The following is a 72,089-nucleotide window of genomic DNA, read 5'->3' on the forward strand; positions in this document are numbered from 1 at the left end:
ATCCTGAATACTGGCTCTGAATGTCTTTTTATGTTCAGTGTCTTTCTCTGAGCATTCATTTATTGAATGAGCATAGTTAATGTTCCCAGTGTCTCACATGTACTTTTTCAGATTTTTGGTCAGATGGCTACCACTTTCCACAACTTGTATCAACAACAATAATAAAGCCTGCATCTAATAAGGTCATAATCTATAATTCTCCTTTTAGGAATATAGCCTAAAGGTATCACTAAAAATTCAAGTAAAGTATCACATACACAAATGTTCTTCATTATGCTGAATAAGTTCCTAACTAAAAAAAAAAAAAAAGAAAGAAAATGAACTGATGGTATTATGTCAATATTAAATTTTCAAAATAAAAAGTAACAAAAGATGCTCTTCACTGTATTATTTATAGAAGTGAGAAAAATGGAAACACCTACATGTTAAAAATAGGAGAAAGGTAAATTATACTGAGATACAGTCACATGATACAAAATACTAGTAAAGTCATTAAAATTGTTTATAAAAATTTTGTTAAGAAAAATGGAAGAATGCTTAAAGTGCATGGCAAAATGAAAAGTGTGAATAAAAATTCCAAATGCAATGTGATATTAGCTGTGTAAAATTATAAATTATTGATTATTGGTAGGATTATTGGTTATTTTTTTGTTATACTGGTCTTTATTCACTATTTATTTAAAGTAATAAGTATGCATTAATTTTATTTAAAAATGAAAATATTTCAATTTCTGGTTTTCATGTTCTTTTTTTCATTACTTATTGTCTAGGAAAGAAGAAATTATTTACTTTGTCTCATTAAGCCCTTCACTAGAATAGCAAGATCAGGGTCTAAGGATATAACAAACCCTGTGTCTGGATGTTATCAGTCTGCTTTTCAGATTCTTATCCATGTGCAGACATTCATTGCTGTTTTCTAATAGCTCAGAGTTACATGCAATAAGCTGCCCCTTGACAATGTGATGTTTTCCATCCTGGATGCTTAGTGTGTAAAATGTCAGCACACTGGCTTGGAGGCCAGGAAAACCTCAGTTTGAAACTTGACTCCCAACTAACCATATGACCTTGAGGAAATGTCTAAATATCCCTGAGCTTTAGTTTTCTCACCCATAAAATTGGAATGTTAGTGCTTACCTTATAGAGTCGCTGTAAAGATTAAATGGGATAACACATGTAGAGGGGGTTGTCTACTGCACTCCCAACATAGGAGACATCAGTATCGCTGTTAATATTATCTCTTGATTTTTAAAATATATTTTATTAATTTCAGAGAGGGAGAGAGAGATAAAAGATCAATGATGAGAATCATTGATTGGCTGCTTCCTGCATGCCTGCCAGTAGAGATCGAACCTGCCACATGAACATGTGCCCTGACCGGGAATCCAACCGTGGCCTCCTGGTTCATAGGATGACACTCAAACATTGAGCCATACCGGCCGGGCTTCGCTTGATTTTTTTTTACACCCGGGGAGGTTGTCATGGAGTGCACCTCTCATTTCCTATAATAAATGATGAAAGACCTGAAGCTCCAAGACCTGAACATGCATCTTTTCTCTTCCTCTGAATTTTCAGTCATTCAAGAGAACACAACGGAGAGCAAATTAGAATATCATCATATCAATACTCTTGAGGTTTCAACAAGTCTTGTTCTTTCTTGAAATTCAAGCCATATGCCCACTTCTAGAAAACAACATTCCCATACCTTTCTTAATGATCATGCAATAAAGAAATTTCACAAAACCAAAGTATCTCCTTTTTTTTCTTCCCCATAATGCCACTCATGGAGAATGTCACTTACTGAAAATCTCCAGCTTGATATAACAAACCCTGTGTCTAAATTTCAGGGTTTTGTGACACAAAACTGTTTTCTCCAGAGTATTATATCTGAGTCCACCAAGTTTTCCTGCCAAATCAGCACAGTCTTGCTGCTGAATAAGCCATGACGTGGTGGGCGGAGGCCACAGGAGAGCCAGCAGTGGCTTTAGGCGCCTTCTATTCCCAGCAGCATTACCTTGTTCCTCTGGAAAAAATTGCCTGGGGGAGGCTGAGAGGATTTGGAAAGGATAAGAATTGAAGGGAGAAAAATATAAAAATAATAAACCCCTTTTACTTGCATTAATGTCTCCCTGAAAAATAATGAAATCAATTACTCACATTGCTTAAACAAGTAGTATAATCACTCAGCCTGCAAGAAGGCTTACAGAACATTTAGTCTGCTACAGGAAGAGGAGATCCCTCTTTAGTTCTTTAGTATTGCTGTGTCCTGACAAGAAATTGTCTTTCATAAACTACGTAGTAAGTAGATCACCTTATACAGACCCACCCAAAATCAGGTCTGGAAACAAAATTGTTCTATGACAGAAGCAGAGCAGCTGAACAGTTTTAGTGGTCAGGACAGCGATAAGAAAGGGATTCCTAAGAACAGACCATGTTCCCAGCTTCCAGGGCCCTCCTACCTAACAGAAACTTTAACTTCTTTCCTGGCAGCCCAGGATTACCCACAAGCCCCTGGTTCATGTCCTCTTGCAGAGCTGAGCTGACAGTCTATAAATCCCCTGTAAATGTTAGCTAACTGTAAAGATGTGCCCTCCTTCTCCCCAAGGGCATTTGCATTTAAGAATAAATACACTTTCAGGTTCCCTAGAAAAGAAGTTATAATGATGGAATAATTAACACTGAGTTTGAGATTTAAAATTAGTATTTATTTATTCCATACATTTTATTCTATTTGTATATGTAGGCCCCACATCTCAAAGAACATTGAGATTTTTTTCCTCTGGTGATAAAAAAGCTTCCAGTCTAATCTGAAAGTATTTAACCTAGTGATAAAATACCCTAGAACCTGTCATCAGTAATGGTGGTACATGTAATACAGAGGAAGGACAGGGGGGAATCAAGAATGACTGAGTTATGGGAGAGTGCTGACACTTGCCACCCATGTTTGCATCTCCTATGAGCCTTATTAGAAGCCTGAGGTAAGTGTTTTATCCATTTCACAGGTGAGTACACTGAAGCACCGAGGATTCTATTGGCCTGGCCAGGACAAAACAGCCCGTAATGGTGCAGCCATGAGTGACACAGACCCAGAGTTCTACCTACTTAGTCAGAGCTCATTTTCTGTGTGCTCAGCCCAACTTCTTTCAAACTTGTCTAAGTATTTAAATACTAATGATAAGATGTAGTCTTCTTAGGAGCAGGACCAATCAACTTGGATTAAGTGACACAAAACTTTCAGGGCAAATCTAAATGAAATCACCATAAAGTTGAAGTGTGTACTCAGCTTTCACCTTCCTTCCTTCTAGGAAAAGATAGAAAGTGAGATGAGGAATTGGTATTGCTTTTTTTTTATTGCTTAAAGTATTACAAAGGGTATTACATATGTGTCCTTTTTTTCCCCCGCCCTTGACAATCCCCTGGCCTCCCCTACCCCCCAGTGTCTTATGGTATTGCTTTAAACTAGTCTGGAATTCAGAAAGAACACTGGGTGGTTTAACCATCCCTAACCGAACCCTCATTCAGGAGAAAATCAACCATTGACATCCGGAAAACCAGTGATATATAAGTGATGCTTAAAAATATAAATAAAAATGAAAATAGAGTAATGCTATTTCATTGTTTCTATTATAAAGAGAAAGTCATTCTTAAAAAGTTAGATGAAGAGGAGTCTGATTTACCAAAGCTCATAGAGCAAGATTTTGATGACATCTTCATTCCTTAAAGTCTTCAAGAATCCATTTGTTTATCCATTTAAGCCTCTGATAATCAGACACCACCATAAGACAAATGTGATACAAAGATTAATGCCACAGGGTCTTGCTTTCAAATATCTCAAACCTTGGTGGCAAACACAGCCAGGAGAAAGAGAACCTCAAGTTCAAAGCAATTAAGTTCTATCAGGGCACAAGATGAGTCACCTAATCCAGGCCTGGGAGCATGGAGCAAAATGGGCTTCCCAGGAAAGAGGTGAAATGACATTGAGGCTGACACAGATGTAGCAGGTGGCCAGGTTCAGAGAGAAGCAATGACTTTCTGGGCACAGGAAGCAGCAGCAGGAAAGGCATGAACAAGAAGGCTTTTGAGGAATTGCAAGGAGTTGTCTGAGGGGTAGGGAAGGGTGAAGCAGGAGGAGGAAACAGAGGCCAGGAATAGAAGTCAATTTTGAACTTTTTCTTAAGCATAGTAGAGAGCCACTGAAAAGTTCAGAGCAGATATGCTGATTATCAAACTCACTTTAGACAGAATCCACTGCAAGTTCATACTGTGTAAATGAGATTGATTCTAAAGAAGAAATTCTTTTCCTCGTTTTGTTGAACTAATAGAGCATCAACTTACTTATAAAAAAAAATCCTTGGGTAATTATAAATGAGTATTATTTATTCATTAAAGCAGACCTACAGTTCAGTGATCTTAAAATTATAAAACTGCATTTTTTTCCTAAGGACAAATACTAACATTTTAATAATTTAGACTGGCCTCTCTCCAACATGAGGATTTACTCTACCAGCTTTAACTGATTTGCTCGCGACATTAGTAAGCAATTTTGGAATTGTGTAATCAGAATATAAATGGATCTTAATAGCCCCAAAGAATTAATATGTCTGTTACAATATGAGCAATTTATTCCCTTCACACCAGTAGATTCTGGTTCAGTGATTATTAAATTCTGGATTATTTGTAGGAAAAACATTATACGAACAAAGTCGTCTTTTAGATTTGCCTATTTTGTTTAATTTTGTTTATTTTCATTGGGTCGCTTCCATCGATCATAAGTCATTCGCTTCTCAAATATTGGGCATGGTTATGTGCCAGACACTGTGCTATTCATTGCAAGGTCCTAGATGACGAGGACTCGGCTCCTGCCTTCAAAGGGATCACCATCTGGTGAGGGATATTGGGATATAAACAAACCCCTATTAAACGATGCAATAAATCCCATAATGGGAGTTTACTTCAGGGGTTATGGGAATACAGAAGAGCAAGAACCCAACTGTCCAGAGGGTGAGTTTAGGAAAGGCTTCCCAGAGAGGTGGCTTTGACCAGCCTGATGAAAAACTAGCAGATACAAGGCATTTTAGGCAGAAGAAATGAGAGCATAAAGCAATGTTGAGTGTGTGAGAGAAGTGTGATAAGATCAGACACATATTTCTTATGTAGAAAAGATATGGTGAAGAAAGGATAAGAATATAGGTGAGGCATTCTCATTCCATGCAAAGTTTCTTGTAGGCAGCTCAATTTCATGCTGGCTGCCAATTTTTCTAAACATGGAATACTATTTATTTCTGTCCCATCATTCCCAGGAGGTGTTGACATCCTGATCAAATGACAGGGAATTGACAGATTCTGGGATACCTAGCAGGGAAGTGTTATGTCTGCCCTCGCACAGTTTCTACTATAATGAAATGGTGCTCAGCGTCTCCCAACAGGTACACTCAGATGAGTTTAAGAAAAGGCACTTGCAATTAAATACAGATCATTTTAATCACAAAAGATGAACAAATATAACTTAAACAATGAGGAAATGAAGTTGGAAAATAATCTATCCAGAATGTGTGTGTGTGTGTGTGTGTGTGTGTGCATAGGTGTGTGTATTTTCTTTTGTCCCCATCCATTTAAGAAGATGTATGGTTTTGGAGATGTATATCCCTGGAGTAAGGTATTATCCACAATTGTGCAAAGACAAGTGGTTTCAAAAACTTGATTTGAACATCAAGAGAAAACACTGGAAACTCAGAGCAAGACATTTGTGTTATAAATCTAAAAGTGGGGAAGAACCAGGATGATGTAGGAGTTGGTTTCTAGTCTGGAAAGAGAAATGGAGGGAAAGAGAAAGCAGAAACAAAAAAAAGCCTAGTTTGGGATTCCTGGCCTGGATACTGGGTCCAGGGTTGTGGAATCAAAGAAGCTGCAGAATATGTCTGGGGGGTTGCAGAATGAATTTAGCCAGGGCGGGGGGGGGGGGGGACTTTCTTAGAGCAATCACCCCATTCTTAGGAATTTTAAGCTCTTTACAGACCACAACTAACTAAAGGAGGGCCTGAGAGAGCCCCTAATTGAGCTTCATGGCCACAGAGCAGTAGGGTAAAGCAGACCAAAGCTTTCTGCGCATCCAAGAGAAATCCAGAAGAATCTGGGTGACCAAGGACTGGTAGAGGCCCATGATGGGAAAAGAAAGGAAATAGTTCTCAAATCTTACACAGGTATCCTCGGCAGTAGAGGCAGTCACAACTGAAGCAAGACAAGTAAAGGGTGATGACACAGGACCTGCAGGACTGCTCACCTTTTACTGGTCACCATTCAGAGGGATGTCAGTCAGAAGATGCACATGGACCAATACAAGCCTACCCTGTATCCAGAGCAGAGTGCTAGGGGTAGGAATACTGAATTGATGGCGTCGCTACCCACCAGTGAGTGACTTTTAAACCACATGTGATTGGGTTTCCTTGATTTGGCAAAGCTATGTTATCTGAGGCAGCAGAAATAGGATCTCATGAACTGAGTAGACTTCAGGTATCCTAATATATAAAAAGCCAGGGGCCGTCACGACATAAATGACCGAACAAATGACCGAAAAGGAGACTGCTTGGGGTGACCAGGCTGGCAGAGGGGGCAGTGAGATATGACCAAACAACTGGGCCCTGGTCCCCCGCCAGGGCATGGCAGAACTCTGGGTCTCCTACGATCAGGGGTGTGGCTGGCCTTCAAACCCGGGGCCCAGAGCTCCCTGTTGCCACCACACCTCAGCTGGGGTCAGAGCTCCCTTCTGCCACCACGCCCTGGCAGGGGGGGGGGGGGAGTTAGGGGCAACTAGGCCATCAGGGGTGGCAGTGAGGGGCGATCAGGCAGGTAGGCAGGTGAGCAGTTAGGAGTCAGCGTTCCAGGATTGTGAGAGGGATGTCTGACTGCCAGTTTAGGCCCAATCCCCAGAATTGGTCCTAAACCAGCAGTAGGACATCCCCCGAGGGGTCCCAGATTGGAGAGGGTGAAGGGTGGGCTGAGGGGACCCCCCAATGCATGAATTTTATGCACCGGGCCTCTAGTTTAGAAATAAAGTAAATTTCATTTCACACATCTGAACTTATCACTGCACAATTTTTCTCCAAGTCACATGTATTCCATCTTAAAGGAGGCAAGCGGAGCAACCACAAGGGTCTCTTCTAAATTCAGTGGAGCATCAAGGAGCTGAGCTGATGGGAATAAAAACAGTTCAGACAGCTTTGCATTGGCTATTAATCATGAGACCAGAAGAAATGAGTCAGTCCATATTGGAATCAAACCAACAAGCTGGAGTTTATTGGCACTTTCCTATAATTCTCTTCAACCTGGATTAGCACCTAGGCTGAAACATAAAATAAGGAGCCTTAAGCCTCCAGGGGTGGGGGAGAGCTGTTTAACCTCCAATTCTGTCATTCTAAAAGGATGAAGAAACTTGGGGGAGCATGAATAAACAGACTCTTGGTTCTATGTGTTGCCATGGGGCATCTGGGTGGACCATTATTTGTCCCAGATATCTGAGGAGTCCTCTCTAGATAGGATTTTCTAATGGACACATTCAGGGTGCTTGTCACTATAAAACCTGATGAGACACTTGTGGGAAGAGTATGGAGGAGGCCCAATTATGTCTTAAAGGACTAAAAGGACAAGTAAAATGTAGTGATCCCAGAGGGCATTTCAAGTCACACTTTTACAATACGTGCAGGTAGCAACAACACCTTGGGGGATACAAACTAGATATTTTGGAAGATAAAAACTAAGCTGTTTTGCCAAAACCGGTTTGGCTCAGTGGATAGAGCGTCGGCCTGCGGACTGAAAGGTCCCAGGTTCGATTCCGGTCAAGGGCATATACCTGGGTTGCGGGCACATCCCCAGTGGGAGATGTGCAGGAGGCAGCTGATCGATGTTTCTCTTTCATCGATGTTTCTAACTCTCTATCTCTCTCCCTTCCTCTCTGTAAAAAATCAATAAAATATTAAAAAAAAAAACAAAAAAAAAAACTAAGCTGTTTCGCAATGCCAAGTGTGCCATACAGAAAAATGCTGTCCCACATTCTAAATATCTGAGGTGTAAACTTATTGCCAGGGCAGAAGAAAAGGTGTCCAAAAACCCTCACATTACCCCCAAACTGTATGAGAAAATAGCCTGGTCAATTGGTTGGCTCTAGAAAGATGGGCTTCTTTTCAATGTAGCCATTATGTGTAACTGGAGAAAACAAAATGGATCTCGACAAGTCAGGACCTAGAAACAAGTGTGTAATTACTAATTATACACTTAGGGGTTTATTCTCCCCTAGATACACATGCCCAACTCCCACCAAAATTAATCTGAGCCTCATTCAAGTGTGGAGGGGAGAATAGGCTCCCTGGCTCTAACTGCAGAAGTAATGAAATTCCCTTAAAAGCCCATGTTGCCTCATAATAATACTACAATATTGAAGCTCAAGTTTGTTAAGCAGCAAAGACTCAATACAACTATTCACTGTGAAGCTTTCCCAGGAAAAGACCCCAGTGTGTACTGAATATTTTAGTATTTTCTTAGAAATGATTAGTTTTTTAATTACTTTAAGTAGGAGGAAAAGAACCCCTTTCATAATTATTCAGGTGAGGGGTAAGTTATAACCCCTTTGGAGTTGAAGATGGAGTTAGAAGTTGGGTAGAAGCAGGATTTTACTAAATCCTTAATTTTGCCCTTTACTTTTCAAGCACATGAAGCAAATATTTCTTAATGAATGAAATAATAAAATGACACACAGCAAAGTGTGTGAGGTGCTATTATTTATAGTGGAGAGTTGGGAGTCATAAACAATATAAAGTAAGAGAATCATGCTGTACTTTTAAAAATAGAAACCTGATTGCTCCTCACTGTACTTAAGCATAGTTTTAAGTTAATTATTTTTTGCTTGTAGATTAATACTCATTGGAGAGAAATTAGAAAAAATAAGGAAAAAATAAAACTCCCTCTTAAACTCTACCACCCAAATACTATCAACGTTAATATTTTCTAATTTTTGACTTTTTAACTCTTACTAAGTTAAAAAGTATTGAACTTTTTGACATGTGTTAAGAATTTTAATTTTATATTATTACATAATCTGTGCAAACATTATTTTAATCAATTTGATCATTAGAAGCATTATTTTAATTTAACCTCCCTTTTGCATCAATAGAAAATAGTATGAGGTGTACATTCTTATACTTAACTCAGATATATGAGCATATTCCTATAAGTGAGATTCCTTATAGGCCATTTTAATAGGTTTTCCTTTTATTTCTGTGTGGAAAAAGTGGTTGCTAGGGCATGTTTAGATACTCAGATGGTAGAAATAGAAATACAGTGACAAGTCAGTTTTCTTCCCACCTTTGGCCCCCAGAAACAACCCCAATATCAGTTTATTATGTGTATTTTCAGAAAGAATGTGGCGTGAAGCTTTATTTTTACAGATTTTTAGTGCAATGTACATATTTCTTCCCATGCATTTTTGTTAGCAGTACCAAGAATGAGCTACTGGTAAGTGCAAAACTTAATGGTAATGATGGCAATTATCATCGTTGTGTTTACCTGGCTTGAACTCTTTCTTTTCCCCCTTTCTTCTTGGGACAAGGACCAAAGCTGGGCCAACTACAGTATGCCACACTCCCAACACTGAGAATAGTTCAAGGATTGGCACATGACCCCAGGGGGCAATGAGGGGCATTCGTGCCATACATATGTTGAGCTGCAGAGGTGAATCCAGCTACTTGCTGGTACAGCTCTGCATTCCTGGTGCAGGTTGAGGTTGTAGAGAGAATGAGCCAGTTCACACACACACCAGTTCACACACACACACACACACACACACACACACACACACAACAGAATTAAGGAATAGAAGACAGGACCGGATGGCATCATTGAACAACCACACATAATGTGATGTCAAGTCACTAAAGCTGACAAACCTACTTCTTTAAAACTAGTTTGAGGTACGGTTTTGCCATCTATAACTAAATCAAACTTGAATCTATAATAATAAAAGGGTAACATGCTAATTAGACTGGATGTCCTTCTGAGCATCATTCTGGACATCCTTCTGGATGAAGGGCCAGAGTGAGGCCCAGGTCCCAAGTGCCTGCGGGTGGCTGGAGGGAAGCCCAGGCCCTGGGTGCTGGAGGGAAGCCACTGCTGGAAGCCAGGGAAGGAAGGTCTACTCTTTCACAAATTTTCGTGCATCAGGCCTCTAGTTAGACCAGGGGTGGGCAAACTTTTTGACTCGAGGGCCACAATGGGTTCTTAAACTGGACTGGAGAGCCAGAACAAAAGCATGGATGGAGTGTTTGTGTGAACTAATATAAATTCAAAGTAAACATCATTACATAAAAGGGTACGGTCTTTTTTTTTTTTTTTTAGTTTTATTCATTTCAAATGGGCTGGATCTGGCCCGTGGGCCATAGTTTTCCCACGGCTGAGTTAGACTATAAAATATGACCTTTTCGTGTGTAACAACTTGCCCGCAGCAATAGAGAAGACCCAGACATTGCTCTGGTGCCAGGGCAAAATACATCTAGAGAGAAGCTCCCACGATGACTGCCTCTGTGAAACAATGACTCGGTAAACTATACAGAATATGCTACAAATGCTATGCTGTCCACCATGCGTGGGCAGGTGTCTGTGCACACTGGAGACCAGAAAGCTCTAGCAAACACCCAGGTAAAACTATTAAGCCTCTGTTCGTTCCACTTAGCGTTGTCTTGTTATTTTCATACCAGTTTTTGTTTTCTTTTCACTTTAGCTTACTTGAATTAGAGCAAGAATATAGAGCAACTACTCAGTAACACTGAGCTCTGAAGCAGAGGTTTAAGTATAATTTAAACAAAGCTTGCTTTTCTGGGTAGTGAATATCCATCTCTGGTGTCTAAACTGATCCTCTTTGAAATTTGCACTTGGAAGGCCCGTGATCATCGTGATAGTCATTCATCTGTGGTGAAGTGGACAGTGCCTGTCCTTGGACTGGCCTAAAGCAGACTGAGTGGGGAAAAGCAACCTAGCTTAACAAAGATTTAACATATATGCATGGACAAGCATGACCTACACTCATGTACACATCTGCACACACGCACATACTCATACGCACATATACACAAATGCTTGCATGTATAAATATGCCAGCCTTGACAAGTTGGTAGTCCACCATTGTGATAATGGCATTCACTGTGGGAGAGGAAGAAAAGATTGGAACCCACCCTCAAGCTTCCAGTGTTTCACTTGAACTTGAGTTTACATATGAAAGAAGGAAAATGAAAAATGTGCTGGCATTTTGTCATTTCCTGACAATTATTATTTGTAGCAAATCCCCAGGTAATTTGGACTCATTAATGCTCAGATGACCATAATCTATTTGCTCTATTTAGCTGAGCTATTGAGTGTTCAGAGATTTAAAAATGCCCCCACCCTCTCAAATCTCTGCTTTCTGCCTTTTTGATATGAATTGTAGGAGCAAAGTAAACAAAGGGCTCTGTTAGAATTTCCCTTTTTACAAATGAGCCATAAAATTGTCCATTAATCAGTTCTGGCTCCCAGGGGCCAGTTTGCATTGTAGAGTTTTCCTTTTCCTTTTCTGATCCCTATTTTGTTGAAGTGATTACTCAGAAGTAAAGAGAAAAAAAAAGTCACAGAGCAATAAGCCCCAAAGAATAGGCTTAAGAAAGCCAGGTTTTTTGTGTTTTTTTTTTTTTTTTTGTAAACAGCCTTTGACCTGAGCCAGATTCTCATCATTCAGCATCATTCAAACTTTTTAAATTTACTCTGTTAGCTTTAGACTGCTTTTAAATTATAAAATAGTACTCTCCCCTTCCCAGAGATACTCTAACAGGCACTACTTATAAGTTCTTAGATCCATTAAAATATACAATATTTAAAATATATACTATTTAAAATATATAATATTTAAATTAGAAAATAGTCACCTCCCCTTCCCTGAAGATGTGGTACTCAGGTAGATACTACATGTCAGCCTTTAGCTTCATTAAGAAAAAGAAACACAAAAACAAAACTTAGGATCTATGGGGTCAAGAATCCATGAGCACAGAAATAATAAAATTCTGGAGGAATTCACTCTGAATTTGATATCTCAGGGCTTCCCTACCTTAATTGATACACTAGATGTCAGTCCTGACAGTTCTTGCATTTATCTTGAGGGTATTTCCTCTAAATGACAGAAGGAGGAAATATATATCAAACTCTGAGCTGTCTGAGAGGAAAACAGATCTACCTTCTGGCTGCAGCCTTCTTACTGGGCAGCTGTTTGTCAAGGCCAGCCTCCTGCCTACAGGCATTTATCCCATAAACTAGATTTCTTACCCTCAGCAAGACTTCCCCACAAAAATAGACACTATATTAGCAGATAGATGGATAGATAGATAAGATATATATATATATCTACATATATATATATATATATATATATATATATATATATATTATATAATAAAGAGGTAATATGCAAATTGACCATCACTCCTTCAGACAAGATGGCCACCCCCATGTGGGCACAAGATGGCCACCACAAGATGGCCGGCAGAGGAGGGCAGTTGTGGGCGACCAGGCCTGCAGGGGAGGGAGGGTAGTTGGGGGGTACCAGGCTTGCAGGGGAGGGCAGTTGGGGGTGGGATCAGGCCTGCAGGGGAGGGCAGTTGGGGGCAACCAGGCTGGCAGGGGAGCAGATAGGCATCGATAAGGCTGGTGGGGGAGTGGTTAGGGGGTGATCAGGCTGGCAGGCAGAAGCAGTTAGGGGCAATTAGGCAGGCAGGCAGGTGAGTGGTTGGGAGCCAGCAGGCCCGGATTATGAGAGGGATATCCCAGATTGGAGAGAGTGCAGGCTGGGCTGAGGGACACCCCCATCCCAGTGCACAAATTTCATACACCGGGCCTCCAGTATATATATAATTTGTCAACAGTTTTAAGTGTAACAATAAAATAAAGAGTTAATGCAAAAATTGGCTTTAATGGGACTGTAATAAAAAAGTTTTCTTTGTTTGGTTTGGGGATTCTGGTTTTGTTAGGTTCTGAAGCCCCCTCCTCCCAACTTCCTTTCCCTTCCCTTCCCTTCCTGCTGTTTCACCATTTGTATTTTGCCCATTATTTACACTAAGCTTTAAACTTATACACTGTCTTAAGGGATTTCTTTATTTTTCTTCACCTTTTTCTAAGGCTAAACTGTTTATCTAACCTGGGGGAGGGGGAGGAGTAAGAGGGAACAGAATAGCCAGCAAAGGTTTTTATTTCTAAAGGACAGCCACCCTGAGGTTAACTTGGAAGCCAAATAGTTTTAAAAGTTGACATTACATTGAGTCGAAGTTCAGTGCTGTAGTGTGGAGTTCCCTGGGTAAAACACAGCTATTTCTCCTGGAGGCACCTTGTTGTTAATCTTTGAAATAACCCTCAACTCTTTAACTAAGCTGAGTGTGACTAACCAGGAATCCTTCTTCAGTCACTAATGTTATTTAGATATCACCCTTGGAAATTAAATATATTGGTCTGAAATGATTAATTGTTCCAGAAATTGGCATCTGCGAAAGTGGACGGGCCTCATCATCATTCTTCTACTTGGTGAGAGCTCCTCCAATAATATGGCACTTAGGCACATAAAATTCTGGAACGTCTGGACTTGCATTTGAAGTGACTCACTAACACCTAGTGAACCATGTCTCTCCTTTGGAGACGACAGAAGTGTGAGTTCCTTGAATCATTGATTTTGTTAGCGCAAACATGTTGGATTTTGCTAGCCTACCCTAAGACTTTATGAGGCTACCTTATTTTATATGTCCTTCAGGCTTTGGCAGTTTTGCACATTTAATTGAAAAACATTGGCTTCCATGAAAAAGAACCTGCTTAAATCAAAAAGGAATGCCCCATAATCTCTCTGATATTAATACTTGGAAGGCTGAAAGTGCCTGCTGCATCCCAGGGTGTTGCATTTATGCAGTCCGGGTCTGACTTCCTATCCGTCTCAGTCAAACTGGGTGAAATCTCTTTATGGGGAGGAGGGTCAGGCAGGTGGGGGCAGGATGCTATGTCCAGAATGGAAGCCAATAGAGACCTTCATTATGCATATTTTCATTGGCACCTGTGTCACCGAGACGAACCTTTCTCCTTGTAAGGATGTGAACCTGCCAAGTTGCTCATTTCCTGTACCCAGGCCCCACTGACTTACAGGCATTGGGCTCCAGAGTCTCCCCCTCCTTAACTTACACTATCCTGTCTACAGAACAGGGAGGGATGTCCATGTTACTCAGAAAAGCATTCCTTGTGACATGGGTCTCTTCAATGGTTCCTGCACACAGGGAGTTTGTGGGAAGCATAAGAAACCCAGAAGTCAGCATATTTTTTTTAATTTAAAATGGGAGCTATTTGGGAGCTGTGCTAGCGCAGCACTTTCTCCACTGCTCTGTCTGCAGGGAGGTTGAATGATGCGCCTTCCCCCTCGCAGGGAAGAACCCGCACATGAAATGAGGAGACACAGTTGCTCTCCTCTGTGAACTGTTTGAAGGGCAGACGATTCCTGGTCCATCCATTACCATGTAAATAATTAAACACCCTGAGCCTGCAGCCCAGGTTGGGAGGGCTGTGAAGGCAATTTGTTGTAAATATTAGTGAGTGAAAACTCAGTCAGTCATTAGCTCCTCCTAGTGGCTCTCTGGCCTTCACTCAGGGAGGCAGCAGAGGTGTTGCTGTTCTTGAGGAAGGAAAACCCTGATTGATGAGCAGCCTGAAGTTTCCTCTGAAGTGACAGGAACTTTCTTCACCTCTCAAGCCCTGGGATGTCACTACTCAGAGAGAGCTGTTTTACTCCTAAACAGGGAATCTGAATTGGTCAACAAACTACATTGGCTTAGCCACAATAGAGCATGTGGCATTCAAGAGAGATGGCCAAGCAACCCTTTATGTATAATTCTGTCTATTAATAGAGTCTAATCACAATTATTTTCTCTTCTGAAGATCAGTAGAGACATGAATAACCCTCAAAGACAAATAACATGTTGAAAATTTAAATTTGACTTTTAATTATATTTTGCTCTTGTGTGTGAATGAAGAAGACAGATCTGCCATGCTAAAGTTTATCCACTGCAAATAAAATAACAAGGCTGCACCTGTAAGGAGAGGAGATAGAGAGAGAGAGAGAGAGAGAGAGAGAGAGAGAGAGAGAAGGCTGGGAAACTATCCAGTTTCCCCACCCTGCCCTCCTACGCAAGTACTCTATGGAAACTACTCCATATGGTGAATCACAGATCTCTCTGGCTGATGCAAGGGTTCACCATCCCCCAAACCTTTACTGGATTAGGTGAAAAAGTCCAGTGTTTGAATTTGAAAGGATGTTTTGGCAAGAAAAGTAAGCAAAAGGAACTGAGATGTCAACAGAGCCCAAATTATATAGTGGGCATCATCAATAAACTTGAAAGCACATTTTTTCCTTGGGTAAACTCAATCTAGCATAGCCTACCCAGAGATAATCCAGGCTAGTTGCAGATAGGTGAGTCTACACAGTACTGAAAAAAATAATTAAGGAAATCTCCTTATTCTATCAAAGTGCAAGTATAATCAAATAGGAAGACATTTCAGCTATCGATCTTGCTGCTATGGGTCAATCACCTAGTTCAGCGATTTTTAAAAATATATTTTATTGATTTTTTACAGAGAGGAAGGGAGAGGGATAGAGAGTTAGAAACATCGATGAGAGAGAAACATTGATCAGCTGCCTCCTGCACACTCCCTACTGGGTATGTGCCCGCAACCAAGGTACATGCCCTTGACTGGAATCGAACCTGGGACCCTTGAGTCTGCAGGCTGACACTATCCACTGAGCCAAACCGGTTAGGGCAAGTTTAGCGATTTTTAACCTATTTCATCTCATGGGACATATAAACTAATTAATAAAATTCTGCAGCACACCAAAAAATATATTTTTTTTGCTGATCTGACAAAAAATAAGTATAATTTTGATTCGTTCACAGTGGACAGCTATTGTTATGTTAGCTGTTGTCATTCTTTTTATTCGACAATCTAAGGGAAAGAGGTCAGTGCCTCCTGAATAAATAGTCAGGTATTGCATGTTTTAAAAATCCTTGCAGCACACCAATGTGCTACAGTACACCAGTTGAAAATCACTGATCTGGTTTGATACATGATCCATAAGTTACTCCACACTGAGTCAATACACTATTGGTCTTATTATTGTCCTCAGTAGGCATTAAAATCCCACCTCTTTTCTTGCTGGAAAGTGACATGGTTGAAATGAAAAGGTTATTCCAAATATTTGTCACATTTACCCACCCAGCATTGCTTAGACATACCAGAAAGCACCAAGCCTTTATGTGCAAACTCATACAGACACACACTATCCTGGGGCAGTATTAGAGCTTTAAGGATAATCTGAGCTTTCCTATAATCTCAAAGCCCTAGAAAATCAGCACCTCCATTGTAAGATTTTCCATAAGAAGGGTGGTGTCTGGAAAAAAAACTATAGTCTCTGGAAGCAGAACTAAATCTAGGTTAGTGTCCTTTCTCTCCCCTCAAACACGGTTTCCCGTAAGCAGATTGATGACATCCGGTGAGCTCCAGGCTAAAACACCACCTCTAATACCCAATTCTCAAGTTTGCCTGTATGAATGGGGCCCCATATATTAATTTATTGACTGTGCCCAGCACAACACAAATGCTTCAAATACTTAGTGTGCTGCTTTTTCCCTCTCCTTGACAAATTCTTGTTGTGGTGAATTCCTAGAGAGGGAGGTAAAATGGGACAGGCTCCTGAGAATCCTAAGATCCCTGGAATGTTCTTTTCTACCTGGCAGTCAGTACTATTGACTGGTAAGAAATCTCCTAAAATTTGCTTTTTCTCACGTCTTGGAGCATCCTCAATTTTGGGGCTTTATAGATTAGCATTTTCCCATAATGGGTCAACTTCAACTACCCCAGCCTGTCTTTAACACTCAGTCCGAGTTTACTGGAAATGAACTTTTACTCAGGTTCCCATTTTCTGTCCTTATTCACTCATCCATCGATTCAATCAATGTCATGTGCTTACCTTATATTGGGGATATAATGGTGACTAAGACAGGCCTGGTTCCACTTGCGTGAACAGCATGTCCTTGAGGAGGAGATACAGAAAGGAAAGAATTAAGAAGGCACAGAAGTAGTTTTATTATCACTTGTAATATTGTGCAAGGGTTGTGAGGATAGAGGTAGAAGTGTTGGGGGAGTGGTCACCATCCAAGACCTCTCTCAGAGAGAGGCCAATTAGGCCAAAGTGGGGACAGGCTTCCTAGCAGAGGAACAACTTATGCAAAAGTTCTCAGGAAGGAAGAACCAGAGTAGCTGCCCAGTGGGACCTTTGGAAAGGAAGATTGGGGATAGGGTGTGTTGTCAGATTCCCTTTTCAAGATTTGTCTGAACTCCTTCCCGGGGACTTAATTGCATATATAACCTTCTCACCATAACTTTCTATGACTTCCTCTCTATTTACTGTTTTATTTATCTAAAGTTGTCTCCATGTCTAGAGGCCTATTTTTAAGAAGTTAGATTCTCTTTTTTCTTAACTGGAAAAATTAGAGATGAAGGCTGTCTGGCCTCCTGTTGCCTTGGAACCATGTTCTGTGTTCTGCTTTTTGATCTAGGTGGGATTTGTGTAACTTTGTTGGTCTTCTTGATGCTCCTGTGGACAGAAAGCATGGGCCAAGTGCTGCCTGTGTCGCCAGCCTCACTCCAGGAAGCCCATAGCCCCCTAACCTCTTGTTGATACTGTAAATACAGCCTCAAAGTAGCCCCCTGAGTTGTCCCCACATGCACCCACCAGGGGCTACAGCCTTCCTTCACACTCTGCAGGGTTCATAACACTTCCCCAGGCAGTCCCTCCCCTGAGATGGGCCCAGGCTCTGCAAAGGTCAGCTTGGAAAAAGCTGTGTGGCTGCCAAAGGCTGCTGGTTTTCAGCAGAAGTCTCCAACCAGCCTTTCCTCCTTCTGGGCAGCACTGAGCTTCCTCCAGCGATGCTCAGGAAGGCAGCACAAGCTCTTTGGCACATTTTCCACCTTCCTCTTCGCCTCCTCATTTTCTCTCCTTCCCTCCCACCCCACACAGATCCTGTGCTGATTGACTAACATCCGTCAGTTTATGTACCAGGGAATCGATCAAAAGATTCCTACCCACACAGGACAGCTCTGTGCTCTCCTCCACAAGGTTTGCCTATGACATTTCCTGCATGCCCAGACTGAGCCTGTGTGCAAGGCTCCCGCCTCCTCCTCGTATCAGTCTGGACTCAGGCCTGCGTCTGGGCACTCAGGCTCCACTGGCAGCTGCCCTTGGAGTCCTGACACTCTGCCACGTCAACACGGGCCTGGCTGATTTTCCTTAGCACTCGTCTGCTGAACCCAGACTTCCCCTGTTGGCTCTCTCTCCCCGTTTGAATGGGCTCCCAGTCAGAAAGGGCTCCCTGAAGCCTTCGCTTCAAGCAGCTCCGCACTTGCAGCCTTCCGGCTGTTGAATCAGCACAGTGGTCCTCGGCTCACAAAGAGAAAATTCAGTCCAATGCAGCCTTTACCCAAAGAGGCTCACACAGCCTTCCTTGCAGATTGTACCTACTGGCCTTGCAACTGACTCCCCTTTTTATGTTTTAGGCCATCTTTCCTCCTTACTGTGAGAGAATGATGGGGGGATTAGAGATTGGTAGATGTATTTCATTTGGGCTTTGCTGATTGTTTGTTTTGTTTTTTGCCAAATTCTTCCTCTGTCTAGAAAAGAAAGAACTTCGCTCTCACTATCGGTTTCCCCACAGGGCTGCTCACTTCCTACTTTTCTAGTTCCAACTTACAGGCAGCTGCACAGGGACAACTATTACGCAAACCTCAACCACCACCCATGTGTAAACTGATTGGGAAATGCAGAAAACCACAAAGAAATCTGTTCAAAAATCCTCCATATCTAAGGAGCAAGAGATATAACACCAGTCCCATGGCAGGTGCATCCTTCTGCTCTCTTCTCTGCATCAAACATACATGGAATAAGACATACACACAGGTGACCTTTTCTTCCTTATACATGTACATAGAGGTAGCACGGCTTTACTTGTCTTATAACCTTTTCTTATTTAATGTTTTATGAATCTTAAAGACAAGATTATTCTTTGAATCATTCACCTCTAGAATAAATAAGTACATTATAATGCATATATAAAGTTGTTCATTATGACCATCACCTTACTAGCCCCAAATAAGAGAGGCTGCTTAAATCCCCAACAATATAGGATTGGCAAAACAAATTGTGGGATAACTGTAGAATATAGTACTGAGAGAATACTAAAAGTGGTGATGTGAAAATATATGTATTAATATACAAACATGGGCATGCACTATTGAGAAAAACAAGATCACAAATTAGTATGTATAGTATAATAAAATTGCTCATAGAGATTACATTTTAAAAGAATATCCAGAGAAAGACAAATGCCATATAATTTTACTCATATGTGTAATGTACTGAACAAACTGAACTACCAAGCAAAATAGAGACCGACTCAGAGAGCAGACAGCTCAGGGGATAAGGGATGGGGGGGTGGTGGTGAACAAAAAAGAAAGGGAGGGAGGGAGAGAGAGAGAGAGAGAGAGAGAGAGAGAGAGAGAGAGAGAAAGAACTCATGGACATGGAAAACAGTGTGGTGATGGTAGGGAGGTGGTAGGTGGAGATGGAAGAGGGCATAAAAGGGATAAATGGTGCCCTAACTGGTTTGGTTCAGTGGATAGAGCATCAGCCTGTGGACTGAAAGGTCCCAGGTTCAATTCCGGTCAAGGGCATGTACCTTGGTTGCAGGCACACCCCCAATAGGAGGTGTGCAGGAGGCAGCTGATCAATGTTTTTCTCTCATTGATGTTTCTAACTCTCTATCCCTCTCCCTTCCTCTCTGTAAAAAATCAATAAAATATATATATTTTTTAAAAAAGAGATAAATGGTGATGAAAAATAAATTTAAAAGAATATGGAAAATATTTATAACATTTATCTCTGGGTAGGTGTTTTGTGAGTAGTTATTACTAGAGGCCCGATGCACAAAATTTGTGCAAGAGTAGGCCTTCCTTCCCCCGGCTTCTGACACCAGCTTCCCTCTGCCACCCGGGACCAGGGCTTCCCTCACAGCCCTGCTTTGTCTGGAAGGTGGATCGGAAGGATGTCCAGAAAGATGTCCAGTCTAATTAGCATATTAAGCTTTTATTATTATAGATTCTTACAATCAACATTTATGCTTATGTAAAAAGTTAATAGGAAAAAATATATTAAGGATAATATTTTCCATAACATTATTTTTTTTCTAAAAAAATGACAAAGACAAGGTACCAAAATGTAGCTAATTATTTACTTATATCAACTCCTTTATATTATGGGGTGGGGAGGGGGAAGTGTGGTTTCTTGATATGCTGGGATTAGAATTCATGTCCTCTGTTTCAAAGTCCTAAATCTTATGCTGCTTTACAGTTTTTATAAATCCAGGAACCCTTATAATGGTTTATAAGAGCACAATGTGTGTGTGGTGTGTGAGTTTTGTGTAACATAGACACAAAAAATTTCACATTATGACTTTTTAAAGCACAGTTTGAGGTTGGCTTGTAAAATGGCCTATTATACATTTCCAGATCCCTATTGCTATCCCTTTGAACTTGAAAACCATTTTTTACTCTAACCTCATCTCAGTTTGCTCTATACCAGTTGTTCTCAAACAGTGGTCCTCATAGGCAGCATCAGCAGCACATGTGAACTTGTAAGAAGTGCAAATTCTTGGGCCTCTGCCTGGACCTGTAGAAGCAGAATCTCTGGAGTGAGTCTCAGCCACTCATGTCTCTGATGCTCGCTTGGGTTTGAGATCCTCTGCTCTACATAAATCACACCAGCAAGGTCAGCAGGCAAAACCAAGGAAAGCCAAGGTTGTCAGTAACCACCAGAGTCAGGAAAGGGCAAGGAAAGATCCTCCCCTAGAGCCGGCAGAGACAGCAGAGCCTGCCAACACCTTGATTTTGGACTTCTGGCCTCCAGAACTATGACACAATAAATCTCTGTTGTTTTAAGCAAGTCCATTTGTAGTAATTTGTTACTGCAACCTTAGGAAACAAATACATTAATGGTTTGATAGATGGGCCCTGTAGCTCACATATATTAATATGCTACTCATCTGAAAGATGTTGTCAGCATTTTCAGTAATATAGAGAATAGTCATGAGCCTGGATTTGAAGTCAAAAGCCCTGACTCTAAATCACAAACCTAATACTACCTAGCTGTGCAAGTTCTTATAGGTGCCTAAGCTCTCCGAGCATAATCTGCTAGCATGTAAGGCTGCCAGAACAACCAGAGAAATATGAATTTCAGATCAATAACATAGCATTTTTCATGTAATTATGTCCCATTCAAGTATATCTCAGGGGATATGCTTATACTAAAACATAAATATTTATTTATGTGAAATTCAGCTTTAACTGGAAGTTCTGCAATTTTATTTGCTAAGTATAAAACCCCTGCTCACATGAAAATGAAGTGAAGAATATCTAATTTGCACTCTTATTGAATAAGTTAAAAGGAAAATTATATGTGAAAATGCCTGTTACTTTTTAAGTGCCCAATAAACGTAAATAATGATAAATCAGCAGAAATGATCTGTGAGAGACTCAAGTATAGAAAGAAGAGCTCTCAGGCCATCACTCAGATACTACTTATATCTAATTTCCATAAGCATGATTTATCTGGTTTAATTAGAAGAGGGTGGTTGAAGGTAGCTAGAGGTAGGCTCATGGGTAGCAGCTAATAGAAACACACATCACATATATTCACATTATATATAGTATAATTATATATTTGTGTCTGCTTTTTATAGTTTTTCTTTACATCTTTTACTTCAAAGTATATATAATTAGTGTGTAATAATATTATAATGAAATTATAATATATAAGTAATGGATGTAAAGAACAATTATAAAAAGCAGAGACAAAATATCTGCAAAGCTATAGTTTGTTGTCAGTTAGTATGGGGGTGGGGAACAACCTTATGCAGCAAGAACTTCCAAGCATATCATGATTTCATCAATCATAGTACAGTGATTAATGACAATAATTATGACTCCATGTCATTGGATAAAGGTTAACGTGTTTGTTATGCTGTCTTTGTGACAGCAGAGCTATGTGCAGCATTTCAAAAATATTTCTCTCTAAAATAAAAATCTAGGTAGTCGTAGGCAATGAAAGAGTAATCTTCACTCATCTAGACATTTTACTACTCAGTAAATGAAATCTCAGTGTACTGAAAGTGTGGTCTTCTGGACATATAAGACCTTAATCAGAAAATTTAATGTCATGGTGAAAATTTACAGTATTTCACACCCTTGGGGAGCCCTTCACTGACAACTAAAGGATAGTTACTTAATTTTGCCTCCACAGATAACTGGTCTGCAAAAAGTAAGTTTAGATTACTAATTTCAAGTCAAAATATAAATATTGAGTAATTTGTTCACTAATATTTAGTAGAAAAAGGTGAAAACCATATAAGGCAAAGGAAAAACGTCTCTTGAATAAAAGTCTATTGGAGTCACATTGTTCCCATCTCTAAATGCCACAATTCAATTCCAAATAAGGTGCCAATTTCTATGAACCTAATATTTGCATACCCCATCAATAGTTATTAACTATTAAATAAAATGAAATAAAAAATAAAGTCTTTCAACTCAAGAGCTTAGAAACAGAAAATATGCATCCACAACCCCATGTAGAAATAAAGAATATTAGCCCCATAATAATAACATTTTTTACTTTCAGCCTACAATTTTCAACTTGTTTGACAGCAGAAACCCTTCTTTAAAAAATTTAAATTAATCTCTACAAATATTGACTGGGATACCCTTTGAAAACACTGGACCACAGGACATCCACCACTCTTGTCTAAACCCTGCCTGAGTTCTTAGCATCATCTCTGGTCTCTGCTACCCAAACATTTTGAACTTGAAAAATCACTACTAAGTTTTTGAAAGCAATAGTTATTCAAATTTGGATGTGCATAATCCAAAGAGAATATAAAAATTTATTGGAAATAAATTTTTTTTCAGACTTTCTGTTTCTTTTTTATTTAAAAATTAAAATAAACAAATGTTGTTACCTATACAGTGGGGCCTTGACTTACGAGTTTAATTCGTTCCGTGACAGAGCTCGTAACTCAAATTACTCATATGTCAAATCTTAAAGTGAACGAGTGAGACACGTGATGCTGGGCTGATGTTGTAGCATTCACTGTGACGTTCGCTGCGCCAACTAGCGGTGGGGTATCTGAAGCTGGCTCATAACCCGAATTTTAGCTCACAACTCAAAGCAAAAAATTGGCCGAGAGACGGCTCGTATCTCGAAATACTCATTAGTCGGGACACTCGTAAGTCAAGGCCCCACTGTACCAGTATCTATTATACAGATTAATATATATATATATTAATATATATATATATATATATATATATACACATACTAGGGTCTATGTTCAGAGTGTTTTACCTTAAAGTGGTGTACAATTTATTTATTTGTGTGTGTGTACAATTTAAAGTAAAGAGACCACTGCTTCTAAAGATCCCGAGGTGTCTTTCTTTTCATGCTATTCCTATTGCCTTTTTTTATTATTATTTGTAAAACTATTCCATGAGTTTACAGGTTCCTTAAAAGATCGGTGTATCCCCCTGAGCCATTATAGTATTAGGGATTCAATAAAAGTTTGTTGAATAAGTGAACAGTGAGTAAATGCATTCCCAAGCTTGAATGATTAGCCTAAATCATATATAAAGGAAACCTGAATGGCAAATCACATTTCTGCCAATTTTGATTCCTTCTGCCAAATTCAAACCCCACCCAGCCAAATATCCCTTACCTTGCATTTTTCCAGTTTGTTTTTCAGAGGAAGACAGGGCAATTTTCCTTTTATAACAATTTCTATCTGGTCTTCAAAGCTTCTATAGATGAGAATAAAGAAGATAATCATAACTAGAAATTATAAGCTATGGGAACATGTAAAAATTGTAATTATTTATTGAGGGAAAGATAATTAACTGACAGATGCCTTGCTCTAATTATAACACTCTGTCAATTATTTGGCCCCATTTATCAAGATCTCTAACTTTTCCAGATCATTTTACTGCTCAAATTAGTATGTGTAGGATATTTTTTTCCACTCCCTTCATTAGACTAATGTGTTTCTCCCCTTGGAAATTCAGAAATGATTATGGAGTCTTGTTCCACTGCATAACACTTCTCCAGGCACTTTCCCAGGGAAGAAAAAGGCTTGAGATAGCTCTCACGACTTTCCATGTCCATAGAGATTCAGGTTATTTCAAATATACCTTAATTTATATGATTTTTAAAATGTACTAGTATAAAGATCAAATCCAATTGTTCAAAATAAAAACTAAAGAAAAAGAAAAATCAGCAGGTGAGAACTGTATTAGAGGAAAGACTTGCAATGGACAAGACCTATTGAATATTCAAAAAAAAAAAAAAAAAAAAGAAGTGCCACCCACTTTGGTTAGGTCTTGCAGGATAGTATAAACAAGTCCAGGATTGTTTATGAGTAAATGATTTTTCAAGGCTCTTTCAAATTGTTCAGGGGTGGGAATGCTGGATATGTATGAAGACTGCCAAGGACACAGAGAAACATGGTGGTGATTTATCCATTTGTTTGTATTTTATATCGTGCCACAGAGTGAAGAGAGGTGGGCTAGTTCTGTCTTGAATTATGACTTAGAGAAGGTATTGAGCTGTGGGTTGGTGAAATCACACCTAGAATACCACAGTCAAGTTGGGGCATCATAGCTGCAGAAAGAAGGCAGTTAGATGAATTGGAGGGAGTTCAGAGACAAGCAAGAAGAATGATAAAGGTATTGGAAGACATGACTTATGTGGCAAGACTGATGCATCAAACTATCTATGCATAAGCATAGCTTGCCAGAGGGATGACTAAGGTGATGACATGATAATACTTGAGAAGCATAAACAACCCAGGAGCAGAAAAATAACTAGGGTTGGAGGTGCTCATAACTTAGGGATGAATAATTAATTTCAAGGGCGGGAAGGAAAGGGTTAGTCTAAATATCAAGAAACAACTGCTCACAGAGAGTTTAATTAAACTAAATGGGGTCCTCTTAAACCAAAATTACTTGATTGTTTTTAGATTAGGTGATGTGCTAGAGAAAGAAGAAACAGAGCTCCAGGGAGTAGAGGGTAAACCCGTGATTACTATGCCTTCCTGGGACCTGAAAGTCTTTGGAGGAAATCTGCCCAGTAAATGTAGAGCTAATCAGGTAACTTTTTGTAACTATAATGATGATGTCAAATCATCCATGAGCTATTAAGAACATAATAGATAAAAACATTTGGTATTTTGATTTATATATGCTGTCTTAGAGGTATATAAAAGAGTTGACAAACATTTCAGAAAATATAATGAACTAAAGTGCTATAATGCATAATTATTTTTAGGAGTGCTTGTTCCATAAAGGTGTTTGACTCTCTAGTCATCTGTTTCTTCTTTTATAAAATAGAGGCCTGGTGCACGGGATTAGGGGATTCGTGCACTGGTGGTGGGGCGTGGCCTGCAGGGATCAGCCCGCTATGGAAGCACTGCTCATCCCAGTCAGCTGAGAGGCTGTGGACCCACCCTCTGAGTGGCTGCTCCCGCTGTGGGAGTGACACTCATCCTGGTCAGCTGAGTGACACTCCTACTGTAGGAGCGCACTGACCACTAGAGGGCAACTCCTGCATTGAGTGCCTTCCCCCTGATGGTCAGTGCACCTTACAGTGACTGGTTGACCAGTTGTTCTGGTCATTCCACCGTTCAGTCACTGGGCTTTCATTATATAGAAAGCTCCTTAGTTGAGGAAAAAATGTCATTTGGTTGAAAAGGCTTACAAATTAATTTCCTAAGTCACTCATCTTCTTGTAATAGTACTAATGATTAAAACCATACTTTAACCAAATATAATTTTCTCTTTCTCTCTTTCAGATACCCTTATAGCTCAGTGGTCAGAAAACATTTTTTGTAAAGGACTGAAAAGCAAACATTTCAGGCTACGCATGTCACATGGTTTCTGTTATGAGGAGTCACCTCTGCTGTTGTAGGATAAATCAGCTATCAGCTATGGACAATACAATATATACATGAATGGGTGTAACTCTGTTCCAATAAAACTTTATCTATTGACACAAATTGGAATTTTATATCATTTTCATGGGCCATAAAATATTGTACTTTTTCGCCCCAACCATTTTAAAATATAAATGGTTAGCTCAAGAGTGGTACAGAAAGAGACAGTGGGCTAGCTTTTCAAACTTCATCAATGAAGAGTCTTTTCCATTTGATTTTCAGTCACATCATTTATTATAGAATTAAGATACTTTTGATTGTGAAGTTCACATATTAAAATCTCTGAATAAAAGGTAGTTAGGAGAAAAAGTCCGTTAGTCATAATTGGGCTGGCAGAAATTTCTGAAAAGCAATGATGATGACTCTGAAGGTGACAAGAAAAATGTATCATATTATATGGAATTACCCTGGAGCCTCTGTAAATTACCAACTACTTTTACTTCAATGAAATAATCAGGTAGGTTTACTTTAATGAAATAATCAGGTAGGTAGGTTTTCCAGAAAGAAAAGAACCAGGGAATAAAAAATGTTAATGTTCTCTACCTACTCTATACTTTTTTTAAAGTTTCCTAAAGGAAAAACAAAATTCCTCCTTTTGTGCTGTAGAAAAGGAATAGGAAATGTGTTCTTGCACAGATACTGACACCTACTCTTTGGATATTTAAGCCACATATGCATCTTTTCTGCAGGTTAGATAATCAATTGATGAGGCCTTATTTTCTTTCACTTCTGAATTACTAAAATGTGGATGAAATGTTACTAAAATATGAAAAGCAAAGAAAATAAATGAAAAAGTACCCTTGGGATTAATTAGGTATTCCTATAAATCAGAATGTCCATCAAAATAGTCAGGTTGAAACTCTGTAAACATAAGCCACAATCTCACAAAGTATCCAGAGCTCAAATGATTATCTCAGTGGAATTGCTTTCTTAAAATTGATGCCTCCAGCTCCGATGGTGCCTCACAGGTGCATCGGCCTAAATGTTTATCTTATTTTGTTTAGTAGAGAAAGGCACAGCTTTGGTTTCTGGTGCTCTCCATTCACTTGAGTCAAAAAGGCTTACAAATGATTACTAGTGTATCTTTACATGTAAATTACTTCCCTGTTCAGCTTTATATAGTTTAGTGGAAATAAGTTGGGGCTTCACAACGGCAACTTTTACTCAAATTTATACAAAGTGTGTGTGTTTTTAACCTGGCAATGTTAAATAAAGGCAGTGAAAAACCATATTCTCATTCTGAATGTTCATCTTGCTAATAAGATAACAAATTTAGTCCTGGTGGGAGAAAATATTTTAGAGCACAGACATACTAGTAAAAGAAAAAAGAGGAAAAGCATCTACATTTTAACAGTTATAAGATCAAATGAATTATTATCATTTTCTAAATCACATGAAACAATAAGGATTTACAATAAAAGAATATTGTCTTTGCAAAAATGATTGTAGATTTTGATCACTGCCACTAGCTTAACTGCATATTCCATATCGCAACAGATAGTTTGCAGTAAAATGAGAAAATATTGTCCATTCTGGAGAACATGCATACTAATTTCAATAAATGTATATGGGTTATGAAATAAAATTTTATGAATTCCCAGATCCCTAGAAAAATAAAAATGGTAAAAACACAATGAGGTTTAAGAACAAATGGAAGTGGCTGACTCCGAGTGATGTATTAAAACATAGACTCACAAGGTGCTCAAGAAACTAGGGATGGGGAAAAACAAAATACAGAGGTACAGCAGATTGAACAACATGAATCTTTATATCTCCTGCTCCACTTCTAGGCAATCAGAGCTAGGCTGGTAAAGATTATTATAAAAATAAAGCTTAGTTTAATAGCAAGGACTCGTGAGCCTGGCTTCAAGCCCAACCTCTACTTACTACTAACTAGCTGTGTGTCGTTGGTCAAGTAATTTAACCTTTCTGTGCCTTAGTTTCTTCATGTATAAAGGCTAGTAGTACCTACCTCATAAAGTTATAATGAGGACTCATTGATTCACATTCACAAAATACCTAGAACAGTATCTGATTGAGAATAAAAGCTAAATAAGTGTTTGATAGTGAAATAAAAGTTTATCTTTCCTGACACTTCCTTTCTTCTCTGTTTAGTAGTCAATTTCCTCAATATTCACAGCAGTCCTTGTGCCCACCTTAAATCCCACCCCAGGCAAGTCCAGCCCTTATCCCATTCCCTCATCTACTCAATAACACCTTCCTTTTCTCTCTTCAAATCTTGCTTTTTCCACATCAGCTTGCTACATTTGATAAGCTACTGATAGTTGCTAACATTTCTGAAGCATGAACTATGCTCTGGATATAATGCTAAGTTATTTCCATATAGCATATCACTTAATTTAAACTTGCAGGGTAAGGACTATTCCTCATCTTCTACCTGAGGAAAGTGAAGCTCAAAAAGGTAAGTTACAGAGAACCAGGAAATCAGCAAATGGCAGGCAAACACAGGGTCTGAATAAAGGCTAATGGACCAGTGTGGCCCTCTCCATCACCACAAATATGAATTACCACATTCCCTCCACTTCAAGCCAAACTGAGGGCCAATGGAAATGCTCACCGTTCTGGTTCCACATATCCATTTTAACAAAGACTTCTGCAGATCATGCCTAAATTCCCAATCTCACTTCCTAACATGAAGGGTGTTCTTGTTTCTTTCTTAGTGGAGACAAGAGCTTTTCCAGCCCTAAATCACATAAGTACTGTGGTTTCATTACTCAGCAAGTAACTATATGCCAGGAGGAGTATGTGTACCTGTGTCTGTGATGGGAGGTGAGGGGATATTTCTAATAAGGAAAAGAACTAAGGTTTGGAAAGAAGTGGGAAATGATCTTGCTCTTCACTCCCCTCTACTCTCATCTTCATCCTTGGAATCTATGCCTTTGGCAGACTTAAAAAATATTGACCTATTACAGTTTTCTCCTCAGGTGAGATATACATATCATAGTTCTCTATGCTATTCCTTTCTTGAATATCTTCCTGATAAGTCTTTAGCTTCTTCAAATGAAAATTAAACCACTACTTATTTTTGGAGCTTTCTACATTATTTGACCCCTCTTTGCAAGGAGAAAACATAAATGTTCTGCTTTTGAGGTGGGAAGTAGCTAGCTGCTGAGAAGAAGAGGGACTAGATTTAGCAAAGATGGATGAATGAATATGTTAGGAAGTCCAGTGAGTGACTAAATCCACACTTTTCAGGTATGACCATTTTTCTAATCTGCATTCTCAGATTTTGAAGGGTTCGTTCTTTAAATCTTCCCAGTATCACCGTATGCTATAAAATCCTACAGCTCATAAATTCCAATTTGGAAATGACTCCTCAGGCATGAGGAGACAGGTAAAGCAAAAATAAATAAATAAATAAAATTAAGGAAATGCCTTTTACTCTCCTCCTCCCTGACTAAGATGCTGACCTGCAGGGGCCACTAAATGCAAGCCACCATATACATATGCACACAACTGGCCAAGTTATATTTTTCTACATTACTAATCATTCATTTGCCTGTTATTCATCATAGTGTTTAATTTTAAAATTAATTCCCCAGCTAATTTTAAGATTTATGGCCATGTCTTTGTTTCAAAAGAACCTCAATTGAACAATAATTAAGCTGGAGTTTGAAACTGCCCTTACATTGAGTTTGGATAAGCACGTTATCAGTCCATTAACTGGGTCTAACTTTTGAATAAATTAGAAGAAAAAAATATGCAATATCAGCCTATTTCCAACATGGCAAATTCTCAAGAGGCCAAATGTGTCTTTAATTCTGGAAATAATCGCCTGTGTAAAGAAGGAACCTGAGGAGAAGAATGACCATGATTTAAGTAAGTGTCTCCAATGTATCATTATGTGTGGTCTCTGGGGAAGGTTTTCTCAACTACATTTTCTGGGGAGATGAGGAAATAGAGGTATAGAACCATTATACAACCTGCCCAAGGATTACGCACACCTTGAGAGGCCTAGGATTCCCCTCTAACATCCTTCCCTTGAACCACCTGGTGCTCACAGGCCCATTTTGAGGGGTTCCAAGAACAGACTAAAAAAGATCTGACTTAGGGACCTTTTCAGTGACTTCTCCTGTTACCAGATTCTTCTCTTGGCTTGTTATCATACTTTGGTCTAAGGTGAGATCCCATGACTACTCCATCTATTAGTTCTCATATGCCCTTTGTTTGCTTCATAGCAATTGACTTAAAAAACAAACACAGATATGATTCATTGTTTTCTGCCTTTATCCTTCACTCACCCGCCAGAGTGACAATTTCAAGAGGACAGGACACTTGCTTCATTTTGATAAACCACACTGTAAAAACAATATGTGGTATGACCCCTAATACATTAAAGGCTCTTGGTAGGTATTTTTGATGGACAATTAAGAAAATAATAAGGGAAGAAGGAAAGGTGAGAGTGCTGGATGAGCAGGAGAGACTCAGTCCAAATTCTGTGTGACTGTGTGATGGTGGATTTGTAGACCTTGGTATCCTAGATAGAGAGATCAGCTGGGATCACTTGCAGCAGATAGGAAACTTGGCCATGAGGATGAGAGTTATGTGATCTCCAGAGGAGTAAAATCCATCAGCAAGAGCTGAAAGGCTGGGTCTAAGGACTTGCTGTCAGTCAATGATTAGAGGGGAACCCAACCACACTCTGCCAACAGGGCCATAGCGTCTATTCCTGTTGGTCATCTACCCAATGACCTATTTGCCTTGCTGGAAAGATGTTCAACCTTCATCTCTGTACTATTTATTTTCCTTGAATCGTTTTCTTCACTTTATTTCCTTTATTTTATTCTTTTTTCTCTTTATTGCTTAGTCTTTAAGATGTTTGTATTTACTAATCATCTTATTCTGATTAAACAGTACAATTTGTCTTTCATGATTTATCATTATTATTATAGTCTAATTGCTATTTTTCTATTAAAATATTTATAACCTTTATTTTGTCTCTTTAAGATAATGGTATTAGCCAAGGCTGCCATACAAATATCATCCACTAGATGTTTAAACAACAGAAATTTATTTCTCACAGTTCTGGGGCTAGAAATCCTCAATCAGGTTCCTGGCATGGTCAGGTTCTGGTGAGAGCTCTCTTTCTGGATTGCCAATGGCCACCTTCTCACTCCCATGGCAGGGAGAGAGAAACAAAGTAAGTTCTCTGTTATCAGTCTAAGGGCACTAATCCCATCATAAAGGCCCCATTCTCATGGCTTCATCTAGACCCAATTAGCTGCCAAAGGCCTTATCTCCAAATAGTACATTGGGTGTTAGCACTTCAACCTATTAACTGTGACTATAGTGTTATTTAATCATTTTATATCAATGTTATATTTTTTTCTTTTTGATTTTTTAATCTCTCTTTTTATTTTGTATTATTTATTCATTAGCATAGAAATCCATTTAGAACTTCAGGTCATAATTTCGGTTTCCATACTTCCTTACAAGTGCTGTAAATGGGGGAGACACAAGACAACTTATTTATTTATTAAAATAGCGTTGAGCAGGAAGATATAGCTACGAATCCAAGTGAGGATTCCCAGGGCATGGAGGACCACAAAGAGCACCTAAAGAATACTTTTTGTGTTGGATCTTCAGCCAAAGGGATGCAGGGTGAAGGCAAGAGGAGAGGGAACATACTGGGGGAGCAAAGGACAAATGGTATTTTCTCTCACCAGCACATAGGGAGGTTCAAAGCAGCAGACACCAAGAAGCAAAGGAAAACAGACCTCCTATAGCATCTAGTGTAAGTTTTTTCAGTAGCTATAGTTTTTGTCACGCTTTTGAAATATTCTTCAAGAAAACAGCATGGATGGACCTAGAGAACATTATGCTAAGTAAAATAGCCAGTCCGAAAAAGGTAAGTACCATATGATTTCATTCATATGTGGATCTAATGAACAAAATAAACTAACAAACACATAGTTAGAGAACAGACTGACAGTTGTCAGCGGGAGCAGGAGTTTGCAAGGCTGAGTGAAAAAGTTGAAGGGATTAAGCAGGCGGAAAAAACACATGAAAAAAAAACAAAAACAAAAACACAAAAAACCCACATAGACACAGACAAAAGTAGGTAATTACCAGAGGCAAAGGTGGGTGAGGGAGATAGGAGAGGGTAAAGGAGGAATGAATGGTGATAAAGGAGATTTGAGGTGGTGAACATACAATACAATATACAGATGTTGTATTATAGAATTGTGTACCTGATACATATATAATTTTATTAGCCAATGTCACATTAATAAGTTCAATAAGGAAGAAAGAAAGAAAGAAAGAAAGAAAGAAAGAAAGAAAGAAAGAAAGAAAGAAAGAAAGAAAGGAAGGAAGAGAAAAAGAAAGACACAGACTTTTAGATAGAGTAGATAGAGCTAGAGCTTTGGAACATTTTTCAGAGCTCAGATATATCCCCTTTAAAAAAAACACACAATTATTCACTCTTTCATTTTTATGCCAACCCAAATGTATTCATCACTCTGTTTTCTCCTACCCCTCTCACCTCCCATCACCTTCGACTAACAGCTATGTTAGGAGTTGCCATTTATAAACTACCAATTGGTTTTACAGGCTTATCACCAGAGGGGACTCAGTCCACTTTTCTAAGGCTTTTCGAGTCTTTGAAGATCAGAATGCTCACATATAAATTGAGAAACACATTTCTTTGATGCCTTTCCAGGACATTCTGTATGGCCACCACTGTGTTTGAACAATGAGAGTGTGAGAAGAGGGGCGAACAATAACTAGGCTAGAGAGATATTCTGCTCCGTACATTGTGCTTTAGCCATGAAAATGTTTTAAGAACCTTCAGGCAGTCTATGTTTTTTTAAAAAAGCAGCAATTTTGCTCTACACAAAGCATCCATCTATAGATTATGTTAACTGAAAAATAAGTGAACAAATCCAAAATTTCCTGAACATTCAATATAATGTAAGAATTAAGTTAAAAAACAACAAAATTTTGACTAACAAGGTGTATCTAGTAAGTACTCAATATAAATGTGGGGATGGATTGGATATTGTTTAAAGCCATTAAAATAAATAAATATTAGCAACCAAAAAGTCAATATAGTCCATCTTGCCAAAAAGAAAAAAGCTCCATTAATATGGCTAACAATAAACCATTAATTCCACAGGGTGTCACATTTTAAAAAGGTACAGATTATATAAGACCAAAATATGTTACTGTGTCTTATTCTTGTCTTACATTTGTTTCATTAAGTATTTTGATAAATATAACAATGGAAAAGGTTAAACATAATTTTGTAAACGCTGAAGAAAATAAACCAAGTACTGTTATTCATTACCATCCCGATGCTTTAACATTATAAATAAAAGTGGATTTTATTTTTCTCTCCCAAACACACAACTGCATAAAAAGTGAAACTTTAATTCAACTGGGATTTGGGGACTATGTGATTCTAAATAAACATCTGGGTTTTCTTTTAACCAAATGCATTGTTTGCTTTTAAACCACATACAATGAATATATTTAAATAATTTTTAAGAATACATAAAACAAATGGGTTTTATATAAAGTCCATTAGAAAGCAATGAGACTGATTTTTCTTGTGTGGTCTATAAGCTTACTCTGAAAGCAATTGAAGAAAAGGTTTAAAAATATCTTTAACATCCATGGGACAGATGTACCGTCAGGGTTTAAATTTCAGTCTCTAGACAAAAATTGTCTTGTGATCTTAAGAAACTAACCTGACCTCTCCAAGCTTCAGTCTCCTCATTTACAAAATAAAGATGATAATGTATCTGCCAAATGGATTTGTAAAGATTTTTTAGAATTATAGATGTAGAGAGTTATGATGTGTTCTAGTGCATGATACCACCTTCTAGCTGCTGTCATTGTTAGTATCTTCATTATCATCACTGTCCCTTCCAGGATTCTATTGGGCTTGGGAAACATTCAGTATTTTCATTTGATATCACACAACTTCTTATGCCCTCTTCTTAATAGTATGATGGTCATTTCTGATGCACTTTAGGAAAGCTGAATAAACTATTTAGACAGCCATAAAGAAATCTAGAACACTACTCCTATGTGTAGATAAAAGTATTTTCAAGAGGAAAGTATATGCACAACATAAGGAAAGCACGTAATGGAATGTATTAGTAATTTTATATTGAATTAGGAAAAGTTGCCACATTGTAAACATTCGTAGTAGTGACTTGGTGTGGCGACGCAAGCCCTGCATATATTTTTTATGTTCAGCATCTTGGACGTTCATTTTTCATTTATGAAGAAGGAAAGACTAAAGAGTAAGCACTACCATCAGCTCGCTCCTGATGAGAACAGGTTAAGGACTCAAGAAGAGCCTGCCAGAGGTCTTTCAATCCTTTCTCCACTGGGCTAGCTGATAAATCCTTAAAAATTAGCTTTTCATTGACAACTAAGCCTGGGAAATGTCTTGCATTTAATACCAATTATTGTAATATGTGTTAAAACACTTATCTAGAAAGTTTGGTGCTGATTAGATACCAGTCCTGAGCAAACCAAAATCCAATTCTAAGAAGAGCTTTCAAACTTGGGAGGTTTTTCTCTGTTTCATAAAAGCACAAGGAAAAGCATAAATTTCAAAGCTCATTTAAATATAAAGACTCCGCAGAGCATTCAATAACTCCTTATGTGAATTTTCAGTTGGAAAAAAAATAGGTCTTTCATGAAAAATAATCTCCAACTACTCCATTCCACTCAGAATTCATAATTATGCTTAATCTGCTGCTCCTTTTGGCTCGCTTACAGGTCCTGTTGGCAGGTAGTGAATGCAAAAGCATTTTAATGGGGGAGGGGGGGCGGGGTCCCTGGGGAATGGAGCACAAGTGTAGAGCATTTACCGTTTCACAATGGAGTCTGGCCAGCTGTTGGGCGCCCTGAGCGCCAGGGCCACAGCTTCCCCCAAGCAGCCATTTGCATGGATGGTTTCAGGTCAGCAAACTGGAAAGGAAGAGGCTGCCTCTGAGCAAAGGATGGCCTCAGTGTGAGAGCGGGAAACAAGCCACTGACTGAGCTCGCCAGCAACAAAGCTAGACAGGAAAGCCCTCGGCGTGATAGGCGATGCCCAGCTCAAGGTACCTCCTGTCTGCTTTCCTTTTGGCGGAGGACTGCCCCAAGGGGCAAGTGCTAATGAGAGAGGCTCTCAGAGATGGGAGATGCTTGGATCCATCAAAGAGCCCATTGAAAGCTGCACTGTCTCCACCACCCACTCAGGAGCTGCCAAACGGATTAAGTTACTGTCTTCCCTGCATACCTTAAAGGTATGGTTACTTGCAGACAGACTGGACGGCCTGGGAGTAAAAGAAAAGACTTTTTAATCGTGTGTGTGCTACATACTGACGTTTTGTTGCGTGCATTTTGTTTGTGTATTTTATTTTATATTTAAAATAAATTTGAAGGGACCCATTCCAAAGTTCTTTGTTTTTATCAAAATCATTCACTCATTCATTCATTCACTTACTCATTTAGATAAATATCCTTGAATGTTTCGGGTATTAGATTATAAATTCAGATTGTAAATTACTTGTGCCCTTTCTGAGAATAGAGCTGCTATCAAAGAGAGATTTCTTTTGCTATTATTTTTAAAAAGATACTGATTCTCAAGCTGTCAGCATTTTACAGAGACACTCCATGTTTTGCTTTTTTCTTTCTCTTAGGAAAAAATATTATTTTTCACTCTTGATTTCTGTAGCCCCTTAATCTTATATGTAATATATATATATATTTGTGTGTGTACATGTATGCACACACATACATTTATTCATTAATAATAGTTTATTAAATACCTTTTCTGTGTGGGGCTCCAGCCTAAATGCTGGGCTTAGAAAGGGGACTAGAACATAGTCCAGAACTCTTGAAACTCTCCCTAAAAGTGGGAAAATGTGCATATCAACAAGCGCAGCACTGGAAGCTATTAAATGCTCCAAGAGAGTGTGTATTAGTTACAACAATAGCCCCAAAGGAAAATGAGCTTTTGTACCAGGGGAGGTCTTAGGAAAACTTTCCTGACTTGGATCCCACTTTTACCCTTTAATTTTCCTTAAAAAATAGCAATAATAACGTGTTCTGAATTTCTACCCAGCATCTCTATTTTATTTTTAGCAAGCCCCATAATTAAGTCACAATTAGTAAGAGTATTAAAAATCTAATAACTACACTTTGATTGGGGGCCGCTGAGCTTTGGACTGTTCAGACCCTAAGGCCAGAGAACATGACTCCAATGTCTGTGTTTATACATGGCAAACCAGAGGCCCCCACAGTGAAAAGGAGGATGTCTAGGATCATGGGCTTGGGTCCTTAGGCATCTTTTGATTTTAGAGAGACCTAAGCAGTTTAATATTCAATTAAAAAGAGAAGAAGAAAACCAAGATCATGAGAGCTTGTTTTAAATCATCTCTAGGAAACTTAGAGAAAATCAAATTGAAAGGAGAGCACATTACGTTGCAATACTATCTTTACCTATCTCTCTCCCACCTATTTTCCTTACCAGTCTAGGTGGAACTCAACACTTTCATACCATGTTTACAATAGACAGGATATTATATGCTCATTATAATACTGATCAAACCTCTGGGTCCTTCTGACCTTATGTAATGTTGTTCTCCCTCCCACCCAATACAGTTCAACCACAATTGCTTTCTTTCTGTTCCTTGAACTTGACCATACATCCCTATCTTTGCACCTCACAGGGCTTATTCTCTCCGCCCTTCCCAACTCCAAATTTCCTGCTCTCTGATTGGCTGCCTACTTCTTGTCTATGTAGCTCTTCATCTGGCTGTTGATTTGTATATTCTAATACCCTTTGTAATATATTGGCAACCTAGTAATTAAAAGGTTTTCCTAAGTTCTGTGAACGATTCTAGCAAATTAATCAAACCCAAGGAGGGGGATGTGGGAGTCTCTGTTTTATAGCCAGTTGGTCAGAAGCACAGGTAACAATCTGGGCTTCCAACTGGGGTCTTAAGTAGAGGGCAGTGTTGGGTATACTGAGTCCTTTATCTGTGGAATTTGATGCTCTGTCTGGGTAGAAAGTGTAGTGTCAGTATTGAGCTGAATTCTTAGTGGCCAAAAATTGATTGTTGGTGTGGGGAAGTCTCCATACACATGTTAGAATTGGGTCCAGGAACCCAATTTATTATATTAAATAAGTCAATATTTAATGTTTACTGTAAATGGTAAATATAATAAGAGCAGGCTTCTAAATATATATGTCTTTCATAAAATAATTTTTATACCTATCAAAGCTGGACCCAGATTTTTTGACGAGTGGCTATAAATTTGTCAGTCGTGATCATAGTTTTTCTGTGAGATCTGCCTGGACCTGTAATCACAGAGTCATAAAATTGCCCCTGGTCAGGTCATTTGCTTTGAAGGACCCATTGATAGCTCTTGTCCACAGGTCTTATTTGATTAGAACCACCACCCCGTACTAGTCAACCTGGGCTCAGGCCAAGAAGTGGCCCAATATATGGTCATCATAATTCTGTGGTTTCCACTAAAGCTCCAGCATCTTTCAGAATGTTCTTGGCATTCTGTGAGAGATTCGTTATTTTGCCTTCATGGTTTGGGGTTGGCAGAAATAGTTCCTGAGGAAAGCATCACAGTGTTGGAACTTTCTGAGAAAATAACAGATTACTTTCTCGCTAGCCTTTCTCAATTCCTCTTTCAGAAATGTTTCCCACGTTGGTGGGAGCAGGACAAAACATCTGTGCTTAATATTCAAAAGTCGTGGCTTCTATTCAAACTGCTGCAGTCCTGGTGGGAAGAAATATAAACCAGTAGCACCTGAAATCCCTTAACTCCTTCCTGCCCGATTCCTTTATTTTATGTGCAAACATATATAAAGGTCTCACAGCCCTGCTGGTGACCAGGCAAATATGCAATTACTTAAGGAGTCAGGATAGTATATTGGAAAGATTACAATTTTAGTGTCATGCAGATTTGATTTCTAACCATAATTCTACTGCTGTCCCTGACTAACAAGTGACATTATCTCATTGGCGTTTCTACTTTTCAGAGTCTTTAATTTCTGCCTCAGAAGGATTTAGGGAGGATTAAAAGAGGAAACAGAGTATGCCACCCAGCTATAGTTCATGGAAACCTCCCATTAACCACCCTCCATGTTTCATTTTTACTCTGCTACATAGTCTATGCCCATTGCCTATGTGCCTTACCCTGGCCACCAGTTCTAGACCTATTCCATGATAGTAACAATAATTTGCACTAAATTGTATTATTGTGAATAATTTATTTTATCTATTTATTTATTTTAAATATATTTTATTGATTTTTTTACAGAGAGGAAGGGAGAGGGATAGAGAGTTAGAAACATTGATGAGAGAGAAACATCGATCAGCTGCCTCCTGCACACTCTCTACTGGGGATGTGCCCGCAACCAAGGTACATGCCCTTGACTGGAATCGAACCTGGGACCCTTTAGTCCGCAGGCCGATGCTCTATCCACTGAGCCAAACCAGTTAGGACTATTGTGAATCATTTAAAATTGTATTACTTCTCACTCATTGTCAGAAAGGTTTTAGAGATGTATTGGCTTTCAGAGATAAAACAAAGAGGGAATGACACAACTTATTTTCTGTTAGTAAAAGGCTTGATTCAATTGGGAAGCTGGATTTCCTAGTCCATGACACTTCCCAGAGGGGAGAAAAATAATCCACTATTAAATTAAAACAAGACCCTCAATAAGTATATAAATCTGGGACCATCCTTTATAGTCAATTATTGTACTGAGTTGTTTGCTATCTGAAAACAACTTGTGTAAACTAAACTGTTACAGCAGGCCATTATACCAACCAGAGGGGCAATTACTCTTGCCAAACTCACTGTTTATGGCAGAGACTTACAGATAGTCCCCCCAAATCTATATTTTCCTCTTTATCCTGGGCACACAGCTAGACTACACTTCTCAGCCTTCTTTGTAGCTAGGTGTAGCTTTTGACTAAACTCTAATGGAAAGTGATCAAAGATGAAGTATAAGACTTTCAGCTATAGTTCATGGAAACATCCCACTAACCACCCTCCATATTTCATTTCTACTAGAATGGAGACAACCTCAGAGTGACCTTAGAAGCTACACGCTGAAGATGGCTGCACATCTCTAGAGTCCCTGAATGACTTTGTGGATATGAGCCATTTGCCAACCCACTCATCTGCAGTTATATAAGCAAGAAATGAATTATTGTATTGAGTCACTATACTATTGGAAGTCAATTTATTATAGAATTTATCCTGTTCTATCAATACACTGCAAAGAAGCAATCTTTCACCATCATTATCACATACACAGATGAAAGAATTGTAAAATCAACCAAAATCAAAGTGGGCACCCAACATACACCTAATCATTAAATTGTCCTCCTCTTAGAATTTCTTGCCCTTAAGATGTTTTCCAGCTAATTAAAGGAATTCTGCAGCAGTATTTGTTTTGTTTTCTCACATTTCATAGTGCATAAGTACATCTTGTTCTCAGCATTACTTTAGCTAATACTGAGATAAAAGATTTTTTATTTATTTCTACATTTATATTATCAACTTTTAATTACCAAACAGAGTTACATCTTTAAAAATTTTGGCATTCCATGCTCACTTCAAAAATCTGCATTTCCTTCCTTCATTACATATGATTAATTACTTGAGGGCAGGACCAAAGCCCCTTAGCTTATGAACTGCCAGGACATAGTACAATATTTAGCATATCAAGGGCACTCAGTAAACATTAAGCTCCTTGCAATTAGAGAAACGCAGTTGTGGGAAATACATTTTTGTATTAGCTCAAAGTTTCTATACTATCATCAATCGATGATAAATATCATGTACCTAATGTTTGCACAGCAGGCTGCTTAAGAAATGGGATAAATGGAAAAGAAACAAAAGAAATGGCTTCTGCTTTAATGAGTTCCAGGAAAGGCACACACAACAGTGGTACTGAGTTGGAGGATGTGATCCCAGCAAGGGGCTTGTGCTGAACTGCAGAAGACTCCACACTCCTCTGCATTGTGCTTGTGCATTTGCACACCTTGCTAGTTCTGGGGTTGTTCTTAAAGGCTATTTTAAGACTCGGCAGCAGATAAGTCTTTTTTTTTTTTTCTCTCTCTTCAGCTTTCCTAAGCCTTTTTGTTACACAAAGAAAAAGCTGTTTCTCCAAAAATAAAGAGTTGCTGAAAGCCACAAGCTTTTGATTTAACGGAAAACTCCAAACTCATCGATTTTAATCAACGCTAAATTGGGAGATCCCCGGATGGTAGATTTTGTACATTTCTTAGCACTCAGTGTTTTAAAGAATATTTAATTAAATCAGCTGACCTGAAAAAGGAGAGTCAAGGAGAAAATACAGAGAAACGTCTTAAGGCTTACATAGAGATTCTTTTATTCATTGCAAAAGCTGTAGGTTGATGGGCCTATAGACCAAGAAAAATTAGTTCATTCATCTTTAACCATATGCATAGATGTGCTTCTCATATTTTACCTGCCTGTACTAATTCATAACTGCCAATCAAATTTTAAAAGCTTGATTTTGTTTGATGATCTTGGTGAAGTTAGCCAGCCGTATTATAAAATCATTTTATTTCCTTCAATCTCAAGGTTCTCCACTTAAAATATTGTTTCCAAAACCATATTCCTTTACTCACTGAAAGTTAGGATGAGGGGCTTTGTAATTATTATGAAACTAGTACTTAAATACTAAGTACTTAAATACTACATAATAGTAATTAGATAAAAGAATTAATCAATTTTAATTAGTAAAAGTACTTAAATTTGTTTTTAAGTTTTCTCTTCTTGGCAAGTTTTAGTAATTGTATTTCCTTCTCTAATATGGCAGAAAAAATATTTGCTAACATTTGAAATTACTAAGATATTCTGCCTATTGTTCAGAAGCTCGACCTTGACTACAAAGGATCTACAAATCTACCCCAACTCTATGAGTTAGTGACCACCATGTAGGATAACCACATTCTTAGACTGCTTTTCAAAATAAAAATGATCTCACATGACCTTTTAAATGTAAACATACTGTTTTTATTTTTGGTTGAAGACTTTCATATTTCATTTATGTATTTATTGAGTAAAAGATACCATAGCACAATTCAAAAATTTTAAATGTGTTTTAAAAGGTGTAGAAGGCAACATTTCATTATCATCCTTTTTCTAATCCACTGTCTCCACCTTCCAAGTATCCACTATTACCTATTTCTTAGACATCCTTTCAGAATTTTTATATATATATATATATATATATATATATATGCAAACAAAACAAATTTATTTCTGCATTTCTGAAATAAATAGTCCCAGGATCTATACCCTTCTCCATGTCTTCATTCTTATCTTTATCAAAGAAAACCCTGTGAATATTATTCATACTTTCTAAAACAGACTACTCCTTATATTTTGTAGTAAGAATATTATTTAAAGAAGAAAACAATGAAAAGCTGAACACATAATAAAAGCAAAGGCTAAAGTGAAAAAATTTTAACTCACTGCAGAGTAGGCTTCCAGGCAACAATGAAGTCCTTCCAGCTGCTGACTGAACTTGAGTGGGTCACTTAGGTTCATTTGTAAAACTGGGATACAAACAAGAAGCATATTATTTTTTAAAAGTCACTCAACAAATATTGAGCGACATCTTCCTGCTGTGAACCAGTCCACTGCTGAGGAAGAGAGCATTGGCTAGCTATTCCTTCTTCTCCTGCAACTTAGATTCTAGTTGGGGGAGATGACTTATCTGAGATGTGTAGTGAGGGGAGGTCTTTATGTGGAGACCTACTTTAGCTGGTCCATGAGGAGACCTGGGACAGAGAATATTTGGTGAAAAGAATTGTGAATATTAGGGACACAAGTGACCATGATAGAAGTGCTTTGAGGACTCTCCATGATGGGACCTGTGGATCATGGCAAAGAGTCGGATTCTTTTATAAATGTGATGGGAAGTCTTTGGAAGTTTTTTTTTTTTTTTAAAGGAAAATGACATCATCTTGTTTCCTCTAAGTCTAAGAGGATGTTTCAGAGAAGAATACCTTCAAATACTTTTGGTGACTGACATTTTATGTCGAAAATTTTGAGATAGAGAAAGAAATTGAACCTCTATCCCTTACATGGCAGAGGTTCCTGTGCTTGCTTTGTAAAATGCTGTAATCAAATTGTTTGAATCTTGGCATCTGCTGTTATAAGGTTTTTTGACTATCAAAGTAACTCTTTCACTTTCAGTTTTTTCAAATAGGAGAAATTAAGGAATAAAATTATACATCAACATAAAAATCCTACTGGTTGTGTCTACTTTCTTAGGAAAGTAGATATATCCGTGGTCATAAGATAGCTCAGAAGTTCTCTAAGAATTGAGAGTCACATTGTTCAACAAGATCTCTTGAGGAAATCAAAACTTTTCTATTTTACTACATATCTCAGCAGAGAAAACATTTTCAGGAAATAAAATGCATGTGATTAAAATGCTGCTAAAAAAAAAAAAGGACGCTTTGCAGTTTCCTGATAAGACACACATTACTGGAATATGCTTACATTGTTAATAGCAAAGATTTGGTTTCATAAATTGGTCCAGAGTTATAGAGAATATTATAACATCTAGAAAGAGAGGGAAATGAAGGCATGAATTCCCTAGGATAGCAAGAGAAAATTCAAGGCATTTTCTAATAACAGGAGGTTTCATTTCTCTGTGAATTCTTACTAATTTGATAATTAATGATAGCATTCCATTATGGCAATAATTTAGTAACTAGATCACTGAGATGGTTTAGGAAAAAATATATATGTATATATTTTATATATACACACACATATATATAATATATAATCTTGTATACTATTCAGAATATACAGTGCATAATACATATATGACAATGTGAATAGAGAAACCAATAATTCTCAGGTCCTTAGGCTGATATTTATTGAGCACTTGGTATGCCTGATGCACTATGGTAGGTACTGATGCACAAGTGGTGAATAAGACAGAAAAAGCCAATATCGTCATGCAGATTACATTCTAGCAAAGCCACATAATGATGTATATTGCTCATGTGAACTGTACAAGCAAATTTGTCCTTTATTTCTTTGCATTCCATCTTTAAAGTAAAAATATTTCAAAAAAATAGTAATCATCATTCCATCTAACTTTACTTGACAGGCTCAAATCTTTTAAGAGTGACAGGATGTGTAGGCTTATAATAGCTTACAAATATCATTTTATAGACAACTAGAGGCCTGGTGCACGAAATTCGTGTGGGGGGGGAGGTGTCCCTCAGCCCAGCCTGCACTCTCTCCAATCTGTCCAGGCAGTCGGACATCCCTCTGACAATCCAGGACAGCTAGCTCCAAACCACTCGCCTGCCTGCCTGCCTGATTGCCCCTAACTGCTTCTGCCTGCCAGTCTGATCACCTCCTAACCACTCCCCTGCCAGCCTGATCGATGCCTAACTGCTCCCCTGCTGGCCCAATTGCCCCTAACTGCCCTCCCCTGCAGGCCTGGTTCCCCCCAACTGCCCTCCCCTTCAGTCCTGGTTTCCCCCACTGCCCTCCCCTGCAGGCCTGGACCCCCCCAACTGCCTTCCCCTGCAGGCCTGGTCCTCCCCAAGTGCCCTCCCCTGCTGGCCTGATTGCCCACAACTACCCTCCCCTACTGGCCATCTTGTGGTGGCCATCTTGTGTCCACATGGGGGCAGCCATCTTTGCACACATGGGAGCAGCAATCTTTGACCACATGGGGGCAGCCATCTTGTGTGTTGGAAATGGTCAATTTGCATATTACCTCTTTATTATATAGGATGTTAAATCTTCTTAAAGGATCTAAAAATTCCCATACAGAAAGTTCAGTAAATTTAAAAAATTTGGAGACTTTCCTCCTCTCTGCCTTTTCATTGTGTTTTTAAAAGTATTCTTGATATGTACCTATAAGTAAATATAGAACAAGATAATTAATTTTTTATATAAGGTATGAAAAGCATAAAATTGAATCTCTAAAAACAAGCTCTGTTTTTTCATGGACTTGTTATAATTCTAGAATTATATTCAAAAGTTTGTTTTTCTAATATCTTTTCACTTAGTGTTTTATCTTATTGTCATCCTTTTCCCAATGGTGAGGTAAGAAGAAGGAGAAGATACAAAAACTTTTCTTTTCATCTTTTTCCATAGTAATAAATTTGCTGGCATCAATTTAGACTACCCAAGAAACAAAATGGCCAACTTATTTTAATTGCAGTAAGATTTCTCTCTGGCCCCTGAATCAGATCTCAATGTCATTTTATCAAAACTTTCCAAATAATCACTGACCTATATTAGGGGATGCTCCCAGGTCACCAGTGCCTTCAGGCCCACCACCATCTGATTGTAACCATAGTCCCCATGAGAAGTGAAGAGTCTGAGAGTTGTATTCCCAAATCCTATGCTACATCATGTCTGATTGAGGATATGTAAAATTATAAGCGCAAAGGCAGGCTGACTTCCTTCAGAAAGTTGCAACAGCTAAACACATGACATAAACCAGTTTTGGTTCCAAGTGTAGTCATATGATTGGACACTTCTGCTCTCAAACCAGAAATAAAATGCTTAATCAGAGGCTTTTTAAAAAAATTTGAGGATTTTTTCAGATGAACTCCAAATGAGCTGTGAATTCTAAAAAGCATTTGTCTTTAGTAATGTGGCAGGGTCAAGTATTAACAGGATTTAGAGAACAAGGATGGAGAGAAAGATTAGAAACTACAACAGCATACACTATGAAACCAACCTCCTTGAATAAAAAACAATGAAGGTGAAGGTGTAGGTAACTATCAACTATCCTATACAGTAGGACCTTGACTTATGAGTATAATTCGTTCCGTGATGGAGCTCCTAACTCAAATTACTCATATGTCAAATCAACAGTGAACGAGTGAGATGCGTGATGCTGGACTGATATTGTGGCATTCACTGTGACGTTCGCTGCACCAACTAGCAGTGGTATCTGAAGCTGGCTCATAACCCGAATTTTAGCTCACAACTCAAAGCAAAAAATCGGCTGAGAGACGGCTCGTATCTCGAAAAACTCGTTAGTCGGGACACTCGTAAGTCAAGGCCCCACTGTATAATAAAAGGCTAATATGCAAATCAACCAAACGGCAGAACAACCGATCGCTATGACACGTACTGACCACCAGGGTCAGACGCTCAACTCAGGACTTGCCCCCTGGTGGTCAGTGCACTCCCACAGGGGAAGTGCCTCTCAGCCAGAAGCTGGGTTCACAGCTGGCGAGCGCAGCAGTGGTGGCGGGAGTCTTTCCCGCCTCCATGGCAGCGCTAAGGATGTCAGACTGACAGGGAGGAGGCCTAAGCCATCAGTTGGACATCTCCTGAGGGCTCCTGGACTGTGAGAGGGCACAGGCCTGGCTGAGGGACCCCCCCAGTGCATAAATGTTGTGCAGCGGGCCTCTAATCCATATATAACAGTTTTTTCTCTCCCTCTGCATCCAGTCTAAAAGAAATACTTCCCCCTCCCATTTACAAAAATATATAGTATCTCTTCATTCATCCATATGTGTGAGATATTGCTCTGTGACTCAGAAAGGAGAGGGGATATTTTAGCGATGGGAAGTAACAAGGGAAGAGAAGAGGCTCTGGCTGTGTCCCTCACTGTGTCAGGCTGGACCATTTTGAGAATTAGAGACCAAAGCCCATAGAGTTATTCAAAGAGATTTTGTGTGGGGCCAGACTTAAGCCAAGCTTCTAATAGGGCCCTTCACTGGAGCAGGAAGGAACTAAAGCCTCTTCCAACAACACACACTTTCTTTGATATCCAAGCACCTGGAGTTTGGGAAGCTTTGGAGACAACCAGAAATATTAGGTTACCATGGGCCATGGCAGTGGGGAGTTTCCTAAGTACTATGGCCAGGGGATGGACACCTAGGAGCCTGAGACCGAGAAATTGCCAAGGCCAAGTCTGTGATAGCTTCTGCTCATAGCCCACCTTGTGGGCTAATTGGAGGCATTCCTTTAATTGCTCCCCAAAATACTGGGAGTGGAGCTTTCTATTTGGGTGGGCTTGAAGTTTACTATTAGGAAGATCGGCCTATGAATCTAGTACATCTTCGGACTAAGAGGGGATATATAGAGGGGACTGAACTATCACAAAATAATTTGAGTTTAAAGAATATTAAAAGTTTGTTTTTTTCTCTTCTTTTCTATTATTATTATTATTATTTTGGTCTATGAAGTTGCTATTTATTTATTTTTTGGCCTATTTGATGTATATGTGAAGCCACATTGTCCAACAATAAACCAGAATTTTATTTTGAGAGTTAACTACAAAACTCATTTAGTTGGATTCATAAAAAGATGTGAAAAATTATTTGAAAGAGATTAAATAATTGTTGGACATGCAACCTTTGCTTATACCTAATTACAGGTTTTAACATACCTAATGAAAAATATAAATAAATATTTTTATTTTTTTACATTATTTAATTTGTTTTTTATTTTATTTTTCTTTATTGATTAAAGAAAGGGGATTTTCAGTCAAGGGGTATATTTCTATACTTTTGTTGCTGTAACAAATTGCCACAAACAACATAGATATATCACCTTACAGTTCTGGATGTCAGAAGACTAAAATGGGTCAGGAGGAATGTGTTTCTTCTAGATAAAAATCCATTCCCTTGCCTTTTCCAATCTAAAGGCGACTGACAGTTCTTGGCTAAGTCCAGGTTCCCATAAAAGCAATAGAATTACTTTCACTTGTGTTACCATCTTCACATCTCTTTTTCTATCTGTGCTTCACCCTTACCCCACCCCTGACCAGGAATAGTTTGCCAACCCTGCTCTGAATCAATGCTTCTTGAACTTTAATGTGCATATGTATCTCCTAGGGATTGTGTTAAAATGCAGGTTCTGATTCAACCATTCTGGGAGGAACCTGAGATTCTGAATTTTTTATAAGCTCCCAGGTGATAAAAACACTGTTTGTTTATGACCAAAATTTGAATACCAAGGACCCAGGTAACATAGAGTTCAACCAGTTTTTGTCTGTGAATCCCTATAAACAAGACAGAGAAATGTGGCCTCCTCAGCATCTTCAACTCACATCACCAACTGATCCGACAGACTTTCATTTATTTGTTCATTGCACACTGTGTGTGGACCTGAGGCAGGAAGGGAATGTTATACATTCATAGCCAACGTAACTCTCACCAGCCTTCAAGGATGGGTGGAAGAGAATACATAACACATGTTTGAATAGGGTCCTAAAATTCTGTTCCCAAGTCAATCTTGAGTGTGACCAACATAAACCCAAAGGCCCATGGAAGCCCCAGGGTGGAACACACCACTAGGGTTTTTCTAGCAACTGATCCCAGACAGCCACATGGAAGCTTGCCTACTCTGACTGTAACCTATATTTATTAGGATGCCATTGGTTAATAACATACAAAATTTGGATGTACAGCTTCATAATAAGACATCTGAATACCCTATTGCGTGCTCACCACTTGAAGTCTAGGCTGTTTCTCAACAGTTGGTTTTTAAGTTCCAGCAAAGGAGGCCTGTAGCATATAAAAACTTGTTGGAAAAACTAATTTCTATTATCCTTTCCTTGAGCAGTCTCAGAAAGCCTGAGCCTGAAGAAGCAGCTTAACAAGCCAGGTCAGTCTAATCAACCCTGGGATCAGGGAGTGACAAACAGATGTCTCATCTAGATCATCCACACATATGGCGTTCTTTCTGGAGTCATTGATTGTTCCAGCTTGTACTTTCAAAGAATCTTGTTCTTTCGCTTATTTGCCAAAAACAAACAAACAAACAAAAAAAAAAAAAAGCAAAAAACAACAACAAAAAAACCCAACAAAAACAAAAAACTAACAACAAACTATCCTTCTATCCCACTAACTCTACCAGCTTTGAATTAAATTCTTACCTTTGTCTTTGTCTTTAAAATAAAATAGCTGGCAGTCTTTAAGGTCCAAAGTAAAAACTATCTATTTAGCTCTTTGCCATTCTGATTTTTCTTTCTCTGTAAGTTTTTTTTTTCCATTTGTTTGTTTGTTTTATTTATTTTGTAAACTTCCTTAAAGAGGTTCTGGTGCTCAAATGCCTCATGTTACTCCAGGAACTCCGGCTGTCTTTCAGAGTCTCAGTATCTCTTTGTGCTTGGCAGCCATGCAGCTGGTCCTGTTCTCCTTGCTTTATTTCCCAGCTCTCACTATTCTTTTTTGATCAGCAGTAACCTGTGACTCTTTACTATTTTCTATGTCTGAATATTTTATCGCTAGCTAGCTTTGATCGAAGCTCTTTTGATGTAGATTTTTCTAATGTAATCTATCCATGGCTTATTGTGTGTTTTCATCATAATTTGGAACGAAGTCTTTTATGCAATACATCACAGTAGCCACCATCTTTATTTTATTGTCAATTTTTAGCTCACAAGTGAAGTGGTAGAGATATTATCTCCATTCTGCAGAGTTTAATTAGAGAGGAGTTGGCAAATACTTTTTATTATATAATATTTCAATTTAAGCTTCAGGAAACTGCCAGATCTCTCAAACTTGGCTGAATAAAACTCAACATCCTTTCTATGTTTAAAATAGTCAAGAACTTGTGCGGCTCAGCAGTTGAGTGTCAACCTATGAATGAGGAGGTTATGGTTCAATTCCTGATCAGGGTACATGCCCAGGTTGCAGGCTCCATTCCCAGTAGGAGGCATGGAAGAGGCAGCTGATTAATGACTCTCTCTCATCATTGGTGTTTCTATTTCTCTCTCCTTCTCCCTTCTTCTCTGAAATCAATAAAAATAAATAAATATGCAAGTTCAAGAGGAGTAAAGCTTAGTGATTAGAAGCATGTACTCTGGAGGCAAACTATGTGGCCTAAATCCCCAGTTCCCTGAGATTTACTAACTATCCACTTTTTCTCTCTGTGCTTCACCCTTACCCCACCCCTGACCAGGAATAGTGATCATGGGTAAGTGCCTTAAATACTCAGTTTCCTCTTCTTATAATGCAGATAATATCTGTGTCTATCTTATAAAGTTCTTGTGTGCATTATATGTATTAATATAATTAGAAAATAGCCTAGCACAGAGTAAATGCTATGGAAGGATTTGCTGTGACTAAATTTTCTGTGTTTTTGCTTATCTAGAGGAGTCATTATCTCATCTCTATAATTCAAAACTGGCATCCTTGCCACACCATCTGTGTTATTGGGGAGATTGTATCAGATAAAAGTTGCTCACATAGTTCTACATATTTTTGCATCTGGTGAAAACCAAGACAGAATTATTTTATTCTGAACTGTGTCCTATAATGAATTACATGAAAAGGTGCCAGTGTATTAAGAGGATCCTGTTCTTAGACATTTAAATTACATTAAACTCATACAAATCTAGGATTTTTTTCCCCTATTTGGCAATTTTGCAAAAACCCCACAACTAGGCTCCATTGCCTGTTGATGTGAATCAGTTGAAAATTCTTATGTTCTTGTGCAATTTAAGATGTCTAATCAACAGGTTTATAGATCTCTGAGGGAGGATTATATTCTTCAAGCAACATTTTGAAATGGTGACAAGAAGGAATAGTCAACTTAAAATAGCATGGCTCCCAGCTGCATTAATTAAGTGACTGTGAGCTATGTATTCCTCCTCCTCTTGATTTATTTCTCTTATAGTGGTAATTTTTTAAATAAAGTAACAAGACTAGTTCCTTGGTGTTCACAAACATTTTTTTAGATACTGCAAAGAAAAGAACTGAACAAGGCCTTCAGAGACAGTGAAATGAATACTTAAAATGAATGTGAGAATTTCTAAACACACAATGAACTAATTGTCTAACCACTTACAAGGATCATTGAGACTAGGTCACACTTCACAACTGAAATGTAAGCCCAAAATATGTCCACTAGATTATTAATCTTTTTTATTTTATATATTTAAGTTGTACTCAAGACTCCACTTGACAAGTGAAAACAATATGGTTTGGGGGAACATATATTTGTTTATTAGTTATACCATGTAAATACCCTGTTTGAACAATTTTGCCATTGAGTAAAACAATTGTTCTGAAACATTGTGAAGAGGATAAAGTAGAATTGTGGTCAACTTTAATTGTATTTGTAGTGAGACATATTAGATTTGATGCCAATCCCACAGGCTAATAATCTTAGGCTATTACTAAACCTCTGTTAAGGCTCAGTTTCCTCATCTCTGAAATAGGAATTAAAAATATCTCCCTCACAATGTTGTTGTCATGGAAAAAATGAGTGATTCATAGAGAATCCTTACCATCACCACCAATAGTTCATAGCAAGTGCTTAGTAAAGTAGTCTCTACTAGGACTAGGAGAGTCAAACAGCCTCTAAATTTTATTGTATAAGTATCTCTTAAATAATCGAGTCTATTCCAAAAGTATCAATCAGATTTTATTTTTATGTGTCACTTAGAAGTTTATTTGCTTCAGCAAAACATGAAACTCTATGTAGAAACCCTACAAATTCATCTTATGAGTCAGTTTGACATCTTGAACTAAAGTGTCAACTAGAAAAGGTTGTCACCTAGATATGGTGCTATATAATTTCTAAACTGATTGCAGTGCAATTTTGTGTATTGACTGGAGTTATGGATATGTGGGATAGCAGGGAGTGCATTAGACCTATGAGATCCCCTCTCTGGAAGTACCCTTGTTCATCCATCCCATGCTTGGTCCCATGAGATTTTCAAAAGAAGTTGACTATCTTTCTCCAAGAGCTTTCAAACAAGGCTGAAAGAAAAACAATTGCAAAATGATATGCATGTACCTAATCATAAATAACATGTTCTATAAGAAAGAGTGGAAAACTGTACTAGGGGTTCAATAACCATACCTGAATGGAGTAATTATGAATTGCTGAGTTCCCCCTGATTGTTGCCAGTGAGTGGAAACACACTGGAAGCTAAGGGAGAAGACATGACCATTGTCAGAAAAGAGCATGGACAGAGGGGAGGGAAGGCACTTAATTGGCCTAACAAGACCAGTTCATTTGCTTGGAGGAAACGTAGGCAGAGACAAAAGCCCAGACAACAGGGTAGCATATTGGGCTAAGGACACAACCTTTGGTGATACATTGATCAGGTTCATTTGGCTATTAGCCTATCAGCTTATCGCCCTCCAAGTATCCAGAACCTCACCATGCTTTAGTTTCATCATATATAAAACACGCATATCTCAAAACTACATCAAGGGGTTGCTTTGAGAATTAAGTAAGACAATGTCTAAATCACTTAGCACAGAATTTGGTATACAGTTGGCACTGGATAATACTGGCTATTACTATATGTTGAGTAACAATTGTTTCATGTTTGTACATGAAACAGCTCTGTGTAATACTCAGAACAAAGCTATCAGGTAGGCATTTTGTCCCCATTTTAAAGCTCGGGAAATGAGGCTAAGGAGATAAGCAGTTGCCAAGCTCACATAGCTACTAAATACTGGGTTTTGATGATTCACAACCCATTTTCTCCCATTATGCCACCCTGTGTAAGCCCACAAGACAAATAAACCAGAGCTAGCCTAGGGAAGATCTTACAGCATCAACATGGTCATAAGCTGGACCAGTGGACTAGTGGCATCAGCATCACCTGAACACTTGTTAGAAATGCAAATTTTCTGGCCAAATCGGAAGCTCTGTCAGTAGGACCAGCAATCCATCAATTTGTGATTCAACAAACCCTCCAGTTTGTCTTGATATACATTAAATGTGAGGACTACTTTTCCAAAGTAAATTTTATGGTTTATAAAAAAAATCAAGAAAATAAGACAAAGAATGTTTGTACATCTCTTGTAGATTAATTAAATGGAAAAAGGTAGTTAAAAAAGAATTACTGTGGCAATGACTTTGAGCTTTAACCTATGAACTTCAAGTCCATACTACTAACCAACCAAACTGATGATTACATGATGTCGTATCAGGTTGAAGTTGTGGGTGAACTTGCGGGAACTACAAAGAGATCACCTAAGGAATACACTGAATTAAAATGCACATATGCATATGCTGTATATAATTTTTGTAAGGCCATTCACAATATAGTAATTAATATTTTTCTCCCCAGTGCCTAGCACAGAGTCTAGCAAAAGCATGCTTGCATGTACTTGCGTGCGCACACACACACACGCACACACACACACTTTTTGAAACTCAATCATAAATGTCCATGGAATCCTTCTCAAAGTTTTTAAACTTTTTTTTTCTTCCATGGATCCCTTTGGCAGTCTGGCACAGTCTGTGAGTTTCTTCCCAGAAGAGTGTTTTTTAAATATACAGAATGAAATGTGTCTGGGATTAATCACAAACATTTCAAATATATTGAAATGCAGACATTAAAATATGTAAAAATAAACTTGTGATGTAGTAATATCATGCTTCTTATTAAATAACAAGATCCAGCAACAGATCTGACTACTACAATTTCAAAGAAGTAATACAATTTAAACCATATGATGAGATACCTGCAACAACTATAATGCAATATGGAAATAACTGTGATTGCTTTGATAATAAATTCAAAAGCACTGCTAATACTATGAGGGTATGCTGCTTTGGGCTCATCATTAAAGGAAATGCTAAATTGCCATTAAAGGTTAGTGAAATACAGCAGTAATGCTTTCCTAAGTTCCTTGATCCTCTTACACTGAAGTTAAGGTCTGCAAGTTTGAAACTTGACTTATGAAAATCCATGAAGTCTATGAACAGAGATTCCAATAGCAATGAGATGAAACTGTTGATTGTTCCTTCCTTATTTTTGAGCTTTCCAGGCAAAATCAGCTCCCACGTGAGTGCTGGGTGATGACCAGCCAGCATGGTTGGTTTGGCTGAACTGGTTGTGATGTTTCAGAAACAAAATGGCCTCTCCTGGCCTTTCCTAATGCTTTCTTTCAACTGTGGTCCAATTTGGAAATCTCCTACCTAATGGCTTAATTATTGCATTCAGAAAATGTAAATATGATACTTTGGCTTTAGTTAGAGAGGAAATATGTCCCATTTACAATGCTGGCACCGTGTCGAAGTGTGAGGCAATTTGCACTAGAAAAAGCTCTTTCTCCTTTGGGCTGGAGCCAGAAATCTTGATAATGCTCCCTTTTATCTGAGTGAATCCTGGGCCTTTGCCCTGCTTACATATTCAACTTCTTTTCATTCTAATTCTGCCTTTTTAATAAAATACTAAAATCAAATAGTATCCCACATTCCTATTCCTATCTTTTAGAGATCATGAATTTGCTTTATTTTTGTATAGGAAAAAGACCCAGGGAAGGGGAGAGAGACATTCAGTAGTTATATCAATTGAATGGCTCATGTGCCCATAACTACATCTTCCATGGAGAATGGGAAATGGTCTGGGTAATTCTTTGTTGTTGCTATGTGTGCATGTGTGTATTTGTGTGTGTGTGTGTGTGTGTGTTTGGGGAGGGGGGTAATTATAAATATTGATTTTTATTGCTTAGAAAACCTAAAGTGTTTATTTGAACTAAAATGGTAACAGGGTATGAAAAGAGCAGAAGACTTTGCTAAACTCCTTCCTGGCTGGGCAACCTTGAACAAGTGTGTTGCCCTCATCTGTAAAAATGAGGATAGTGAGACATTCCTCACTGAGCTGTTGGGAAGATTCAATTGGCTATTTCATAAACTACAAAGAAGCATGCAAATGGCAGTTCTTATTATTGGTATACCCACACTATTTCCTCAGCTTCACTTTGTTAGTGTAGAGCTATGGTCTGTAATGGTGACAAAATTACTTAAGACTTTGGAAAGAACCAGTGACCTTTGGAAAGAACCAGTATCTTTTTTGATAGATTGGGAATTGTGATCCAAACCAAAAAGGTTTAGTGTAAAGAATATTTGAATTGCTAACATTTAATCATTTGTGTGTAAATGCTAGTGGCGAAGTGGTGATGATCCAGAGAGTGTCCCACTCTGTGAAGACTGGAATAGGTGCTCTCAACCATTAACTAATCCAGAACAGATTGTCAAGTGTAAGGTTCTACAAGACACATTTCATGTTTGAGGATTGGTATCATATGCTTGGTGAACAAAGGAGAGTTACTTTAACTCAGCTGCTTTTTTCCCCCTCACAAACATCTGAAATATCAAAATGAATTGGGCTATTGTTTAACATATTAATAAGGTCAGTTTCCTCAATACTCAAAGGGTGCATGATCCATGAAGCAGTGCAGAGAAAAATGCTATAACTGAGGATTGTATATTTACAAAATATATGGCTCATGAAGTCCCAGACTGAAACAAAAAGGAGTTCCAATTTCCCAAAATGATGGAAAGTAGAAACGTGTTCTTAGTTATATTACAAATCACAGCAAAAACATGTCATTGGACTCTCACCATTCTGTTCATTACCTTTTCATTCCACATAATGTTTTGGACTATTAATTCAGGTCAATAAGAACAGTTCAATAATTAGTTTTGCAGTATTATCTGTCTTATGGAGATTTTTTTTTCCTTTTCTTATTTAAAAGAGTGGGGTATTTATGAATAAACAGTGACAAGCTTAATAAAATGTACTGATGTGAGCTATTTGTAAGCAGAAACAACAAACCTAAAAGTCATATTGCTATATGATTTCAAAGTCCACTTTTCCATTATATAGTATTATTAAAACAGAATAAGCATATATAATGAATACCACATAAATTTCATCTCAGAGATTACAGTTTGGGATTGTACTCATGCAGTAGAGATGTCTGAGCTGTGATATACAATTATTTTTAAGTGACAAAACTTTCCAGTCTTTATAAGGGAAACCTGTGATCTGAAGTTGACAGATTTTTTCAGGAAATAAAGGTTCATTTGAAAAGAACAGTTGGAGGCATACACTTTTAGAAATTGAGGCTGTTTCCTCTTCAAATGTGATCTAGCTGCTTTGTTACAGCTCATCTTCAGGGTGAAGTCACGTGGTCAGAAGCAGAATGCAGGGCTTTTGCTGAACCAGGTGGACCTTATTTTTACAGTCTCACATCCAGTTTGCTATCTGTCACCACATGGACTTAATGCCGGCAACTGACAGGTTTCAAATATTGATGGGCAAACGCTGGTCAATTCAGAAACTTGGAACTTGCCCAAAATACCCAAATCTCACAAGTCTGTAAAATCAGCCCGGCAAACAGGCTGTTTGGTGAAGTGTCCACAGCCTCATATTTTCACATGTGATAAAAAATATATACCACAAGAGAAAACTCCCCTTTTGATATATTACCCCATGAATTTTTGAAATTTCATCACCTGGATTTCAAACCTAGTTTTGAATAGGCAATGCACCTCTCTAAGAGAGACAGGATGCATTTCTTCAAATGTATGTAGCACTTGAAAATGTGCTTGAGAGTATTTTTATTCACTTCGTTTTCTTTAATGCTTTTTTTTTCATATTTTTCTACATCTAGGATGTTCAAGAGAGAGTATGAAATTCATTCTCTACTTCAGGGAGTGTCATGACCTCTCAAAGCAGCCTCCTGTCTGTATGGCCTTGTTGCCATACAGTGACAAGTACACTACCCTAGAGTCATGTATGTCTCAAAGAAACCCATGTTGCTTTTTTGCTTTGTTGCTTAGTGCATTTTTTTCTCTCTCATATGAGTTGAGGGAAAATGAGAGCTACAATTGTATTGGTTCTCTGTGCAAATAGATGGTGCCTAAGTTCTCACTTGTATCTCACCTAGAGGAGGGATTTAATTTTCTTAATAATTCCATGCTAACAAATTGCCCATTTTTTGTGACTAGTACTGCAGAGTAATCGAATGCAGAAGGAAATGAACAATCCATAGCATCCTGTTCAAGTTCTACTCCGTGTGTGTGCGTGTGTGTTTAAGATACAGATACAGAACCAAGGTGTGTCTACTTGAAATTCTAATGCTGAAGGAGAGAGCAGATTTCAGGATTTGAATAATTTCATTTAGTCAATAAAGGGATAAATCATTCTGCAGCAGCTATTTTTCCTTGACGCGACTTTGGATTAGAAATTCTGTCCATCTCAGAGAGGCACTTATGCAAATGCTGGCGATAGTGGCATGGCTGATCACATTAGAGCGAGGGTGACTAGATTACCTGTGCGGCTGTGATGAAAAGATCAGTGCGTTTTCATGCTGAGATGAAATGAATGGGACGCATTGTATCATGTCATCAGCAAATGTCATTTTAATAGGACTACAAATCATTGTGACATCAACAACCTCAAACAAATCTTCTGGATACGCTGGCTCTTCCCTGGGGGCCAATGAAAGATGTTAAAAATAAAAAAAAGACTCAGTCATGAAGTAGCAACAACTAGATAGCAAAATTTTTTATTTATTCTAAGCGGTAATCTAACCTACTCGGCTAGAGGACAGGTGATTCTGTGGCTGTTGAGAGACTGTGGATGATTAAAACCCAAACAACTTACAATCAACTCTCAACCTGTATGAGAGTATGGAGAGGTATGGAGGACAGTGGAGCAAATATTCTTAAATGACTGAATAATCAGAAAAATCTTACAGGCACATTGTTCATTCCTCCTATCCCTGGGACCAGAAAGAAAGAAATAGCTCAAGGAGTGAGAAACACTGCCAACAGTTATCAGACAACTTAGATTTCTCTAATGCCTCGATAATCAAATTTGGCACTTTCTCATATTACAATTACAAATGTCTGTGATGCCACTCAGTTGTTTCTTGGTCACAATACCCTATGGGTTTCCATGGCGGGGGAGAGGGGGGAATTAAACAGCCAAAATTGTTTTGACACAAATTGAATCAACCAACAGAAATCAGATGAGAGCCCAGGATTTTTCTAGAATTCTAACTATATTATACCTGTAACTTCTTATTTCAAAGCCCCATCCCCTAAATGTTATGCCTAAAAATAAAGATATAGCTGAAACCGGTTTGGCTCAGTGGATAGAGCGTCGGCCTGCAGACTGAAAGGTCCCAGGTTCGATTCCGGTCAAGGGCATGTACCTGGGTTGCGGGCACATCCCCAGAAGGAGATGTGCAGGAGGCAGCTGATCGATGTTTCTCTCTCATCGATGTTTCTAACTCTCTATCTCTCTCCCTTCCTCTCTGTAAAAAATCAATAAAATATATTTTTAAAAAAAATAAAAAAATAAAAAATAAAGATATAAACATTTAAAACATTATAACCGTATTTTGAATGTGCTCTTATCACTGTATTTCAAATGATTAGAGACAGTAATAGAGTAAAAAAAAAATCAATTTTATGTGTCCTTTGGATGTCCTTTAGAAAGGTAAATTTAGGACCGTCTTGAAAACACTTACTGCCCAAGGAATGCCATTCTATTACATTTAACAATTAAACGTACAGAAATGTCAAATGTGAAGCCACAAATGCTATAATTAGAACAGAAAACTTTAGGGAAGCCAGGGAAAGGAATCTTGGAAATGTATTTAGAGATTCGAGTTGAATTGCCTTGGCTGGAAATTCAATTGGTGGAACAATGGAGATGAGTACAGACATTATCCACCTACGAGTAATCCAAGTCTTGCTTATTTGGAGATTTTCAGGACACAAAATGTTGATGAATTGTTCTGTCTACAGATAGGAGTCTGTGGTCACACCTTCAGCTCTTTTGAATGTGAAATTATTTCAGATTTAATAACACAATGCCATGTAAAATGGCAAGGTTACTTAAAGCATAATTTTGCAGAGATTTCAGAGGGAATGAAAATAGCTTATTTTTTTCTACCACCATGAGTTCTCCAACCTCCCTCACTTTTCAGCCTAATCATTGGTGTTTGTACTCACAAAAATAAAATATTTCCTCTAAAGCAATTACAAGTGGGGTATCCATTATACTCTCCTATTTTTTTTTTTTCCTGGAGAAAACATTTACATGCTCTTCACCTATTGTTTATTTAAAAATATATCAGACTTCATGGGAAAACCCTTTTTGGCTTATCTCATATCTTCTTTTTTTTCAAAATGACTATCAGCTGCTTTCTCCCATTGATAAAGATTGATATATAACATTATAACTTGATAACATTACTTTTTCAAACTCAAAGCCTAATGCAAGTTCCCTACTGAGAATTGGATTTCTTATTTAAATAACTCATAGGAATTGTTCAATAAATAGCATATTCCTAATATTTGATTCTTGAAATCTTCCCGGCTATTATATATAACTGGGCATGGCTGTGCCTCTAGTAATGAGTCAGCATGTGAAGTGCAGTCCGTAGACACTATTGGGAGGTGTGAATTCTCAAGGGCAATCATATTGATGGAAGTGTTTCCTCAGGATTTCCTCAAGACTCTCAAAGTCAAGAGTAAAGTAGGAATAATCCTAGATTGCTCACTATTGTAAATTAATGAGATGAAACTTCCTCAGGGAGATGCATAGTGTAACTCAGGCTTCGGGACTTGGAAGACTAGAAAATCTTTTTGTAATTGTATGGCTTATATAATATTGCCAAATTTTTATTTTAGGCATTAAAGACCTTGATGTTAAGAATTATCATCCACTAATATCATCATTTCTGAAATGTTTCAGAATCAAGGAATTGCTTTTAAAGTTATCTAAATTTCTTTTAATCCACGTTGCTAAAACCAGTAAAACTTCATTATGGAATTGCTTCTGTCCCTTTGCCAGCATTTGTGAACCATGTAGGTGAATACACTCAGGCTGTGTATTCATACACCTGGATCTTTCATGCATTATTACTCTACAACTATTTATTTAGAGTACTTCTACATGCCAGTCCCTGGGCTAGCCACTGACAAAGCTGAAGGAGCAACAGACACCATCCCTATTCTAGTTCATGGGCTAATGGAGCAGAGCACTGCCTCCTTTCACCTGGGTGACCTTGTGCTAATTACTTTTAAAAATTGTGAGCCTGCCCTGACCGGTTTGGCTCAGTGGATAGAGCATCAGCCTGCAGACTGAAGGGTCCCAGGTTCGATTCCAGTCAAGGGCATGTACCTTGGTTGCAGGCACATCCCCAGTAGGAGGCATGCGGGAGGCAGCTGATCAATGTTTCTCTCTCATTGATGTTTCTAACTCTCTATCCCTCTCCCTTCCTCTCTGTGAAAAATCAATAAAATATATTTTTTAAAAAATTGTGAGCCTGAGTGGGTATCCTCTTAGGAAAAAAATGAGGATACAAATGTACCCATTGCAGAACTGAGATTCTACTTGACACCAAACATGACATTCAATTGTCGAGTGTTGCTATCATCAAAGATCATTAAATGGTGAGGTTCTGAGCAAGGTTTTCTCTAGGAAGAAAAGGAAATGGAGAATTAGCAGACTGTCCTTAAGACATTTTTAATCTTTCAGACCTCCAGGGCACAAAGATAGATAAAGAAGAGATGAGTAAGATATGAGCACAGACAGATACTCCCCAGTGGCACTAACCTCAGATAAGGTGTCTAAAAATCTATTAAACACGTCTGATGATTAATTTCCCAGTGATTGGGTAAGTGCACAAAACTACTTCATAGAACTAACATTTAGGGAAATTGCCCAAAAATTTGAGATACAATCTGAATGGTATAATTGGGCTCTGGAATTGCATTTTAGTTAAGGATTGTACAGCTTAGAAAAATCTATCAGTACATCTGACAAAAGCAATAGATTCCGGCTGACAGCATGGCCTGGAGGCATGTGCTCCCACTGACTAGGAAGTTAAGATGTCACAAAGTTCTCAACCCTTTCCTTCACTTTAGCCTCTAAGAATTGGTTGTGAAGTGGGATAAAGATACTGTCAAATTTAAATTTTAAATAGATACATATGGAATAATATTTTGTGTGGGGGTTTTTTCAGGAAAAATTTTACTCATTCCCAAGGAACCCAGAATCAAAAAACCAACACAGCCTTTCCACAAATTGTATCAGGTCCCTTCATGCTAGATATATTTTCACCTACACAGAAAGCACAATCTTGCAAACATTTCAATTTAATTCCCACTGAAATGAGATTCTAAGTGTTCCCCAGTGGGGTTAGTTAGAGATCTGCTTTGCAGTCTCTCTCAGGTGCTCCTTTCTCTCTCCATTACAATACTGTCCATGCTTCAGCCCCTCCACACTCTCAAAAATCTGCTTAGTTTTATATAAACCTTACTTTCAGATTCTTCATTTTTGCTAAAGTGTAAGGCTTTTATTGGTTCATTTACTTTATTCAGGTTTGCACTAAAAAGCAAAAGGTAAGACTCACATAGCAGATTAGGTATAGAAAATTTTTAAATGTTGCTCAGTAGGCAGGGTTTTGTTTCTAAGAGCAGCCCAGACTCCTTTGAGATCAATCCCATGTGTATATACTGCTCCCCAACACTCCCTGTGGAGAAGGGAAGGAGAAGGCCAGTACTCAATATGCAGACATGGAAGACACATTTCCTGTGAAGTTTTCAATCTTCTATATTGGCTACAGATGAGGAAATATTTCAACAAATCAAACACTAAAATATAGAGTAAACAATATCTAGAACTCACAATTTTCCTTTGCTCATGCACTTGGAAAATGCAAGAACCAAACAACATGCATTTGGTTTGGAGCTTCATGTCAGTTCAAAACCACCTGATTCTGTGCAGACTGCACTTTGATGGCTGCCTCTCTGTGATCTGCACCTCTTGTGACCTCTCAGTCCTTAACCACTTCCTTCACAGCATCGCTTATACAGGGCCTTCTTTTCATCCCTATTGCACAACCCATTACAGCTTCACAACTGGGTGGCTTCTATGGGTTCTACCTAGCTTCTCTGCCACCACACATACACATACACACACACTCACACACACACACACACTCACACACACTTACACACACACACACACACACACACACACACACACACATACACTCCACCACCACCATCAATCTACTGAGGATCAAATGCCACACTTAGGAAATAGGCAGCAGGATCTTAAATGCTATTTTTATCACCTCCCTTCTCAAAAACTTCCATGACTCTTACCAATGGGTTTAATACAAATCCAAACCTTGGCTTAATAATCAAGATCCCACCTTACCTGCTAGCATTCCTTCTACAAATCTCATGTTCCTTCCACTCTGGTCAGCTCAACATTTCTGAACAGGCATCATGTTCCTCCCATCCTATGTTATTTAAATTGTCACCAATTACTCTATCTGAAATTCTCTCTCTACAATCTCTCTGACAGTTGAAAGCATTGATACCTTTAAGGGCCAGTTTACATGAAACTGAGGAAAGGACTTTGTTGGGGGTGTGACTCTTCCTGATCTTTTGTAATAGTCACTTCAGATGTGCAAAGTGTTCCTCAAAATAGTTCCAAAAATAGCATAATTTATTATTATTCAGAATCTGGTACAATGATATTTTAGGGAGTCCCATACTTCCCTGATTTCTTAGATTATTAAGGTTTAATGTTTTTAAACCAATGTTTCTAAACATTAGGCTAGAAAAAAAAGGTTGAAAATTAGAAAACATAGAAACTCTACTGCTCACAAATAATTGCATAGTTACCTTTTAATTATCCCCTAGAATACTGGGGAACAATAAAAACAAAGAAATGGACACCCAGTCTTTTGGTATATGGCCAGTATCTATTCTATGAAGAGTTGCTGGGGAAACTTGGATTATCATGGTCAATCAGAATCAAGAAGCCAGGGCAAAAGACAGCAATCCTACAATTTTAAGCCCACACAGCAGGACATGTGTGTGGTGCTGTTAAATCATGACATGCAGGCCCCATTTAATGAACTAGTGAGGGCCTGTGAACAATGATTTAGGTTTATCAGTGAGGCAGGCTGGATTCTAATTTGATGGGCAGTCAATGGGTGAAAAGGGCATTTCTAAACAATTAGAAAAGGAGAAAGAGGATAACTTTGAATCTTTTGATTCATTGGTCAGTTTCTGAAGATACAATAAGGATGCAAATATGCACAGATCCTGCTGTCATGGATCTTTAGGATGTATTACATGGATCTAGAAGTTGATGTATTACAGCTGAATCAGGAGGGGTGAGCACTTTTAAAAAGAATCTGGTATTTAATTCCAGACCTTGGCCCCTTGGAAAAAAACCTGTCTATTAGAGAAGTGAAATTTGGTTGTGCTGTATCCTCATTACTGCAATGTAATATCGTCTATTAATGGATTCTTCCACCTTACCCCTATATCTCATTCCTTTACCCTTCATATAATATGCACCCAGATGAAATGTATAGGGTGTTTTGGAAAAGAAATGTGGAGGAAAAACTGGTTGTGCGAAAGTAACCCCCTTTCCTTTAGTAGTAGCATATTCACTGAACATGCATATTTATATGACAAGATTTTGCTCTTTCCATGAAATAGAAATAATTCTAAAAATCTTTGCAAATTTTGATAGATAATCTTAATGGAATTTCTATAAGTATCAATACAGCTATTGCATATACGTGTATACACAAACTTATACAAACCTGTGCATATACGTACACAAATAAATATACATGAGTACATGCACACATTCAAGACATGCATAGCTATCATATGTACACCTGGCACAACCTTCAAGGAGAAGGAAACTATTCTAAGTAATGTTAATCTGAGATCATTTTATTTTCAAATCAATTCTTTTTGTTTCATTATCTATTATAACTACTATATTTAATAAAGATTTTAAAGAAAGATAATGTGGAGAAATAGGTACTTTCATGCTGCTGATGAAAATAAAATTGATGAAAACTTTATGAAGAATTTGGTAATAGAAATCTAAATTCTTTAACATGTCATCTAATCCATTGATTCCACTACTAGGTATTTCCCAAAAGGTCTATCAATATACAAAGATGAATTTACAAGGATATTCATTATAATGTGGTTTATAGTAGAAAAAAACTGGTCCCTCATCTAGATATGACAAAGTACGCTATGGTAGTCATAGAATGCATGCAATTTTATGCAGCCTTTCAAATGAAGACATAAATAGTGTATTTATTGACCTGAAAAGATGTTCATGATGCATTGTTAAGTGAAGAGAAGATTCTAAGCAAGATAATAAAAATAGCTAATATTTGTATAATGTTTACTACAAGAAAGGCACATGTCCTTTTACTTTATATGCACTAACTCCTTTCAACCTCATTGCCATTGCCTTGGCTTATCAGTGAGCAACTATGCCTACAGTCCTGAAGTGATTCTCCAAAGATAAGACAGCTAATAAGTGACAGATGTGAACTTTCCACTGAGACATTCTGACTACAGAGACCACATTCCCAATCTCTCCAACAGAATACCTAACTTTGTATAGATACATGCAGAATTTTGCTCATGCATTCCCCTTTACATGTATACATGCAGAAAATAGAAAATAAAATATGGCTTTGCAAAATACCTTGTCACAGTTTTAGATTTTATTTTCAAATTATTCAATATGGTGTTTTGGATTTTTGGGATTTTTTGGGTTTTTGATTTTTGTTTGTTTCTTTTTTGCAATAAGCTTTGCAGAGTGCTAAAGACAACTGAGAAAAACATAATCCTTGAGTTAGTCTGCTGTGGATGGAATTAAACCATGTTTGCTGCATGTCTCAGAAAGGAGCTTTTTCACTTCTGGTAGTACCAGTAGTGATATCCAGTTTTATTAAAATAACGAATTATTTTTGCTTTTCGAGTTATCACCAACAAGGCAAACTTGGAAACTTCTACTATGGCAGAGTGAACATCTATTAATAGATCCTTCCTTCGTTCCTCCCCTCCTTTCTACCTTCATTCCCTTCTTTTTTATTAAAAAACCATGATTCATTCAGTTTGATACTGTCTCACAAGAACTGTTCTACAAGTAGATTACACAATCTGAGCATTACTCCCTGAGAGTAAGTCTGTAACCCTATACATGCTTTCAGGAAAAGCTACGTTTTCAGGGACTGAAACTTTAGCCATCACTGCATGCTGCTCTTGTCTGAGCTCTGCGATTGCTTCGTTATTTCTCCCCTGAGGATTCAATGGATTTGGTTCAAGCACCATTGAACGTGATGCTGTATTAATTGCCCTGGAGGGTAGCGAGGCCTTTGAACTGTGGCTGTGAGGGATATTTTGCTGTAAGACATGTGTCAGCACTTGGCTGGTTAACTCTGAGGCTGGACTGTGCAGCATGCTGGGACCAAGGGTCTGGAAAACTACTTTGCATCCTAATCTTACATCTGTTTTCCATCATGCACTGAGATTGACTGGCCATTCTAACAGGGAAACATCATTCTGGAATAGCCAGAGTCTAAGTACAAGTACTGTACTGTCAAAGATTATTAAGAATTTTCCATCATTTCTTCAAGTTCTCCCAAACAGCTGGCACACATAGGTGATGGGTGATGCAATGGATTAATTGCTTGACCTTTCACCCCAAGAGGAATTGTCCATGTGTGAGTTATGTGTCAGTGTTATGACACTAAAACTTAAACTGAAGATGATTCCTCAGCTTTCAATAAAAATAAGACCCCATTTATCATTGGCCTAATTTTGAACCCATTCTAGGTTCCACACGCCACTCAGAGCTTATTCATACATAGTTTAAATGCAGAGTTACATCTCAAATGCAATCAACACCTTTTTATCAAAGAATACAGACTAGTTGATACACCTGGAATAGTTTCTTTCTTCCAACCTTCCTGAGTAACTGCAGTTCCATTGCTATAGAAGGGGACAGCTAAAATAATTTACAATCTCATAGTAAGTCGATGGTTATAATTCTAGATTGTAATTATATTACTAGACTTCTGAGTAACAGATCAGGTGTTTTGTTGTTGTTTTCCTTCTGGATGCTGCAGCCTCTTAAGTAATATTAGTCACTGTTTCTTATGTCATTGAATTTTAGGTGTACAGTGTTTAGAGGCACACTTCATGAATGCATATTGTGTACTTAGGAAGATTAGAGCAAATGCTAAATTTCCATGGAAATGTCAATTGTAACAATCATTTGTTCTCAAAGTTCTGCCTGTCTGCCCACATGCTTCTTTAGAACTTGACCCCCTAGAACATCTGCACCCCTTCTGCTTTGTAGAGAAAGGTGGAAGGTGGTGGAAAGCATGGCCTGGTTAGAACACTTACATAGCATTACAGAAGAAAGGTGACTGATTGTGTGTCAGTAAAGTTTTGTTTGGAAACCTCAACACTGTATTATGCCTTTACTTTTTTTTACTTTTTTTTTTTTTTATTGATTAGTGGCATTTCTCGCTGTAGAAATGCCACCATATTTGTGTTGCCACACTGCCGACAGAATGTGCTGAAAACTGTGCTGCTTTTCTTTCTTTATTTTTTAAAATCCCAGGTTTGATTGAGCAAACTCTTTGAAACCTGGAATCTTGCACATACTCTCAAGACTGAGCCTAGAATAGATGGTAATGGAGGAAAGTTCACTGGACAGTTTTTAAGCCTTTGATGCATAAAGTAGGCCAATATCTGTAGAGTATGAGGTCTGTGGGTCATCTCTTCTTCCGCTGACCTTTTGTGGGGCTCTTCTCTTAAATTTTGAGGTGAAGGTTTTATTTGTTTGGTATTAGTAATTAGTCACTATGACTGTCAACATGGACACATGCCTTTATAAAGACCAGGTCCACACTCAACTGTTTATTGAGCTCTTTCTGTATGTATTCATGGGGGAAGGTAGCTTGTCTCTATAGATATGATCATCATGTAAGAAACCATAATCTAGTTAAATATAAACTAGATCCAATTTGTAAAATGAGATTACAAATGTTGAGAGAAATAAGAGCAAATGCATATGTATTTTGTAATCTAAAGTACTTTTATAATGTAAACTATGGTTTCAAAGTACAGAGGATTAACAAAAAAAAAGAATTGGAAATCTGATAAAATGCCTAGGTTGACAACTATAATTTATAATTATAAAATAGCCAGCAAAATTTCAGTCTTGCCTTGTAAGTACCATCATGGTTTACTGGAGGAAGGGGGAAAAAAAGCATAGACTTGATTTCTGGCTTCACCATTTCTAAGGCTGTGTATTATTGGGAACATTAAATGATATGAAATTTATTTTAAAAACACCAAAAATAGATGACCTGGTATCAATAGATGATTTCTATCTTTTGTTAATGTAATTATTGTGATTACTCTCCCTCACTCTCAATATATATACTAGAGGCCCGGTGCACAAAAATTTGTGCACTCGGGGGAGAAGGGAGGGTCCCTCAGCCCGGCCTGTGCCCTCTCACAGTCTGGGACCCCTCGGGAGATAATGACCTGCTGGCATAGGCTTGCTCCCGGGTGGCAGAGGGCAGGCCCAATCCCTAGGTGCAGCCCCTGGTCGGGCTCTGAGCAGGGCTGATTGGGGAGTTGGGGCGCCACCACCTGTCATGCACAGAGCAGGGCGGATTGGGAGGTTGCGATGCCACCCTCAGTCATGCTCAGGGTAGGGCTGATTGGGGGGTTGGGGCACCGCCCCCTATCACACTCAAGGCAGGGTCGATGGGGAGCTTGCAGCGCCACCCCCTGTGACGCACAGAGCAGGGCCAATCAGGGGGTTGGGGAGCTCCCCCCTCTCATGCACAGAGCAGGGCCCATCAGGGGGTTGGGGAGCTCCCCCGTCACGCACAGAGTAGGGCTGATAGGGGAGTTAGGGCACCGCCCCCTGTCACACACAGAGCAGGGCGGATCAGGGGGTTGGGGCGCCACCACTGTCACACTCAGGGCAGGGCCGATGGGGAGGTTATGGCTCTACCCCATCACAGACAGAGCAGGGCCCGTGGAGGGGGGGGAGGGTTGGGGCGCCACCCCCTGTCACACACAGAGCAGGGCCGATCAGGGGGTTGGGATGCCACACCCTGTCACACACAGAGCCGCAGGGCGATCAGGGGGTTTGGGCGCTGCACCCTGTCATGCTGATCTGGTGCCAGGAGACCTCTCGGCTCCACTGATCCCGGTGCAGGGAGGCATATTACCCTTTTACTATATAGGATAGAGGCCTGGGGGCCGGCTGGTTTGCCCTGAAGGGTGTCCTGGATCAGGGTGGGGGTCCCCACTGGGGTGCCTGGCCAGTCTGGGTGAGGGGCTGAGGGCTGCTTTCAGGCTGGCGGTTTTGACTGACGCTCCCAACCACTCCTTTTTTTCTTTTTTTTTTTTTCTTCTGGGCTAGCTTTAGCTCTGGCTCTAGCTCTGAGGCTTCCGCTGCTGGTTTGTTTGCTGTTCTATAATCGAAACAATGTATAACTTCAGCTCTGAGATCCCAGCCGGCTATATCTTTTACAAAGTTTCAAACTGCCAGCTCAGAGGCCTGCAAGGCAGGCGGGGAACGTTGGAGTCTGCAGTCACTGGAGCAAGCAAGCCTCATGTTCGCTTCCAGCTGCCTGGCTGCTGGCCGCCATCTTGGCTGACAGTTAATTTGCATAAGGATATGCTGATTAGCCAATGGGAAGGGTAGCGGTTGTACGCCAATTACCATTTTTCTCTTTTATTAGTGTAGATACTGTTGTCCTAGTTGAAGTTTAATACATAGACATAGAAAAGTGTACATTGAGTAAATAACTTCATCTCCTATTCTTCACTAGAGTACAATAGTAAGGATAGATCTGTGATAACTAAGGTAAAGGTAACTAAAGAAGGATTTTTGTACAAAAAAATGATCATTAGCAAAAAAATTAGAAAACTTTTATGTGTAATAATAGAGTCATCATTAAGCCAATATGGTGGAGCCTAAGATGACCATGTATATTTACTTTTAGCCTCTAAAAAAACACATTCTATTTTTCTTTTTTGGTTAATCCTCACTCAAGGATATTTTTCCATTTATATTTAAGAGAGAGTAGAAGAGAGAGGGAAAGACAGAGAGAAACATTGATGTGAAACACACCAATTGGTTGCCTCCTGCATGTGCCCTGACCAGGCCGGGGAGAAGCCTGCAACCAATTTATGTGCCTTGACCAGAATTGAACCCAGACCCTTTGGTCCACAGGCCAATGCTCTATCCACTGAGCCAAACCAGTTAGGGCCATTCTATTATTTTTAATAGACATATCAGTTATCAGTTCAACCAATAGTGGAAGTAATTCTAGAACCAACTCAGAAGGAGCTATTAATTAAGAGAGGTCTGTCAATTGATACCTTTACATTAGCTCAGACCAATAGATGGGTCCTCGCCAAGGCTTCCATCCATAGCCTGAAGACATATCCCATCATTCCTTCTCATTAGCATTGCATTCATCAATATTTTGTAACCTTTTACTTCATGGCATACTTTTTTATACATTGCCCTATAGATTATTTCATCTAAGTCTCATGGTAACTTTAGCAAACAAAAATAAGGCTCAGATAAATTACTGAGTTTTTAAGAAAATGAAAATTTTCGAATTAAAACCTCTTTTTTTTACTCTACAACTGTCTCTGAGTTGGACCCAGATCTACTTCTATTTAAAAAAAAAGAAAAAGCCCATTGATGGTGAGTCCCTATGGTGCTACTATAGGAATCATTAAGTATTAGAGCAAAGTAAATATAATTTATCTCCGTGTGTTATATATATATATATATATATATATAGAGAGAGAGAGAGAGAGAGAGAGAGAAGTAATATGCAAATGAGGTCAGGACTCCATAATGGTCACGACCATCTCAGGAGGAGGGGCCAGGTGCAGCCCCAGCCTGAGAGAACAACATGCAGGTGTGGCCCAGAGCCTCAGAAATCAACACAGAGGGGCACCTGCTCCAAGCCTCCGCGGCCAGGCTGTGGCTTAGGCCTGCTCCCCCCAGAGATCAGGCCTAAGCCATCAGTAGGACATCCCCTGAGGGCTCCCAGACTGTGAGATGGGGCAGGCTGGGCTGAGGCACCCCCACCCCCCAGTGCATGTATTTTGTGCACCAGTCCTCTAGTATATTTATAAAGCTTATAGCAATGTGTCCAGCTTATAGTGCTATAAAAGTGTTTCTGAAACAAAAATGAATAAAAAAAAATATGTGTGAGTAAAGTAATGAAACTTCATTTCAATTGATGGGTAAAGCCCTTTCTTTTTTTTTTTTTTTTTTTTTTTTTTTTTTTAAAATATATTTTATCGACCTTTTACAGAGAGGAAGGGAGAGACAGAGAGTTAGAAACATCGATGAGAGAGAAACATCGACCAGCTGCCTCCTGCACACCTCCCACTGGGGATGTGCCCGCAACCCAGGTACATGCCCTTGACCGGAATCGAACCTGGGACCCCCCCAGTCCGCAGGCCGACGCTCCATCCACTGAGCCAAACCGGCTTTGGCAAGTAAAGCCCTTTCTTAAGAAAGAGAGTAGTATGCCACAACTTCTTAAATAAAAGCATGGGAAAATGTTTTTAATGCCTGACCACACACAGGTTCTCATTATGAAGAGCAGGTTGCACCCAATTCCAAGTGAGTAATCACTCTACAAACTATAATGTATATACCAATTTAGGTTAACTCTTACTTGCTAAGCTGATAATGACCTGACCTGGTTCTAATCTTCCAATTACCCCCACAACCCAGCCTTCTCTTTACTGTCCCTAACCCTCCTGATAATATACTAAAATCAGCTTCTCTGAAAATACTTTTGCCATAGAATTTGCCCAGATCTCCCAGAGAACAGGGACCAATAGTCTTTCTTCATTCCACACCTGTCTAAGAAATATCTGTCAAGGCAGTGTGCATAAATATGCTGGTCCAGCCAAATGATTCTTATAAAAATTATCCTGTATCCTTTATCTAATCATTCTCCAGAGAGAAAAAAAATCTTACTTTTGTTTGGCCACTTAAATTTCATCCAGCTTCCAAATCCTAAGTAAAATCTCACCCCTACTTAAAACTTTAGTATGAGGTAGCAGAAAGAGTCCATTTTTAAATCCTTGGTTGTACCATGTACTATCTATGACTTCCCATTGACTTGAATTTCTTCATCTGTAAAATATAAACTACTTAGAATTTCTGTAATCATTACTGAAAAATTGATGTAAAGCACATGCAAGGAGTTCAATAAATGGCATTTTAAAAGTCATAATTTAAGGAAGAATTGATCTTTCTAGATTATCAAAATTTATCTAGCATTTATTTTTAGCAACCCTTGTTTTATACTGTGGTGGTTTTCAAATATGTCTACAAATTATCTGACATTCTTCCATCAAGACATTGAATCTAATTTCCTTATTCTTGAATGTGGGTTGAGTATAAACTGGTCTCAGTAACTTGCTTCTAGTGACTACAATGGAGTGGACATGACACTATGATTTCCAAAGTCAAGTCATCAAAGGTATAGAGCTTCTTCTTGGCTCTCTCTGTCAGGATACTTGTCCTTGGAATGCAGCAACCAAGCTGGGAAGAAACCCAACCAACTTGGAGAGGCCTATATGGAGAGGAACTGAAGCTCCCAACTTTCAACCCCTGCTGTCCTCCCAGCTAACGGTCAGGGGTAATTTGTCATCCATGTGAGAAGCCGCCTTCTTGGAAGAAAACCCTCCAGCCCAATCTGCTCCCTCTGACACTAAGTGGGACAGAGACCAGCCTTCCCTGCCAAACCCCACTCAAATTGTAAATTCATGAGCAAAATAAATGATTCTTATTGTTAAAGCCACTCAATTTTGAGGTTGTCTGTTACATCACAATAGATAATAGGAGCAGTATTTATGTTCAAAGCTGTGTCCAGAAATCATCATTCTCATATGCAGATGTGAAAATTAACTTGGAGAATTTAAACATCTGCATATAACAACACTCAGAACTCAATAAGTACCTTGTTATTCTTAATTAATTTAATTGATTTGGACATTCTCATATAACCAAAGAAATTGTTTTCATTTTGTTTGTTTGAATTAAATAGGTAATTTTTGCTTGAAAAAATAGCACATTACTAGCATAAGTGTTATTTTGCAATTTTCTCCTTGAGAGTCTTATTTTGAAATTGAGATGATCCAAACAATTTTTAAGAAGCTGTTACTTCATCTGAAAGTTACATTTTACAAGATAGAAATTACTTGTCAATCTGAAATATTTGAAAAAATATGTACAGCATTGGAAGTTTAAATAGGTAGAGGTGACATTCTCCCATGACAAGAACTGTCTTTTTCATGCACCTGTCTTTATTCTTCACCACTGATTAAAGATTGGTGTCCAGATTTTTTTATGAGATTGATGCACTGCCCATGGCACCAAGAGGGCTGCTCAGAGTTTTTAAGTGAAGAAGAAAACTCTATGGATTAGTTCTGAGATGCAGAACATGAATACAGTCTACTAAGTTTGGTATTTTGGCATCTCAGAAGTCTTATACTCTTCAATAAAGAAGAGGATGGGAGGAAGTGAGAGCTAGCCAACTTATATAAATTTCTTAATTGCTTCCTTCACTTCCAGAGAAAAAGAAATATAAAGTAAAAATGGAAATTGTATTTATTGTTAAAGTAATACTGAAAATGTGGAGTAAGAAGTGTTAAGTAGTTTTATGTAAATACTAGAGGCACGGTGCACAAATTCATGCATGGGTGGGGTCCCTCAGCTGGCTAGCAATCAGACCGATCGGGGCCATCTCACCTAATCCTGATTGGGGCAGCAGGCTGGGGGGAGGGACCCCAGGAGGTTGGCTGTGGGAGCACACTGACCACCAGGGGGCAGCTCCTGGGTTGAGCATCTGCCCCCTGGTGGTCAGTGCGCATCATAGCGACCCATCAACAGATTGTTCGGCCGTCCACTCGCTTAGGCTTTTATATATATAGATATAGTGTCCTAGTGGTTCCCCAAGGGCAATTGGCAGTAGTAATGGACCCTGGATAGAAATGCTATTTATGTCATGGGGAAAAGTTACCACTCAACTGTAACAGCCTTAACAACCTGCAGACAGATCTAGGGAGAGAAAGATGTACGAGTGGTCCTAAGAAGCTTTCACATCTTCCTAAAAACCTGAGCCAAGTTTTTGAGTCATATTCTATGCAATATAGCTAAGTAAGTCCTATAAGTTGGAGGTAGCAATCTAGTTCATTCAGGCAAAAGCAGAGCTTGGGCTTGAATTACCCTGGTGACTG

Source organism: Myotis yumanensis, unplaced genomic scaffold (genome assembly GCF_028538775.1).
Source record: "Myotis yumanensis isolate MYYU_CA2020_CCGP unplaced genomic scaffold, mMyoYum1.0.hap1 SCAF_8, whole genome shotgun sequence".
Classification (NCBI taxonomy): domain Eukaryota; kingdom Metazoa; phylum Chordata; class Mammalia; order Chiroptera; family Vespertilionidae; genus Myotis; species Myotis yumanensis.